The sequence below is a fragment of the Hordeum vulgare genome, chromosome 5H (assembly GCF_904849725.1).
Source record: "Hordeum vulgare subsp. vulgare chromosome 5H, MorexV3_pseudomolecules_assembly, whole genome shotgun sequence".
Taxonomy (NCBI): Eukaryota; Viridiplantae; Streptophyta; class Magnoliopsida; order Poales; family Poaceae; genus Hordeum; species Hordeum vulgare.
The window spans coordinates 569,051,165-569,106,635 of record NC_058522.1 but is presented as its reverse complement, the minus strand read 5'-3'; the positions used below and the strand labels follow the sequence as shown (position 1 = coordinate 569,106,635).

At 44.5% G+C, this 55,471-nt stretch overlaps 4 protein-coding genes and 1 pseudogene across 4 annotated transcripts; 2 read left to right on the top strand and 3 right to left on the bottom strand.

Annotated features, from left to right (window-relative positions):
- Window positions 1-4,941: 4,941 nt before the first annotated feature.
- LOC123399342 (protein RALF-like 33) lies at window positions 4,942-5,789 on the bottom strand. The gene has a single exon (XM_045093762.1). The coding sequence runs from the start codon at window positions 5,583-5,585 to the stop codon at window positions 5,205-5,207; it is 381 nt and encodes a 126-aa protein (XP_044949697.1). The 5' UTR covers window positions 5,586-5,789; the 3' UTR covers window positions 4,942-5,204.
- A 7,131-nt stretch (window positions 5,790-12,920) lies between these two features.
- On the top strand, window positions 12,921-15,842 carry LOC123399340 (calreticulin-like). The gene is made up of 13 exons (XM_045093761.1): window positions 12,921-13,105; window positions 13,278-13,385; window positions 13,481-13,673; window positions 13,771-14,029; window positions 14,135-14,191; window positions 14,440-14,487; window positions 14,564-14,650; window positions 14,744-14,801; window positions 14,925-14,992; window positions 15,082-15,177; window positions 15,268-15,315; window positions 15,398-15,442; window positions 15,542-15,842. The coding sequence occupies exons 1-13, from the start codon at window positions 13,003-13,005 to the stop codon at window positions 15,671-15,673; spliced, it is 1,302 nt and encodes a 433-aa protein (XP_044949696.1). The 5' UTR covers window positions 12,921-13,002; the 3' UTR covers window positions 15,674-15,842.
- Window positions 15,843-20,817: 4,975 nt separating this feature from the next.
- LOC123397354 lies at window positions 20,818-22,119 on the bottom strand. Its single transcript, XM_045091930.1, has one exon. The coding sequence runs from the start codon at window positions 22,117-22,119 to the stop codon at window positions 20,818-20,820; it is 1,302 nt and encodes a 433-aa protein (XP_044947865.1).
- A 5,538-nt stretch (window positions 22,120-27,657) lies between these two features.
- LOC123453180 lies at window positions 27,658-31,580 on the bottom strand. The gene is made up of 3 exons (XM_045129952.1): window positions 30,222-31,580; window positions 29,508-29,635; window positions 27,658-28,102 (listed from the first exon to the last, which is right to left on the bottom strand). The coding sequence occupies exons 1-3, from the start codon at window positions 31,529-31,531 to the stop codon at window positions 28,092-28,094; spliced, it is 1,449 nt and encodes a 482-aa protein (XP_044985887.1). The 5' UTR covers window positions 31,532-31,580; the 3' UTR covers window positions 27,658-28,091.
- Window positions 31,581-34,471: 2,891 nt separating this feature from the next.
- LOC123397353 lies at window positions 34,472-40,449 on the top strand (annotated as a pseudogene).
- Window positions 40,450-55,471: the final 15,022 nt, after the last annotated feature.

Here is a 55,471-nt window from a genome sequence, read left to right as displayed (position 1 = left end):
TTATCCTCAGCTGGTGAATCTTCTTTCGGTTGCTCTCTCCATCTTTTTTGAAGTGAGCAACTTATGTCTGTAGGTCAACCCTCTCTGTCATGAGTAGTTTTTTCTTCTTCTTCAGATTATCCCTCTCCTCAAGCAATTTATCCCTCTGCTCCCCCAGTTTGTTTGACTTAACGAGGGCATTAGCATCCTCTGTGAGCAGACTATCCCTTTTATTCTTCACATACGCATTATTTTCTTCCAAATTTTTGATGTACCACTGTGACTGACCTAAGCGCCACATATTCCACTTGTCCGCATCGCATACATCGATTCATTGTCGCTTGTAGAATTGTCCATATGTCTTGTTTCAAATTATGTACACAAGCAAATTAAAACTTGTAGTAGCAATTATACATCAAGTACTACCTTTTTTTAGTGGACATCAAGTGCTACCTAATATAGACATTACAAGATTGAGACATATGATCTCAAATGCATCTAATATAAAGCACTGAAAACATATCTTAGAATTCATATGAACCTCACCATCTTAATTAGAATGAAGAATTTAAAAATAACATGCATTCCATAGATTTGTACTCACATATCTTAGAATTCATATAAACCTCACTAATAACATGCTCATATGTGTACTACTCCCTCTGTTCCTAAATATAAGTCTTTTTAGAATTTTTATTAAGGGACTACATACGGATGTATATAGACATATTTCAGAGTATAGACTCATTTATTTTGCTCCATGTGTAGTCTCTTAGTGAAATCTCTAAAAAGACTTATATTTAGAAACGGAGGGAGTACATAATACTACATAGACTTACTAGCATATACTTTTATCAATTCAATGACAATTCATAGACTACATAGACTTACTAGGCATATGCTTTTATCACTAATAACATGCTCATAGCGTGCTCTTTTGAATTGTCAATTCAGTGTCCAAAATGCATATACTCCCTCCGTTCTTAAATATAAGACATTTTAGAGATTGCATTATAAACTACATACGGATGTACATAGACGTATTTTAGAGTATATATTCATTCATTTTGCTCCGTATGTAGTTTTATAGTGAAATTCCTAAAAGGTCTTATATTTTACAACGGAGGGAGTACTAAACATGGCCACTACACAATTAAAGGGGAAATATCAATGCAGATTGTCGAGATTCAATAGGTAGGATGACTAACTTAGGGGCTAAAGCGAAACTAAATCTAGAACTAACTAAGCATGGCCACTCCACTCCCACTGTTCTAACGGCAGCTATATCATCGGAGCGCCAACTAATTTGTCCCAATGTACGATCACAATGTGTAAACTTGGTTATTAAGAAATAAAGTGGAGTGTGTTTTTCCCAACTCGCTCAAAAGATGTTAGATCACGCTGAGTCGGTCTAATTTTGCACACAAAAAAACATCACTTTTCACTTTGAGGATGAATCGTGTATATCAATTAGGAAACATTGACATTGATGTGCGAGGGTCACCCCTACACTGTTTCGTATGACCTGATGGCTAAACCATGAATAATTTTGTTCACCTCCCTACTAATATTGACCATTAAACCATGAACAAATTTGTCCACCTCCCTACTAATATTGTTTTCTGCTCGAAAAATATATTGGTCACTTTCATCCGTCTTCATGCTAGCGTCTCACGTGTTCAAAGACACTTTTCCATGCTACAGTAGGTTTCGGTAAATAAGAAAACAGTCTGAGAAATTGATGGCCAGCCTGAGCCCTCAACAAATGCAATAGTTTGGCATCATGGAGGCTCCCATGTAGAACAAATAACCCCACCACTTTGATTCCATAACCATATAGTTCCAAGCACCTTTGCTACAACAACTCTAGCAGTTTCCCTAAATCCGCATAGCCTTTTAAAAAAGGTTTTTACCTGGTCATTAAAAAAATTCATTACAAAGAAGTGAATGAAAAATCACACCCTGCCATTATTAAGGATAGTAAAACTGCACCTATTCCCTGCCCTCTCAGGCCATCAAATGTCTGAACCATTCGTTTTTAAGATTCCACTGTTTTTTGCCGTTGAATGCACCTCAATCTCTCTTTGCTCTGAACATGGCCACGACCTGGGCTTGCTGTCCAAAGGGCAGCTATTCCCATAGCTTTTTTGGACCATTATGGTTAATTGGGCCAGGCAGCCCATCTAGCGAAGCCGTCGAGACAAAATAGCGTTGGAAAAAAATCTGCTCCGAACAATGCAGTCGTGCTCCTTTCTCCCTAACCCTAACCATTCCAGGCAGCGGCGGGGAAGTTCCCGTGGACGAAAGAGACGGGAGCGTACATGACAGAAAGGTCAAGCGAAGCACTCCAGCGCACGACGTTGACCTTGACGAGCATGTCGACTCGTCGTGTGATGTCGTTCGCTAGGGTGCGGAGCGATGGGATCTCCTTGCAGGCAACGCCAACGGACGGTGATAGGGGAATCCAATCGTCGCTTGTAGATTCGACTCCAGTCGCCGTCGGTTTAGGGATAACTCCTGACTCCGACAGCTATAGTTGGCCCTTTAGTCCTTCGTCTTCTACATTCTGCGAGTGTTCCCTCCTTTGAAAAAACCCATATTTTCCAATCCTTGTCATTTTTTTTTATCTTATTCATGATGTTATTTGTACTCCCAATTCCTAAATTGATGCAGGTGTCTACGGATTCAATTTCGGTTCCGCTAGGTTCTCTTCTCCCTTGTAACAAATTATGTGAATCTCTTATATTGCTAACAGACATGTTAATATCCTTGTGTAGTTGTGTTGTTATGCCTCCATGAACCATTTCATATATCTTCCTGTAGATGCTTTCCAGAAACTTTGCAAGATTAACAGTGAAGAGAGGTCAAATTGTTGTGTTGGTGACTATACGATCCAAGAGAAATAGAAAGGGCATACCAAGATCGATATTAGCATAGTATTATTTGCATTCTTTTAGGCTGTTTTTTCATCTAATTTTTGTGTCTGATTTTATGATTTTATATGTCTTATTCTCATATAGTATGATGCTTTGTAATAAATACGAGTGGTACACTAATATCTAGATTAGCATAGGACTATTCACATTGTTATAGGTGTATTTCCCCATCTACTTTTTTTGACTTTTTTATGCCGTGATATAATACGATGGTTTTTAAATAAACATGCACGCTATTTTATTTACTCTAATGTATGAGTCAAAATCTAGGTGCATATCTCATTTACTTGATATGATCTTTAGATGGAATTTCCATGTGAGAAATTTGTTTCGACAGTTGCAACGAAGCATGATAGACAATGGTCTGGAATCGCAATGTAAACTCTTTCATTGCGTAACTCTAAATAAAACATGCAAAGCAGATGGGGAGGCAGGGTTAACAACAAACCAAATGGAATTCATATGTATTCCATTGGAATCAACCAAACTTTGGTTTGTGTTCTTCACATTGTTTCTTTATTTACTCCTACAGTCATGTGTTCCATCGCATGAATAAATCCTTCTCTCCTCTCAAGCAGCAGGGTACGAGCACAGTATGGCCGGGATGATGCCGAGCCATTGTTTTGTGTTGCTTGCGTGGATGTCGTTGTCCACTGCATGCTCGCGTCATTGATCGGCTTATATTTTTGTGTGTTAAATTGGTAACATCTTTTTATTTTCTCTCTGGTCTGCAGCTTCTTCCCAAAGTCAGCAAATTCGAGAACTCAGTGAGGTCCCTCTTATTGTTCCTTTGAAAATAGGTACTTTTACTTGTTTTACATGCCTTTTGTTTTGGTTTTAAGCTGGATTAAAGATCACACACAGAATGCCACTTCAGTCACTTGTCAATATGAGCATATCAGCTTCAAAATAACTATATGTTCAGTAGATGTATCATGGTATCTTTGTAAGTTTCTTCCACCTCTTCAACTGTAGTTGATTGTGCTAATTTATACTACAACTTCAATTTTTACCATTGATGAAAGTCTTCACGTCTTCTTAGGACTTGCATTACTTACGTTGGACTCTATTTGTGTTGGCGACTCTCATATATTAAAAGAAGCCTATTATACTATCATGGAACCTCTAGAAGTTTGCTAACACCTCAAAGGTATGTTGTTCCATCAACTTTTTTGACATCCGTTTTCTCTGTATTGTACAGAGAATTCTTTTGAGATGTAGCAGTTGGTGTATCATATAGTTGAGAAAATACACACCTGGTTTAGTCTCTCTAAAAATGTGTGGTCACCCATCCATTAACCATTATACGTAACAGTAGTTGATTTAGGTCATTCATGATTTGTTACGACATTGAATCATCCCAAGTTCGGTTAGTTCAGTTTTCCATTTTAGTTCAATAAAAATCATTTTTTGTCTTTCTCTTTTGAGCATGTTTAAGCCTTTTTGTCACTTCCATTTTTTTTGTAAATTGGGAAGGGAAATTACTCACTTAGAATCTAAACTTACAAGGTCATCTGGTCATGCATTTAGTAGTTGATTACAAAAATGTAGACAATAGTGAAAAATAGTTGCTCGATAACAAAACTAGCAGTTCTGTATATGCAGTTACGTATTACAACTTCATTTGTTTGTAGCTTTTCAAGTTAGCATGCTACATGCATACATGTCTATCTTGCTATAGTTTACAGATCTTTATTAAAATATTAAATGTAGTGAGCAAACTGAGATTTCAGGACTTTGTAAAAATGGTTTCAGGACTTTAAGTCTGTTGCGACATATAATTCTGTTGTGCATAAAATTAACTCCAAACTGAGATTTTGTAATCAACAAGTTTCAGATGCAGACTTAATAGAGAAAACCTTATGCACTTTCCATCCCTCGATGAGGATATTGCAACAACTCCTATTCCCCTTTCCCCTTAAACTCCCATTTCCTGTAATCAATCAGTGAACTATTAATCTCTGCACCCCTCAACTCCCATTCTTCATCTCTAATTCCCACGAACCAAATATGCTTAGGATAATAGTTGTGATGGAATTAAACTCTGTATGCGCTATATATATGGACACCCTATGAGGTTAGTACAGTTGCCTTGCACAAATCCTTATTCTACACTACTCATCAACACAAACATAATAAGAGTCGTTAAATTCGTTGGATCAATGATGTATAGCAGCACGAACGCATCCAATTAGGTGCTCGCACGGCACACACCTTCTCTCCGCTCCGTATGTACGCATCGATCACTGCCGTACGTTCGCAAGATCCACGAGTCATACGGAGGACCAATCAGTTCATGTTGCGCGCGCAGTGCGTGATGGCGGAGCAGCCGCGCGTGTAAGGGTTCATCTGCTGCATGGACCCGCAGTTGGTGTAGTAGGACGCCCCGCGCTTGTTGCAGACGATCTGGTCGGCGCGCAGCGCCGCGTAGCTGATGTACCTGGCCGTCGGCTTCCGCTCCAGCGACCTGCGCAGCGCCTCGCCGGCGCCCGTCCCCGTCCCCATCTCCTCGTCCTCGTCCACGCCGCACTCCCCGATGATTCCGTCGCAGGCCGCAGCGCGCGACAGCAGCATGGAGGCCAGCTCGCCGGCGGAGGCCGGGGCCGGCAGGCAGGTGACCGCGGCCGCGGCCGCCAGGAGCGCGAGCGAGGCCACACTGAGCCTTGCCATGTCAGTCTTCTATCCGGTGGCTGGTTTCTTGCGGGTTTGAGTCGGTCGGCTTGTCGGTCTGCAGCTAGGATGGATCCCTCCCTGCCTTCTTCTCTCTTTGAAGGGATTGGGAGGAGGAGGGGATGAAGATAGGAGAGGCGGGAGAAGGGGATTTGGAGAGGGGGAGGCTGGACGGGCGAGGAAGCAGGGCGGCCGCACGTCGGCTTGGCCTCGGCCTCATGTGCTAATTTTAGGTGCAAGAAGACCCTTGTTTTACGGTGTCCAGTGGTACGTGCCATGCCTACCCTTTTTTGCTAATTTTAGGTGCAAGAAGACCCTTTTTTTGCTTTGAGTTGCATGTGCAGTCCTTTTTTTTTTGAGGGTGCATGTGCATACCTTCTGAGGTGCCCGTTTCGAGTGTCCTCTCCCAAAAAAAAAACTACGCCACCACGAGGCCATCTCCGAGCCTGGCCGCGCCGCTCACCCCGCTATCGCGGCTCCGCTTCCTTCTGGCCGCCTCCAGCCGACCACCGTGGTGCCACTTCCCTCCACCGAATCCATCAGACCGGCCGCGCTGCTCCCCTCCGCCGTCCTCCACCAGAAAGGAGAAGCTTTCCCAGAAAGGGGCAAATAAAGACTCACCCCCACCCCGTAAAAAGAGAGGCAACTAAAGACCAACGAAAAAAATAGTGCGTTATAAAATATAACAAGCCCTTCTAGTTATAGCACGCTAATAGCATGCTATATTTTAAAATAGTGTTTAAAAAATGTCATATCTAAAAATAAAGTATTTTATCAACTATATTTTTCTCAGGAATCATACATGCACAAGGGCCAAATCGAAACCATTAACAAAAGGGAAATGCTTACAGCCGGAGCACCGGCCGAACCGTTCGGCCGGTCGCTCGCGGCTCAAGCGCCTGGCAGCAGCCATGCAACATTATTTTAGTGCAGATTTGTTGCAATCATGTACAAATTTGATACATTGGCCCACACATGTAACATTTTTAGTGTAGATTTGCTACAAGCATTTTCTATTTTGTTGCAACTTGTTCAATAAAAAAGTTGCATCCACGTTTGGTTGCAACTCGAGTTCGTTTAATTTTTTTGCCACAACTGGGTTTGATTTTTGCTACAACCGTGTAAATTTTTGCTACAACCAACATCATTTTTTGCTGCAACCGTTCACTAAAAAAGTTGCATACACGTTCGTCAGAGTTTCCAACCCGAGTTCACCGGATTGTTTTGCTACAACCTTTTTTTTGTTTTGCTACCACGCATCATCAGCTTTGTTTTTTTTGCTACGATCATGTAGGGACACCCTTAGGCTTGTTCGGTTAATCCCATCGAGGAGGGGATTGAAGGGGATTGGGATGGAATTTGACTTGTAGGGGATTTAATCCCTTTCAATCCCCTCCAAACCCCTTCAATTTTAAAGGAACCGAACAAGGCCTTAGGTGTGGAATGATGGCCTCTGCAGTGAAGTCAAGAAGGATAGAAGGGATGGAGACATGGAGGGAAAGGAGGTGCAAGAAGAGGCGATGCAAAGTGGGGCGGCGGCGGCGGCCCAATCACAAGGTCTCACAGTGATGGATCCCCTTCCCCTTCCGTTCTCTCTCGCGGGTTGATTTAGGTCATTCATGATTTGTTACGACATTGAATCATCCCAAGTTCGGTTAGTTCAGTTTTCCATTTTAGTTCAATAAAAATCATTTTTTGTCTTTCTCTTTTGAGCATGTTTAAGCCTTTTTGTCACTTCCATTTTTTTTGTAAATTGGGAAGGGAAATTATTCACTTAGAATCTAAACTTACAAGGTCATCTGGTCATGCATTTAGTAGTTGATTACAAAAATGTAGACAATAGTGAAAAATAGTTGCTCGATAACAAAACTAGCAGTTCTGTATATGCAGTTATGTATTACAACTTCATTTGTTTGTAGCTTTTCAAGTTAGCATGCTACATGCATACATGTCTATCTTGCTATAGTTTACAGATCTTTATTAAAATATTAAATGTAGTGAGCAAACTGAGATTTCAGGACTTTGTAAAAATGGTTTCAGGACTTTAAGTCTGTTGCGGCATATAATTCTGCTGTGCATAAAATTAACTCCAAACTGAGATTTTGTAATCAACAAGTTTCAGATGTAGACTTAATAGAGAAAACCTTATGCACTTTCCATCCCTCGATGAGGATATTGCAACAGCAGTATCGTCAACAGAAATACACAAAGTATTCTGAGCTGATATACACACACATTACTTCAGGCCGAGAAGCATGATGAACTTCTCATGAAGAATCACAATGCTCGCCCAACAGGTGCCATGCCTATCCCTGAAGCACATGCTAATGCTCATTTTACTAGTAAATTTGGAAACCGTAAAAGGAACTTCCAGAAATTCAAAGGGAAATGGAAAAAGAACAATGGTCAAAAGACCAACGGTCAAACTAAGGGGAAAGGTCATTTCAAGAAAAATGATCAAAATGACAACTCTCAAACTTGTCAAAGGTGTGGATGCATGAATCATCGTACTAACCAATGTCGAATTCCTAAGCACCTTGTGGATCTATACATGAAGTATGGAGGAAAAGGCAAACAAGTTCATGGAAATAAAGCTGAAGCTCACTTCAACGCTATTCAAGATAACCCTCAAGTTGGTCCTTCTCAAAGCGCTATTCAAGTATACAAGCCAAAGGACGATATCATCCTCGATGAAGACATGCTTGTGGATTACACCCGAGATGTTTTTGGAGACCTTAGTTAATCTCCATAAGCAAGTTGATGTCACTTAGCTATTTAATACTACAAGATGTTATATATTGTATAACAATAAGTAGAATAAAGTCTTTCAGACTATGTATATTATATTATGTGAATCAGACTTAATGTTGTAATAAATTTATATTTAAGATTGTAATATAAATATTATGTATGTAATTTAATGAATATGAATAAACATAAATTTATTCTAAAATACTCTTTTTCTATCTATAGAATTTTAACGGGAACAATCCGATGGAAGAAGAGTTATGTTTAGTGGATAGTGCTACCACTAACACAATTCTAAGGGAAGCAAAATATCTCCAAACTCTTACTAAGAGAAAGGAAAATGTTATGACCATAACAGGAAGTAACAAAGCAATTATTAATTCAGGAAGAGCCATATTCACACTCCCTATGGGTACTACTATCATAATTCAGAATGCACTCTTGTATCCTGAATCTACACGTACCCTTATAAGTTTCAAAGATATCCGATCTAACAATTTCCATCTAAAAACAATAGAGGTGGATAACAAAGAATTTTTGCTTTTAACAAAAAGCAACGGATATGAGGAACAAACTCTTGAAAAATTCCCTTTATTTTCATCCGGATTATACTTTACATACATAAAACCCGTACCTTATGTTGCGTACAAAATAATTTTTCAAAATCTTGATAAATTCAAGACTTGGCATGATCGCCTTGGTCATCCCGGAATAGGTATGATGAGAAAAATTATAAGTAATTATGTTGGTCATAATTTACCAATAAAAGATTTCCCAAATCATCAGCTTTTGTATGCACCGCGTGTGCTACCGGGAAATTGATTATTAAGCCATCTTATCTTAAAGTTAAAAATGAGTCACTTAATTTTCTTAAAAGAATTCATGGAGATATATGTGGTCCAATACAACCTCTATCCGGACCATTTAGGTACTTCATGGTGCTAATCGATGCATCTACTAGATGGTCACATGTGTGTCTATTATCCACACGTAACCATGCCTTTGCCAAATTAAATTGCTCAAATTATCAAATTGAGAGCGAATCATCCTGAACACGGGATAAAAACAATAAGAATGGATAATGCTGCTGAATTTAGTTCACGCGCATTTAATGATTATTGTATGGCTTTAGGAATCCATCTAGAACATTCAGTACCCTATGTTCATACTCAAAATGGAATGTCTGAATCTTTAATCAAAAGAGTAAAATTAATTGCTAGACCACTATTACAGAATTGCAATTTACTAACCTCTTATTGGGGACATGCGGTTTTACACGCCGCAGATCTGATGCAAGTCAGACCAACTGAATATCATGAAACTTCCCCGTTTCAAATAGTACGTGGCAATCAGCCAAGTATTTCTCACCTGCGAAAATTCGGTTGCGCTATATACGTACCGATATCACCACCGCAGCGTACATCTATGAGCCCCCATAGAAAACTAGGAATCTATGTGGGATATAATTCTTCGTCAATTATAAAATATTTAGAACCCCTAACAGGGGACCTGTTCACAGGCCGATACGCTGACTCAATTTTTGATGAGGACCATTTCTCGGCATTAGGGGGAGAAACAAACCACAAAGAATGCCAGGAAATAGATTGGAATGTTACACTCATTCAGTCCTTAGGTCCACGTACAAAAGAATCTGAATCTGAAGTTCAGAAAATTATAGATTTGCAACACTTTGCAAATAACCTGCCAGACGTATTTACTGATCACAAAGGCGTCACTAAATCTTATATCCCCACAGTTAACGCACAAGAACGAGTAGAGGTACCAAATAAAACTACTCAACTTCCAATTACAAATAAAAGGGGGAGAAATCTGGTCACAGGGGAAAAGGCTTCTCCGCGGAAACATAGAAAATCAAAATCTATGACAGTAAACGCAAATCAACTTCAAGTTGATGCACACCAAATAGATGTTCAACATCTAGAACCCAATAAAAATGTGCACACAAATTATAATGTTGGGATATCAAAATAATCAGACTCCGTTGTTATGGGAAATCACACGGTGCCTGAAGAAATTAATGAAATATCCATAAATTATATTTATTCAGGAGAAACATATAGTAGAAGCACTACAGTTGTCGACACAGATTTCTCCTCAAAAATTGCTGAAACCCTTCAACTGGATCCAGAGCCAAAATCTGTGAAAGAGTGCCTCAAGCGCTCGGATTGGCCTAAATGGAAGGAAGCAATTGAGGCAGAATTACACTCGCTTAACAAAAGAGAGGTATTTTCTAAAATAATGCCTACTCCTCATAAAGTCTTCCCCGTGGGAGCTAAATGAGTTTTTGTTCGAAAAAGGAACGAAAACAATGAGGTGGCGAGATATAAAGCGAGACTAGTTGCTCAAGGGTTTACGCAGAGACCCGGTATCGACTACGACGATACATATTCTCCTGTAATGAGTGAAATTACATTTCGATACTTAATATCTTTGGCAGTACAAATGAATCTATCAATGTAATTAATGGATGTAGTGACCGCTTATCTATATGGGTCACTTGATGCAGAAATTTATATGAAAGTCCCTGATGGACTTAAAATTCCGAATCCTAATATAAGTCACAACATGTATTGTGTAAAATTACAAAAGTCACTCTATGGCTTGGAGCAGTCGGAAAAAATGTGGTATAACCGACTTAGTGAGTTCCTTCTCAGTAAAGGATACTCGAATAACAATGATTGCCCATGCGTATTCATAAAGAAATCCTCAAATGGATTTTGCATCATCTCAGTATATGTTGATGATCTCAACATCATTGGCAACACAACAGATATATCTATAGCACGCAATCATTTAATGACGGAGTTTGAGATGAAAGATTTGGGGAAAACCAAATTCTGCTTAGGTTTACAACTTGAGCATTTTCCCTCAGGAATACTTGTTTATCAACCCGCTTATATTCAGAAAATTTTGGAAAAATTCAACATGGATAAATCATATCCGTCCAAAACACCTATGGTCGTCCGATCCCTTGATATGAATAAGGATCCTTTTAGACCTAGGGATGATAACGAGGAGGTATTGGGACCTGAGTTTCCATACCTCAGTGCCGTAGGGGCAGTAATGTACCTTGCAAATTGTACTAGACCAGACATTGCCTTTGCAGTAAATTTACTGGCTGGACATAGTGCAACTCCAACAAAACGTCATTGGACGGGAGTAAAGAATATCTTCAGATATTTACAAGGTACTAAAGATCTTGGTTTATTCTATCGGAAAAATCAAGACATGACCCTGATTGGTTATACTAACGCTGGATATCTTTCTGACCCCCATAATGCCAGGTCACAAACACGGTTTGTATTTTTATATGGTGGAACTGCTATCTCATGGAAGTCAACAAAACAGACATTGGTAGCAACTTCCACTAATCATTCTGAAATAATTGCATTATTTGAAGCTTCACGAGAATGTGTATGGCTCCGCAGAATGATAAATCATATTCAGACATCATGTGGTATCGGTTCATTAGAATCACCTACTATTATCTATGAAGATAATGCTGCATGTGTTTTCCAAATGCATATGGGATATATTAAAAGTAATATCACAAAACACATCTTCCCAAAACTATTTTTCCCTCACGAGTTATAGAAAGATGGAAAAATTAATATTTTGCAAATAAAATCTTGTGACAATCTTGCAGATTTGTTCACTAAGTCTTTACCAACAACAACATTTGAAAAATGCATTCATGGCATTGGTATGAGACGACTACGAAGTTTGCAAAATTCAGGGAGAGATATTTTCTAGAAATAAATTTATGAGCTCTCCAACGGATTTCTCATGTAGTTTTGAATGAGATAATTATTTGTCCTAAAAGTATATATCGAATTCTATTTGTTTTCTTTATATTTTAACATGATTTTTTTTGGAAAACATAGACAATATAAGATCAAGGATTCTCGAAGTTACAAGATCAAGACAATCAAGAAAATGCAAGATTTTTCAGCACTCAAGACAATGAAGATTAATAACATCGTTGTCCAAGGGGGAGTGTTAGGAATAAATTATCTTTAGATTTAGGCTAATTAGGCAATTAGCATGTTCTTTGAAATATTCTATTTAGCAGTTAGGATATTGACTTTGTCCATACGCTGTGTCTCTCAACCGTCGTCGTGCCTTTCCAAACAACGCAACTATTGTAACCGGCATGTATTCACGACTGTTCAGGACATATAAATACCGGCAGTCACCATCAATGAAATCACTCCATTCACTTTAACCATTCTTTTCTCTTCAGTAACAACACACACCGTGAATACCCAGGCCGCCCGCCTGCCAGTGGGACCCACACACAGCAAGGTTACATGCAGCGATACCTCCGAGGAGAAGGCGTCCACGTACCATTCTCCTCCGTGCGGCCAGCAACACGTCGCTTTTGCCACGCGGCGGCCCTCCATTCGCCTAGCCCACCCATCCCCCGCGCGCCATTGGCTGGTCGCTCGGCCCGCGCGCGCGGCCACCGCCCGGGCCCACGCTGTCAGCGAGACGGCCCCCTCGTGCGGCGACGCCACTCCGCTCCTTTATTAAAGGCGCGCCTCGCGCTCGCTATCCATCAGGAGGTTTTTGGTTGCCAACAAGGTTCGGTGGGCAGGCCCATCAGAAGGTTCCAGAAGCTTCGGGTGGAGTGGTGGGCACGGTGACGATGGCGGTCCTCGCGAGGTCGGCCGCCGCCGTGGTCGCGCTCGCGCTCTCGCTGCTCGTGTCGGCCGCCGCCGGCGAGGTCTTCTTCCAGGAGAAGTTCGACGGTGAGCCGCTCCCCGGATCCAAACCCCCCTTCCTACCCCCTCGCCGCGCGCGCGCTCCAGATCCAGTCGATCAACGCGCGCGCCTTACAATTGTGTATCCGTATCACTTGCGGTTGATCTGTAAAATTTTCTCTCGGTGTCTGGATTCTCAACTGTGAGTTGTGTTGGGCAGATGGATGGGAGGACCGGTGGGTCAAGTCGGAGTGGAAGAAGGAGGACAACACGGCCGGCGAGTGGAACCACACCTCGGGCAAATGGAACGGCGACGCCGACGACAAAGGTAATTAATCCCCGTCGCCGGATTCCCGTTTCCCTTTGTGCTGCTCTGACGGCGGCAAATGGGACTGAGTTGGGGTACGTACTCTGTTACTGCAGGCATTCAGACGTCGGAGGACTACAGGTTCTACGCCATCTCGGCGCAGTACCCGAAGTTCAGCAGCAAGGACAAGACCCTGGTGCTGCAGTTCTCCGTCAAGCACGAGCAGGACCTCGACTGCGGCGGCGGCTACGTCAAGCTGCTCCCCGCCGACGTCGACCAGAACAAGTTCGGCGGCGAGACCCCATACAGGTGCCCCATCATCTCCGCTAGATTTTCCAATCCATCTACGATCTGTTTATTGCATGGTTGATTGATCATTCATGCTCTTGTTCAATTCGAAATGCAGCATCATGTTCGGGCCGGACATTTGTGGGTACGCCACCAAGAAGGTGCACGCGATCCTCACCAAGAACGGCAAGAACAACCTGATCAAGAAGGAGGTGCCCTGCGAGACGGACCAGCTCACGCACGTCTACACCTTGATCCTCCGGCCCGACGCCACGTACAGCATCCTCATCGACAACGTCGAGAAGCAGTCCGGCAGCGTCTACGACGACTGGGACATTCTTCCTGCCAAGAAGAAGAGGGATCCTGATGCCAAGAAGGTGAAGTTCAGATATAATAAAACAGTCTAGTAGCCATAAGGTGTTTCCGTGACAGAGGTGATAAGTCATTAACATAACACTGTGTGTGTTTGCTGATGGTTGCAGCCAGAGGACTGGGAAGACGAGGAGTACCTTCCTGACCCCGAGGACAAGAAGCCAGAGGTAGCTCTCCCTCTGTTGCTGCACAATTTATATATAATGATAATGTTGTGGCATGAGTACTGATTTCTGGCCAATGCCATAAACACTGCGCTAAGCTAAAGTGTTCATTGTAATCTCAGAATGCAAGTTTCCATTATTACAACCCTAACAGCACAACATGAGTTTCCACATTCTTGTGTTATAAACTGTTATTTTGTCGTTGATGCTTTGCCTCTAGTGTTTTCCTGTCTGACTCAAATTGTTTGCAGGGGTATGATGACATTCCCAAGGAAATCACTGATCCTGATGCAACGAAGGTGCACACTTGCCCATTCTTAAAGCAATTTTACTTTGTGTTCTGTTGCCTCTGATATGCAATTTCTTATATGGCAGCCTGAGGACTGGGATGATGAGGAAGATGGTGAATGGACAGCTCCAACCATCCCAAACCCTGAGTACAAGGGACCATGGATCCAGAAGGTATAACTATGACAGCATGACTAGTGACTGAGTTGTTCTAGACAGGTAGCAATGTACATTACAAGTTCTGACATAAGACTTTTATGTATTCAGAAATTCAAGAACCCTAATTTCAAGGGCAAATGGAAGGCACCTTTGATCGACAACCCAGGTCAACTGAGCTTGCCCACTGTTGGGCATTCAGACTAACTGTCTGTCCATTAGTCTTTTCTGCTCAACTAATGTAGTGAAACATCCAAGCTCATATGATCTTCTTTTTTCTTTGTCTGTGCAGAGTACAAGGATGACCCTTACATTTACGCCTTTGACAGCCTCAAGCACATTGGCATCGAGCTGTGGCAGGTTAATCGCAAATTCTGTAAAGCATGGTTGGCAATTTGTGATTTTCAGTTGGAACTATGTATACTTATTTCTTCTTGGATTGGTACTAGGTTAAATCGGGAACTCTATTCGACAACATCCTGATCACTGATGACCCCGAGTACGCCAAGAAGTTTGCAGAGGAGACCTGGGGCAAGCACAAGGATGTATGCCATCTAATCACCAAGATTTTTAGTTTTATTTTGTTTTAAATGTCTGATGTAGACAACTAAGCCAATGGTTATTTTTCCTTAAAGGCTGAGAAGGCCGCCTTTGATGAGGCCGAGAAGAAGAGGCTTGAGGAGGTATATATGCAAACATCTTCTGTTTGTTACTGCCTTCTACATTAAATCCAGTACTAACTAGTCAATGTTTTCTGCCCGGCAGGAATCCGCAAACTCTAATGCCGAAGACAACGATGACACGGCTGATGTAAGCTGCAAATCGAATTAATTTTATCCTCAAAGTTTCTAACTGCTTATATGATGGGTCTCATCTTAACACAAAACTACATTCTCTTACCTGCGGCAGGAGGACGAGGATGTTGATGGCAAAGCTGCCGGCGCCAGCGATGAGGGGAAGGGGCAGCAGGTGTCTGCGGATGAGAAGGTAGAGGAAATTAGCAAGGATGCTTCTTCTTCTGACAAGAAGGATGAGCTTTAGAGTGTGGCAGGCAGGCTCTGTATCTAAGCTTTTTCCTTGAGGCAGTAGAGCTTCCGAAGAACATTTTCTCTGAAAGATGAGAGAAGTAATGCAATCTCGGCTCTTGTAGTTTGTTATGTGTCTTTTGTCGGTCATATGAAATGGAAGGAATATAGCATAGTCATGGATCTATCTCGGTGCCTCGTCGTGTTTTTCTTTTGGAGCAACCGATTGGAGCACAACCTTCTAAGTAAGTACAGAAGGAATAATTTACCTGTCAAAAAAAGTAGAAAAAAAAGTTCAGCTGAAAAACAGAAGAATTGGCCACTTCTGGAGAGAAACAGGACGCAAAAAAAAAAAATGAAGCACTTGCAGCGCAATAGGTCTCAAACAAGCCCTGAATGTTTTTGCCTCGTTTTGGAAAATTCTGATTTTTTTTCAAGATGAAATGTTTATAAAATGATTATTCTCTTTAATCGGATATGAATGTGCTTGCCCAGATACTGCCAGTTGCAAAATCACCATCTCTCTGTTGATTACAGAGCCACAATGTTGTACTCAGTCCGTTAGGTTTTTCTGATGCAAGACACTGCAGCTCAACAGTTTTCAGCAAAACTAAAATGTTACCCCTCTCAGTACCAAAATATAAGATGTTTTTGCAGTTCCGACTTCAACTACAAAAAAGTCTTTGTATTTTGGTACAGAGGAAGTATGTTCCACAAGGGATGTACAAACTACAGTCGAACTGTTGATTTGCAAGATAACCACTACTTGTCTCGAATATCCCGCCTCTCCGAATAAGCTATACATGCTACTGTATTTTGGTATGATGAAACCCAAACATACATGTTCCAAACACAAACAGAAAACTGCTAGCATAGAAGAAACAGATTCATACAGAGAGGGGGAAAAAGAGTACTGTCTTCTTGCAACTGATGAAATATGTCGACGACGTTTATCTCATTTCTTAAAGATGAAATGCTCTTCAAATGATAGAAACATTGTTGTATAGAACAACAAACAGATCCTGAATCATACAACTATCAGGTTTAGCAGTTACGAATAGTTTGCAAGTCTTTAGACCAAGTTGACACGGCATCTTCAGACCAAGTCTTCAACATCATTCACTCTTTCACTTTTTCGGGGTGCCAATGCCTCCACTTTTGGTGCCACTTCTTGAGAATCACCTTTCTCCAAAGATGGAGCGGCATCCTCAACATTGCTGCTAGAGGTCTTTGAGTCCTCAGCATCGTCTTTGCTGGTTGTGCCCTTCACTGATTCTTCATTTGGTGCACTGTTGGGAACATCATCCAAAGAACCATTCACTTCTTGATCTTCATCCATATTTGTCGAACGTTTAAGCACAAGGCCATGAAAGCTACTGCAATCTGTGGTAGAGCAGCACAGCTACAATTATTCCATCAACCATTTTGATGCATGACTCTGCCAACTAAGTTCTATTCTGTTTATAACAGACTAGTGCTTGCACAGATTATGAAGTAGTACAATTCTAAACTACCATACAAATAAACTGCACATTGATGAAATATTTGTAACTAGCCAGCATCAGAGGCGTATAACTCTTCTCGAATAGGATAACAACTTATCCCTCCAACAAACGCACTTCGATTTAATTTTCATCACAGTACACATAACATTGTTAGGTTGATCTCTTCCCGTGTGGGCCCAACGGCCCACCGGACCCTGATCTACGCGCCCTGATCGGGGGCGCCCAACCCGTTATGGTTGGTGGGTCCCTGTGACACGCGCTATATAAACAGAGGTGAGGGTCGGGGCACGACTAACGAGGTTCGCCGCCGCCACACACCCCACCTACAAACCCATCCGATCTAGGGTTACTCCACCGACGCCACACCCTTCTCTGTCACCACTGCCGTCACCACCGCACCGACGGAGGCCGGCGGAAGTTCATCAAGTTATGGACAAGGTAACCTCCACTACTCCTACCGGACTCATCTAACCTAGAAGATCCACGGGATCTATCAAACATGACATAAGATGCCAGGTCCTTATTCGCAAGCACTGCCATCAAAAAACACTAAGGTTAATTCGACTTGCTGAAGCCCTCAAACTCAGTTGGGCTAGCCGCCAAACATAAGATATAAACACCGCTTGGCAACCACAGTTGGAATGTAAACTTCCTTGATAGATCTCAGATTACATGTACAAGGGTATTTATAGGAGAGAACTGCACGTCCCATACAAGTGGTTGTAGTGGCCGACGTGGTCTATCCTAGATCCTATACTTATGCTATGCATAACGTTACAAGATTGTCTAACATCCCCCCTCAGCCGAAACATCGTGGGGAAGGATGTTCAGGATGTAACGAAAATCTGTAAAAACTGGTGATGGCAGCCCCTTGGTGAAGACATCAGCAAATTGAGAGCTCGAAGGCACATGTAGGACGCAAACTTCGCCAAGAGCCACCCGATCGCGGATGAAGTGTAGGTCGATCTCAATGTGCTTTGTGCGCTGGTGTTGCACCGGATTACAGGCAAGGTAGGAGGCACTCATGTTGTCACAATACACGATAGTGGCCCGTGTGGGAGGGAGATGCAGCTCATGGAGAAGTTGACGCAACCAACAGGATTCAGCCACACAGTTGGCCACGCCACGGTACTCTGCTTCGGTACTGGACCGAGAGATGGTGGGCTGTCTCTTTGAGGACCAGGAGACAAGGTTCGAGCCAAGGAACACACAAAAGCCAGAGGTGGACTTACGGCGGGCAACCAGCCCAATCTGCATTGGTGTAAGCAATAAGATCCATGGAGGGGGACTTATATAGTTGGAGACCATAGTGTGAAGTGCCCTGTAGGTACCGTAGAATGCGTTTGACAAGTTGCATGTGACTATCACGTGGAGCATGCACATATAAGCAGCCTTGTTGAACGACATAGGCTATATCAGGTCGTGTGAGAGTTAGGTACTGGAGAGCTCCGGCGAGGCTGCAGTATTTGGTGGGATTAGAGAGTAGTTGGCTGTCCTGGGAGGAGGCCTTGGAGCTAGTGTCGATGGGTGTTGAGACTGGCTTACAGTTTAGCATCTTGGCGCGCTCTGGATCTCTAGTGTGTATTGTTTTGGCATAGGAAGAGATCCGAAGTGTTGGTGGTGACGTTGATGCCCAAGAAATGGTGGAGAGGGCCAAGATCTGACATGGAAAATTCTGATTTGAGCGATGTCATGACGGAGGCGAGGATGGCGGGTGAGCTAGCCGTGAGAATAATGTCATCTACGTAGACTAGCAAATAAGCAAGAAAGTTGCCGCATTGCATGATGAAAAGGGAGGAGTCACTCTTTGAAGCTTTGAAACCCAAAAATAAGAGAAAGGCTTGGAACCGAAGGAACCATGTGCGGGGAGCCTGTTTGAGGCCGTATAAGGACTTGCGAAGAAGACAACCATGATCTGGCCGAGAGGAATCCACAGAGCCCGCCGGTTGGGAGCAATACACCGTCTCATTGAGGTCACCATGCAGGAATGCATTCTTGACGTCGAGCTGGTGAATTGGCCATGACTAAGAAGTGGCAATGTTGAGCACCACGCGGATTGTAGCCAATTTCACTACCGGACTGAACGTTTCACCATAGTCGACGCCTTCTTTTTGAGTGAATCCGCGAACAACCCATCTAGCTTTGTAGCGAGCCAATGAGCCATCAGGGTGGAACTTGTGACGAAAGATCCACTTGCCCGTGACAGTGTTAACACGTGCAGGCTTAGGCACCAAAGACCAAGTAAAGTTATCCATTAAAGCATGATATTCTTCTAACATAGCTTGGTGCCAATGGGGGTCTTTGAGGGCTGATTTGTAGGTGGGTGGTATGGATGAAATAGGTTGGGATGTGGCAGCAGCAACAAACAAATGTTTGGGCATGAGAAAACCGGTTTTGGCATGAGTGGACATGCTGTGTACGTTTTGGGGTGGCCGAACCGGTATTGCATGGAGAGGGATAGGTGGTGCAGGCGGAGTGGATGCGTAGAATGCGGGGAGGATACGGTGGGGCCACCGGGTCTGTTGACAGGTGGATCTGGTGAGGAATGCGAGGAGGAGGCAGGCGAGCCAGTCGTGGCAGGAGAATCAGGCGACAGAGAGGCAGGTGACGTGCCGCTGGGGCCGGGCGACGAGACCGAGGCGGAGGGGGCAGGAGAATCGGCCTGGCGAGTTGAGGAGGAGCACACGGCAGCTGCGGATATGGGGGTAGGTGGGACACGAGGCGAATCAGGAGGTGGTGGGCGTGGGGCCCGTACGAGGCTTGTTGGGCTGGATCCAAGGAAATCGGCCGGTGCATGGGATCTGCATGGCGATCCGGTGTGGACGTGGGAGTGGTGTGGTCTGGTGTGTGTGGGCGGTACGGAAAGACCGTTTCGTCGAAAACGACATGGCGTGAAACGATAACACGGCGTGTGGAGAGGTTGTAGCACCTGTATCCTTTGTGCTCCAGTGGATATCCAATGAATATGCAAGGGGAGGATCGGGGGATAGTTTGTGGTCCAGTGTGGCATATAGGTTGGGGAAACATAAGCACCCGAAGACCCGAAGGTGGGAGTAGCCTGGTTGTACGCCATGGAGGAGATAGTAAGGTGTGTATGGTGTTATGGCGCGAGATGGACGTCGATTAAGGAGGTATGTGGCGGTGTGTAAAGCTTCCACCCAAAATGGAGGTGGTAAAGTGGCTTGAAGGAGGATGGTGCGGACAATGTACGGACAATGGAGGTGGTAATGTAGGTGGAGTCGGCGTCGACGGCGGCGCAGGGGTGGTGAATAGAGGGACGAACTGAGATCCGGGAGCGGGGGAAGAACCCTGGAAGATGAAGGGTGACGAGGGCGCCCTTGGGGAGGCCGAGGCCGTGTGTGGGCGGCGGACGCCATGGAGGACGCAGAGGCCGGCGTGGAGCCGGAGCTCGGGGCAGCGGAAGAGGAGGAGGCGGAGGCGTCGTGCTCGGCCATGGGGTCCTGGGAAAACTGATGCCAAGTTGGAATGTAAACTTCATTGATAGATCTCAGATTACATGTACAAGGTTGTTTATAGGAGAGAACTGCACGTCCTATACAAGTGGTTGTAGTGGCCGACGTGGTCTATCCTAGATCCTAGATCCTATACTTGTGCTATGCATAACGTTACAAGATTGTCTAATAACCACCTCATCCTACAACATCCAAAACTGTTCTGAACTCTCGTCGATCAACCGAAATGCATCATCTATTATCATCTTCTCCCACTCACCACCTGCCTCCTCACAAGGTGTCGACGCCAGCAGATTCTGGTCCTCGCGTCGGGGGGCAGGAGTGTAGAAGCTGACAACAGGAATCAGGTTACAGAAGCCACGATCATCCTGCACCTTCGTCACCAACCCTGATTGTGGATCGATTGTGAGGATGCCGATAACCGTATCAACGAAAATGACATTTGGTCCCTCGGCAAAGCCCATCACGATCACTCTATTATCCGCATCCCATACCGGGGCAGCACTGGCTCTGGCTGGAAGCAAATTTTCCATGCAGATGGTGCATCTCACCACCCATCGTGCATCAGTGCCGTCAGTCGCCTCCCTTGCCCACAGTTTGAGGCGCAAACCCGACTCTTCACAGACACCCAGCCCACCATCCTCGGCAATCATGAGTTTAAATCTGCAGTCCCAGCCCAACCCAGCGTCAGGCTTGTAGCCGGGCTGGCAGTCCGGTGGGTCGAGGATAGCCAGGCCGTGCCTCGCTACATCGTACTCCATGATCATCCCGGCGTCGGACATGAAGTAGAGCAGAGATCTCCCGACGAGCAGGCTGGAGTATTCTTCAAAGAACATGATGAACCGGCTGAGCGTCGAGGTCAGCTCGCCCCACGTGCCGGTCTCCGACGAGTACACGCCGGCCGAATTGACGTACTCTTCGTAGTCGTCAACGTCTTCGTTGTCGACGGCGAAGGCGAAGACCACGCGGAAAGGGCCCCCAAGGCAGTCGCGGTGGTCGCACCCGTCCACTGCGCAGAGCACCGCCGCGGCTGGCCAGCTGCCGTTGAACGCCGCGGGCACCGGAATGCGCTGCTGGGCGCCCGTGAGTGGCTCCCACAGGAGCAGCTCCCAGGTACGAGTGTTGATGCGCTTGGAGAGGAAGAGGGCGCGGCCGTGGCGGCAGTCGACGGCCCGCCAGGAGCGCCAGTCCGGGGCGGCGAGGGAGAAGGGCGACGCGGTGGTGTGCACGAAGTGGGGGATGTCCTCGTCTGCCGATCCGTGGAGGAAGCCGAGCACGGGGGGTGCGGGGTAGAGCTCGTGGAGGCGGCGGCGGAAGACGGGGTCGGAGACAATGCCGCCCCAGGCCTTGCAGACGAGGGAGGCGCGGAGGAGGCAGGCGGGGTCGTTGGGCGGGAGACGGAGGAGGATATCTTCGACGAGCTCGTCCGGGACCGCCGGCGGCGAGGTGCGGCGGCGTCGCGTCGGCGGCAGTGCTGATGCCATGGCGCCTGGTTGTCGCTGGGTTTGAGTTTGTGATCTGTGGGGAAGGGATCATTACCAATTTATTAATTCCTACGGGGTTCGTTCACGGGCCGGACCGGGATGGGGACGGGAGGTCCATTTTGAATCGGAGCAGGATCACCAGTTACAGTATTTTTCTTTTTAAATTTTTAAGAAAATCAACGAAATTTGAATTCACCCTCCGCATAAAAAATATAAAAACGTTTAGATCACTGTGAGTTGATATATAAAAGTCAACAAATCAAGCATAGAAAGTTTCCATGGCATGAAGTTATATAACACACTAAAAAAGTAAGAAATTATATAAAGTTCGCTTTAGGGCCACATATTGTGAAACTGATGTTAGATAATTAATTACTACATTTATGTCAACTCTAGTAATTAATGTGTATGCATGCTTATAAAACTTGATCAATTAAATTAATGGGTGACGTTACACGTCCATTCACGGATAAAACGAAAACATCGGCTGCCTCTAGGGCCATCAGATTGACGAAAAAGAGCCATCAGATCTCTCCAAATGTGTGCGTCATGAATTGCAACAACAACTTGATTGTTGTGATGTTCACTCTGCAACGGTGCTTTATTGCAAAACCACCCAATGTCGATTTTTTAGCATGACACACTATTTTCTTAAGCGTTTTCTTTTTTGCAACGAAAGGCATGTTACAGAAAAATATTTGCAATAAAGGCCGTGTTATATGTTTTTTTTCATCTTTCATCCTTTTGCAACATAAATGATATTGCGGAAGTATTTTTTTGCAACAAGGATGATGTTGTAGAAATTCTGATAAAATTGTACATATGCTTTTGCAACAATAATGTATATCAATTCAAAATTTTCAAGTAAATATGTAATCAAGAGCAAAATAAAAGTCTTACACGGTTGCTCTTGAAGGCTGCGGCCGCGGGCATCGGGGTGTACTGCTAGGTGCCCGTGATTTGCTTCCATAGGAGGAGTTCCTCGGCGTCTTCCTGGCCCTTGGAGAAGAAGAGAGCACGACTGTAATGACAGTCCGGCGCCCGCCATAAGCGGCTGTCCGGGGTGGCGAGGAAGAAGGAGGAGGCGGTGGTGGGGATGAAGCGGGGAATCTCCTCGTCGTACCCGTTGTGGAGGACGACGAGCACGGGGGGTGTCCGGTGGAACCCGTGTAGGCGGCGACAGAAGGCAGGGTGGCACGCGGCGTCGCCCTAGATCTTGTAGACAAGGGAGGCGCGGAGGAGGCGGGTTGGTTCGTCGACCGAGAGGTCTAAGAGCATCTCTCAGACGAGCTCGCCCGGGAGCTCCGGCGGCGAGATGTGGCGGTTCTGCCATGGTGGTCGCGGGTTTGGGTGTGGGTGTGGGTGTGGGTATGGCAGAGGTGGAGCGGTTGACGTTTGGGCTCAACCAGGTTGGCGAAAAATAGTTTTCTTTTTCTTTTGATGAAAAGGAAGTGCTTGTCAAAAATGTTGATGATCAACATTTGGATGATGACTCTAGGTTGTTCGACAGGAAGAATGAACTTAATTCTGGAGTTGTTTGATGATCTAGGCATGAGTAATAAAATGTTGGTCTCTGCTCTTACACCAAGTTCCCAGTTGCTGCTGAGAAAACCTAATGAGTGTGTGCAGGTATCTAATTATTGGTTTCTTTGCTTTCCTTATAAACTCTAATCTTGAACATGTTGATGCGGTGTGAGTAGTAACTATTGTTCCGAGGACATGGAAGAAGTCTTGTTATAAGTAATCGTATAAAGTTGGTATTCGTTCGATATTTTGATGATATGTAGATTGTTACTTCTCTTCGTGGTGTCATGTGAACGTCGACTACATGACACTTCAGCATATTATGGGCCTAAGAAAGTCATTGTGAAGTAACAAGTAGATAATGGGTTGTGAGAGTGACAAAAGCTTGAACCTCGGTTTATGCGTTGCTTCATGAGGGGCTGATTTGGATCCACACATTTAATTCTATGGTTAGATTTATCATAATTCTTTGTTCATAGTTGTGGATGCTTGTGAGAGAGGATAATCATAATTAAGTTGGTTGTTTGTTTAAATAAGAACAACACCTTAGCACCAGTCCACCCACATATTAAATTATCAAATTAGCGAACGCGAATCAACTCAATATGATGAACATGACTAGACAGAAATTTCCATGTGTCATTGGGAGCGCTTGGTTTATATAAGAGTAATTTCAAGCCTGTCTTCTGCTACAAAAATGATTGGGCTACCTTGCTACACCTTTACTACTATTGCTACTTGTCACTTGTTACGAATTATCTTGCTACAAAACTTTGTATCACTGTTACTTACAACACTGTTAATTTTGATCGGCCCATTTAACACATGCATTAAATCAATCAAATCAGATCTTTTCTAAAACAACGCTAATGACCCATAATTATAGGGGATCAATCGTAGTCCTTACAGGAGACATTTTACTCATTTGCAGTTAATTTTGGTCGGCCCGTTTGACGCGTGCATTAACTCAATCAAATCATCTCTTTCCTAAAACAACGTCATACATCTCTATTCATACTCACTTCTCACTCCATCGACAAACCCTATATTACGCCCGCGAGCATCTTACAGGCGATATTTCGCTGAACTGCAGCCAATTTTGGCCGACCCATTTGACACGAGCATTAACTCAACCAAATCGCCTCTTTGCTAAAACATCGCCATACATCAACTTCCCCAAATGAAATCATTACTTGCCAAAACATCAACCTACTATTAACTCAATCAAATTGGTTATTTTCTAAAACAACGTTATACGTCTGTACTCCTAAAGTGGTGGTGGTGCCTCACTTACCAACACTCCATCGACAAACCCTATATTAAGCCCGTGAACGTCTTAGAGGCCACATTTCCCTCAACTGCATTCTAATTTGGCCGGTCCATTTGACACGTGCATTAACTCAAACAAATCGACTCTTTCCTAAAACAACACCATAAGTTAAGTTCTTCAAATCAAATCATTAATTACCAAAACATCAACCTACTATTAACTCAATCAAATCATCTCTTACCTAAAACAAAGTCATACATCTATATTCCTAAAGCCTCAGTTGGTAGTCTCGTCTCAGTTCCCACCACTCCGTCGACAAACCATATATTACGCCCACGAGCGTCTTACACGTGACATTTCGCTCAACTACAATCAATTTTGGCCGACCCATTAGACATGTGAATTAACTCAATGAAATTGGCTCTTTCCTAAAACAACACCATGCATCAACTTCTCTAAATTAGATCATTATTTACCAAAACTTCAACCTACTATTAACTCAATCAAATTGCTATTTCCAAAAAAAGTCATACATCTCTACTCCTGAAGTATCAGTCGGTAGTCTCGCCTCACTTTCCACATGTCCATCGAGAAATCCTATATTACGCATCCGAGAGTCTTACACGGGACATTTCACCCATCTGTTGTTAATTTTGGTCGGACCATTTAACATGTGCATTAACACAATCAAATCGGATCTTTCATAAAACAACACTGATGACCTACAAGTATAGGGGATTAATCGTAGTCCTTTCGATAAGTAAGAGTGTCAAACCCAACGAGATGCAGAAGGAGATGATAAGCCGATTTGTTTTAGGAAAGAACCGATTTGATTGAGTTAATGCACGTGTCAAATGGGCCGACCAAAATTGACTACAGTTGAGCGAAATGACACCTGTAAGATGCCCTCGAGCGTAATATAGTGTTTGTCGATGGAGTGGTGGGAAGTGAGGCAAGACTACCAAATGAGACTTTAGGAGTAGAGATGTCTGACATTGTTTTACCAAAGAGCCGATTTGACTGAGTTAATAGTAGGTTGATGTTTTGGTAAATAATGGTTTGATTTGAAGAAGTTAATGTATGGCATTATTTTAGAAATTAGATGATTTGATTGAGTTAATGCACGTGTCAAATGGACTTGCCAAAATTGACTGCATTGTGCAAAATGTCATATGTAAGATGCTCACAGGCGTAGTATAGGGTTGTTCATGGAGTGGTGTAGAGATGTATGACGTTGTTTTAGAAAAGAGCCAATTTAATTGAGTTAATAGTAGGTTGATGTTTCTGTTATTAATGATTTGATTTGAAGAAGTTAACATACGACATTGTTTTATGAAAAAGTCGATTTAATCGAGTTAATGCACATGTCAAATGAACCAGTCAAAATTGAATGCAGTTGAGCGAAATATAACCTGCAAGACGCTTGTGGGTGTAATATAGGATTTGTCGATGGAATGGTGGTAAGTGAAGCGAGACTATCAATTAAGACTTTAGGAGTAGAGACTACTTCGCTGGCGTCCCATACTTTGGTGCAGGGTGTGATTTATTCTACTGTCACAAGAAAAAGAATGTGATAGAGATAACTAACCAGCCTGGTCACAAGGAGGTTCAAAAAATTTACCCAATTAATTAATGTGCGGTACCATCAGCTTATATACATGTTTTTAGACCTTCTTTCGGTTTTTCTTTTCCATCTTTGATTCTTCAATTTTCCTATTTTATTTTTGAAATCAAATATTTTTTCCAATCACAAATATTCTTCTACAAATCCATGAACATTTTTTAACAACTCATGGGACTTCTGAGTCCGATTTACTGAAGAAAAGCTTGGCATGCTCGTCTATTCTTTTTGTTCCGCACCAATTAACCACATGTATATCAGCGTGCGTTGATGCATGCTATGGTCTAATTATACAAACACGTTAAAAAGGGCATGGAGCACAAAATGTTCAATTCTGAGAACGAACACATACACATACACATATATATACACGCTCCATCGGTGATATTCAAAACACTCAGTACCTCACTACTTGTTAAAAAAAACTAGTACAAGTTCAAGTATTATGATACACAGGGAGTAAAAAATACTCCCTCCATCCCAAAATTCTTGTATTAAGTTTGACTAGAAATGGATATATCTAAATACTAAAATGTGATTAGATATATTCATACTTAGCCAAATGTAAGACAAGAATTTTGGAACGAAGAGAGTAGTAAAGACCACCACTGGTAAAGACGACCTATATTGATTTGATCCAAAAGCAAACTACCCAAGTCCCAGCCGAAAGGTGGTTGCCATATCTCATCACAACATGAAATAAAAGGAAAAGCAAAAGCGACGAGCAACCATATTTCTGTCTGTCCAAGTGTACGTCATTGTTAAGCCTGTACGCTGTAGCTGCAACCAAATATTTTCTGATACACACTACACTAAACTACACTGTAGCTGGCTGTAGTACCATATAAAAAGAAATCCTTCCTTTCAACAAATTACTAACTACAAGTTGGGTGTTGATTATATGGATACGGTGTCTCCACTGAATATATATAATGACCCTACAACTCAAAAAGAGCTACAATACAAATGTATAGTTAATATGAAATGAAGGAAATGCCTAATCTAATCTTACGCGCTAAAATTCTTAGGTACACTTTGTCTTTGACTTGCCTAATCTTAGGTGTGTCTAGGACCAAACACCTACGCACTTAACTTTGAGTTATGGCTAGGAACCAAACAGCCGGAAACACTTTCAAACGTTTTTCATTTTTTCAGACATAGTAGCAAAAAACCAAGCGTTGTTGTTACTCAAATGAATGATCACTCGCTTACCACAAACAGACCCTGAATCGTTCCGGTCGCACATCAACTTTTAGGTTTACCCAATGGCAAATACGTACCATTTTACCAGTGCGGCTTTGCATCAGAATTCCAGTTGCAACCCTATCTTGAGACCATGCCTTCAGCAGCATTCACTTCTCCAAAGGCCAAAGCCTCTGCTTTTGGCGCCTTGATTCTTGTCAAAGTTCTGGCCCTGATAAACTAAGGTACATAAACTGCCTGCTGAATCCATGAGCAGGCCATGAAAAAAGACAGATAACTAATACTCATGTTCCCCAACTGCAGAGAAGAAAAAGATTCAACTCAAGGCGCCGATGACTGACGAAACATCCAGGATCAGCATAGCACTAGCAGCACACAACAGATTGAAATGTTAGTTCATCTGATATACATATATATATATATATAGAGAGAGAGAGCTAAACTTCTGTAAGAGGCATGTAATTCTACCGTAATGAATTGAGTGAGACAGAACATAATACGTATGGATTTTACATAAAAAGTAAAATTTCACACATGCACAAGAACATGCAAAATGGTTTATATGACCCTCCAAGACCAATGCAAATGACATCCCATCACAACAAAGAGCAAACAATATAGCCTTTACAGAGCAGGGCAAACATTCCAATTTGATATTGAACATGGCAAACATTGACAAAAAAAAAAACTAACATATCAAAATGCAGAATGACGCCAACTTTTATCTGGCTACTTGTATACGGATCAGTAGATGAGCAACATAAAACAGCTAATGCCGTGTCGGAGGCATATCTTCACAATTGCAGTAACTTTATATGTAGCTGAATCGTATTTCACAGACAGTGGACAGTCTGTTGCTAGTCTCTTTTCAAGAAGTGTCAGCAGAGACCTGACATTACCACATTTGAAGCCTTTGCCTACAACCCCAAGGTTATTTACAGTACTCATATATCATGATGGTATACGAGTACTGTAAATCATTAAGAAATAGAAACAGTAAGAGATCCATACAAATGATTAAGTGATCCAACTTAATTATTATATCATGATGATGATAGATAGATAGATAGATTGGTTCATTCAATACCAACTATTCACATTATTGCATAACTTATGTAAGACATGATTGAAAAGAGGGGCTCTTGTGTAGTAAAGGCTACCTTGTGCGAGTATACTATTAAGATAGATCCATATATCTTCAAACTGCCATTGCTATTCCAAGTGTATAGAAGAAAGATAAAACAACACGTATATAAATTTAAAAGGCAAATGGCGGACATCTGGCACCAGACACAAGTTCAAGATATCGTCAACCCATGGCACAAGTTTTTTTTAAGAAATGAAAGCATTTTCTGCTTTCAGTAGCATCATCTACTATCTATTAATATATAACTAAATAAGAATTATTAGCAAAACAACATTGAAATGGTCTTCTATGGAACGGCGATGAGAATTCAAGAGATAAGTCCAAATATCAATTAGTTCCTTCCAAGTCCCAATTCCCAAACAAGACTTACTAGTTTGCATACGCAGGACTACATGGCCATTTTTCCAAGGGAATATATGACTAACTGGGGGCAGTGGCAGTGCTTCGCTAAAACTATGGGGTAGTTGATCCCAAAAGTTACTTGTGAATATTCCATAGAATGAAATTTCATGCAAAAACTTAGGGAGAATGCAAACTTAAGAGAATATAAGGTATTTCACTACACAGTTGTGCAGCCCTGGCACCACTACTGGTCCAAAGAAAGGGGCAATGATATACTATACCTTCTTCAGAATCACCTTTGTCCGAAGATGGGGCAGCATCCTCACCATTGCTAGCAGAGGTCTTTGACTCCTCAGCATCATAATCTTCGTTGGATGTGGCCGTCACCGATTCTTCACTTGAAGCACTCCTGGGGACATCATTCAAAGAATCATTCACCTCTTGATCTTTATATGCACATTCATATTTGTGGAACGTTCTAGCACACCCCAAAACGAAGGCATAAATTTTCAGTCTATAATAGTTTATAGATAACACAAGACCATGAAAGTTACAGCAATCTGAGGTAGAACGGGACAGCTAAAATTATTCCATCAGACATTTTGATGAGATGAGGTGACAAATATGTTCTGTTGGTTGCTGTTCATAACAACAGACTAGCCAGCACCAGAGGTATGTAACTCTTCTCAAATAGAATAAGACCTATCCCTCCAATAAAATACACTTTGATTCAATGTTCATCACAATGCACATATCATAGCAAAAGATGTCAGGTCCTAACTCTCAAGTACTGCCATCGAAAAACACAAAGGTTAAATAAACCCACTGAATCCCCAGAACCACGTCAAAGTCCTAAAGTAAGCAAGGGCACATGGAAATCAACAACTGATCGTAAAGAGTACCACTAGTGGGAAGTATTTTTTACACAATCACATCCGTACAAATGTTTCAGTGTAGCTTGGAATAGGGGAGGCGTTTGAGAGTAGAACCCTTACCTGATATTGAGGTCATGGTTGACACATTCAAAGGTGTTAACAAAGCCCCCCTCCTTGTCAAGCAGCTGCTGTGCCTCATCTACTGTTTTCTCCTCCTCTTCCCCCTCCTCATCACCTACCTCCTCACTAGGGATCGGCGGCAGCAGATCCTGACATTCGCCACGGTCCACAGGAGTGTAGAAGCTGACAACTGGAATCAAATTACAGAAGCCACGATCATCGCACACCTTCTTCACCCACTCCGACTGTAGCTCGATTGTGAAGAGGCCAGCAACGGAGTTAACGAAAATGACATTCACTCCCTCGGCAAATCCCAACACAGTCACTCTAGTCTCTGCATCCACGAGAGCAGCATCAGGGAGCAAATTTTCCAAGTGGATGACCCGGCTCAAGACCCATAAGACCCATTGTGAATCAATGCCGTCACTCTCCTCCCTTGACCATAATTTGAGTTGCGAACCAAAAGCTTCGCTGACTCCTATTCCACCATCTGCCGACACCATGATGTTAAATGTCTGCTCGGGGCCGTCGTGTGGCGGGTTGAACCCAGTGAGGTCGTGGCTGGCCAAGTCATACTCTAGGATCCACCCACTGTCGGACATGAAGTAGAGCAGAGAGCCCCCAACGAGCACGCTGGAATGAGATGTGAAGATCAAGCAGGACCGGTGGTACATCTGGGTCGTCAGTTCACCCCATGCGCGAGTCTCTGACGAATAGACGCACGCCAGCGTGAGACCGGGACACCGCAACTGGTGGTAGATGGGAACGGTGAAGACGAAGACGACGCGGAAGGGATCCCCGCGGCAGTCGCGGTGGTCGCATCCGTCCGCTGGGCAGAACACGGAGGCGGTCCGGTACCTGTAGCCGTCCTTGAACAGCGGGGGCACCGGCACGCGCCGCTCGATGCCCGTTCTTAGATCCCACACGAGGAGCTGCTGAGCACCGGAGACCTTGGAGTTGGAGAGGAAGAGGGCGCGGCCGTGGCGGCAGTCGAGGGCGAGCCAGGAGGTGAGGCCTGGGGCGGGGAGGGAGAAGGACGAGGCGGTGGTGGAGAGGAAGCGGGGGACGCGCTCGTCCTCCCAGTTGTGGAGGAAACCGAGCAAGGGGAGCGCCCGATGCCGATGCAGCCCGATGAAGCGGCGGCGGAAGTGGGGGCTGGAGACGGTGTGGCTCCAGGTCTTGCAGGCGAAGGAGGCGCGGAGGAGGCAGGCTGGGTCGTCGGGTGGGAGGCGGAGGAGGATTTCTTCGACGAGATCGTACGGGAGCGCCGCCGGCGAGTCGGGGCGGCTTGGCGGCGGCGGCGCTGCCATGGTGTCGCTCTCTGGGTGTGGGTGTGGGTTGGGGTTGGGTTGGGAACAGGTTCGGCTCAACCGGTTGGACTCTCGAGCTCTACTGTGCCACTCTTTTTTTTTAATAAATACACTAGCGGTAGCGGTAGTCACTGATTGAGTGTCAAGCATATTATGGTCACTGAACTTTACACGATACGCTTAAGGGCTTGTTCGGTTAATCCCAGTCAGGAGGGGATTGGAGAGGATTGAAGAAGATTGAGATGGAATTTGACTTATAAGGGATTTAATCCCTCTCAATCCCCTCCAAACCCCTTCAATTCTTTAAAAACCGAACAAGGCCTAATATTGTCATTAAATACGAGTTGCCGTGTTTATATGATCATTGGATCATCGTAGAGCTCCGTATTTTGTCTCGTTGACTGGTCAAATAGTCTTCTCGCCCTGCTCCTTCTCTTCCTGTCGCTGTTGTTGCTCGCGCCTGCGGAGGTAATCGCCGCTGCTCCTCCTCTTCATGTCGCTGCTGCTGCTCACACCTGTGGAGGTAACTGATGGAGAACGTCGCATGGGAAACAAAAAATTTCCTACGCACACGCAATACCTATCATGGTGATGTTCATCTACGAGAGGAGATTTCCGATGTACGTACCCTTGTAGATCGCACAGCAGAAGCGTTAAGAAACGCGGTTGATGTAGTGGAACGTCCTCACGTCCCTCGATCCGCCCAGCGAACCGTCCCGCGATCCGTCCCACGATCCGTCCCACGAACCATCTCGCGATCCGTTGCACGAACCGTCTTGCGATCCATCTCACGATCCATTCCGATCTAATGCCGAACAAACGGCACCTCCGCGTTCAGCACACGTACAGCTCGAGGATGATCTCGGTCTTCTTGATCCAGCAAGAGAGACGGAGAGGTAGATGAGTTCTCCGGCAGCGTGACGGCGCTCCGGAGGTTGGTGATGATCTATCTCAGCAGGGCTCCGCCCGAGCTGCGCAGAAATACAATCTAGAGGAAAAACCGTGGAGGTATGTGATCGGGCTGCCGTGGCAAAGTTGTCTCAAATCAGCCCTAATACCTTAGTATATATAGGAGGAGGGGAGGGACCTTGCCTTGAGGCTCAAGGAGCCCCAAGGGGTCGGCCGAAGGGGGGGGGGGGGAGGAGGATTTCTCCTCCAATCCTAGTCCAACTAGGATTGGAAGGTGGAGTCCTTCTCTATTTTCCCACTTCCCCTTTTTTTCTCTTTGATTTTCTTTCTCTCCTGCGCAGGGGCCTTCTTGGGCTTGCCCACCAGCCCACTAAGGGCTGGTGCAGCACCCCTAAGGCCAATGGGCTTCCCCGGGGTGGGCTGCCCCCCCGGTAAACATCCGGAACCCATTCGTCACTCCCGGTACATTCCCGGTAATGCAGGAAACTTTTCGGTAATCAAATGAGGTCATCCTATATATCAATCTTCGTCTCCGGACCATTCCGGAAACCCTCGTGACGTCCGTGATCTCATCCGGGACTCCGAACAACATTCGGTAACCAACCATATAACCCAAATACGCATAAAACAACGCCGAACCTTAAGTGTGCGGACGCTGCGGGTTCGAGAACTATGTAGACATGACCCGAGGGACTCCTCGGCAATATCCAATAGCGGTACCTGGACGCCCATATTGGATCCTACATATTCTACGAAGATCTTATAATTTGAACCTTAGTGCTAAGGATTCATATAATCCCGTATGTCATTCCCTTTGTCCTTCGATATGTTACTTGCCCAAGATTCGATCGTCAGTATCTGCATACCTATTTCAATCTCGTTTACCGGCAAGTCTCTTTACTCGTTCCGTAATATAAGATCCCGTGACTTACATTAAGTCACAGTGCTTGTAAGGCTTGTGTGTGATGTTGTATTACCGAGTGGGCCCCGAGATACCTCTCCGTCACACGGAGTGACAAATCCCAGTCTTGATCCATACTAACTCAATGGACACCTTCGGAGATACCTGTATAACATCTTTATACTCACCCAGTTACGTTGTGATGTTTGATATACACAAGGCATTCCTCCGGTGTCAGTGAGTTATATGATCTCATGGTCATAGGAATAAATACTTGACACGCAGAAAAACAGTAGCAACAAAATGACACGATCAACATGCTACGTTCATTAGTTTGGGTCTAGTCCATCACATGATTCTCCTAATGATGTGATCCCGTTATCAAGTGACAACACTTGCCTATGGTCAGGAAACCTTGACCATCTTTGATCAACGAGCTAGTCAACTAGAGGCTTACCAGGGACAGTGTTTTGTCTATGTATCCACACAAGTATTGTTCTTCCAATCAATACAATTATAGCATGGATAATAAACAATTATCATGAACAAAGAAGTATAATAATAACTAATTTATTATTGCCTCTAGGACATATTTCCAACAGTAACCGCCGTCCCCGTGTTGTTCTGCTGGCCGCGGGCGCCCCCGGGGCAGCTCAGGCGGGTGTAAGGGGGCCCGACCGGCTCCTTGACGTCGCTGACCGCGTTCAGGCGCGGGCTGTAGGCCGCCACGACGGAGGGAGGAGGTGGAGGAGGGGGAGGCGGTGGCGGCGACGCGCCCGCCGTGAGCTGGATCTTAGGAGGCAACTGGTGCTGCGACGTGCTAACGGGAGGCGGCGGGGTCGGTGATGGAGATGGAGCCGTCGATGGAGCTGGCGCGGGCGGCATGTCGGGGTCGTTGGGGTCGCGGAGGAGCGGGAGGCTGAGGGACAGCTCCTGCTCCGGCGGCTTCGGCCCGCGGTGGAGGAGGCGGGGAGCGGTGGTCTTCGTCGATGAAGAGGAAGAACAAGACGACGACGCGTGCTGCTTCCGCATCCGGAGCAGGTCCCCCCACCTCCTGGCCGGAACCTTGGGCTCCTCCACCGCCTGCTCCGCCTCCGCCCTCGGCATCTCCTCCGACCTCGGTGTCTCGGGCTACTGCGTTGTCGGCGCCGGGGCGAGCGGAGGCTACGTGGCCGCCGCCGCCACCTCCGAGGAAAGCCGCTCGAAGACGGGAGGCGGAGCGACACGAGCTTGCCCCCGGAGAAGAGCTCGTTGGGGGGCAGCATGGTGGAGACGGTCGAGCAGCCGGCGAGGAGGAACTCGAATTCGGTGCTGGCCTTCTCCGCTCTCCACCTCCTCCAGCGTCCTTGCCACCGCCGCACCCGTCGGCGTCCTCGAGGCTGAAGGAGACGCGCGGGGCGAGCCACTACATCGGGGCCGAGGGCGACAACGACGGGGCCAGGGGCGCGACATCGTAGTGGAGGCCATTGATCGGATCTAGGCGACACAGGGTTCGCTGTTGCGCGTGCGTCGGAATGGGAGCCCGAGCGAGTTCTCTTTTCTTCTTCCTCGCTGTACATCCGGCGAGTACTCCGAGAAGGTGCTGGACTGCATTGATCCGCCATCGTTCGCAGGGGCGGCCACCTTGAACGGCGCCAGCAGCCTACGCGTCCTCGCGGAGATGATGGCCACCGGCTCCACCACGAGCTCTGGCCGCGCTAGGGCTGGCCCGTCCCGTGTCGGCCCGGCCTGTTTGGCATATGGTTGTAGATGCTCTTATGCAAGAAAAAAAAATCTCATTTCACGCGTCCATCGACACGAGGCTGAGCCCAACCACTCCACACCGCCGCCGCCTCTTGCCGCCGGCGCTCCCGGACGAGCTCGTCGAAGAAATCCTCCTCCGCCTCCCGCCCGACGACCCGGCCTGCCTCCTCCGTGCCTCGCTCGTCTGCAAGACCTGGAGCGGCATCGTGTCCCACCCCGCCTTCCGCCGCCGCCTCCACGAGCTCCACGGCGCACCCCCTGTCCTCGGCTTGCTCCACAACTTCGAGAACCAGCGCATCCCGCACTTCTTCCCCACCACCGCCTCATCCTTCTCCCTCGCCGCTCCGGACCGCCGGTTCTGGCGGGCCATGGACTGCCGCCACGGCCGCGCCCTCTTCCTCTCCAAGGGCCAGCGGGACACGATGGAACTCATCGTGTGGGAGCCAATCACGGGCGCCCTGCAGCGCGTACCGGTGCCCGCTGCCGCGGCCTTCAAGAGCGACCATCCGACGGCGGCCGTGTTCTGCGCATCGGACGGATGCGACCACCGCGACTGCCTCGGGGGCCCTTTCCGCGTGGTATTCGTCTTTGGCTTGTGTTTCTGTGACGACGATGACAATGACCAATGTGTCACGTCAGCGTGCGTATACTCGTCGGAGTCTGGCACTTGGGGCGAGCTGACCTCGATGGACGAACAGTTCGGCAACTTTGGAGATCATTCCAGCGTTCTTGTTGGGAGGTCTCTGCTTTACTTCATGTCATATGGGGGGTTGATTCTGGAGTATGACTTGAGCAGGGACAGCATGACTTGGTTGGACACACCATGTGAGCACTACCCGAATCCGGAGCAAATGAACCTCATGTTGATGGAGGAAGGTGGACTCGGAGTTACCGAAGTCTTGGAATCCCATCTCAAATTGTGGTCAAGGGAGGTGAGTGACGACCCTCATGGACGATGGGTACTCAGCCGGGATATCTACTTGGAAAATTTACTCCCAAATGGTGCTCTCGAGGGTTATGTGTATTTGTTGGGTTTTGCCGAGGGAGCGAATGTTATTTTCATGATCACGGTTGCTGGCCTCTTCGCAGTCGAACTACAACCAGAGCGGGCGAGGAAGGTGTGCGATGGTCATGGCTTCTTTAATCTGATTCCAGTTGTCAGCTTCTACACTCCACATTGTAGGCTCCAAGCACTTGGGGGCATAGACCACGATCCACCACCACGCCCGAACCCTACTCAGGGCGTGGGTGGGTGGCAGGGGGGAGGGGACGAGAAATCACTAGAGCAGGCACAACAGCTGTTCGATAAGGGGTGGAAGGCTCTCAAGGAGACGGACTTTGCCAATGCCATTAACTGCTTCAGCCACACCCTCAAGATCAGGTTAGGGTTCTACTTCCAAACTCCATTAATTCTCCCAGACAGGCTGTAGCGTATGTATGGTGGATTGTGTGGAAGAATAACTTACATTTAGTTCAGTGTTTTTTTTTCACGTGTCCGTAGTCACATTAAACCTTTGACATTTGTAGTTAGTTTAGTAAGATTTAAGATGTTAGGTAATTACAAAGGGTGGTGTTTTGGTCTGCCGTGTTGACTAGCGTTGACGGTGTGTGTTGGTATTTGAGGGATTAGTGAGTACAGTTAGACAGCGTGACCTGATGCTCCTGTGCCTCACATCTCTGTTATGATATATGTACTACAGTGAGCATCATATTAGAGTCTGAATGCTTGATGGATATGTACTATCGTATTTGACAAGAGTTATATTCCTCTCCAGTACTGGCTAGATGCAAAATTTCATCGATGTGCAGTTTATATATATATATACAGTACTTCAGAATTGTATTTCATAATCTGAGCAAGCACTAAGTTGTTATAAATGACAGTCAACATAGCACAGCTAGCACCTTGTTTTGGTGGAATAAGGCTGGTTGTGTTGTTCTACCTTAGATTATATTAATGTTCATGGCCTTATTGTTAACTGTGTGTAGTTCATATATATGTACGGTACTTCAGAATTGTACTTCATAATCTGTGCAGTTCTACCTTAGATTACAAGGTGCTAACTATGTGCAGTTTATATATACGTACAGTTCTTTGGAATTGTACTTCATAATCTATGCAAGCAGTATTTAGTTATTATGGAAGACAGTCAACATAACACAGTCAGCACCTTGTGTATTGAAAATGGTTGATGGAATAATGGTGGTCATGTTGTTCTACCTTAGATTACATTAACGGTCATGGCCTTATTATTATTATGTTATAAGCTAGCTTAAAAACAAGACATTGATAAATTTATGTCATGATGTCATGTAGGGTAGTACATTATGGTGTACTTGCTCCTGAGTGTGCTAGCACGTTTTATGGATATGGACGTGCCTTGCTAAGTAAAGCTCTCAAAGAGTCCAATCCTTCGGGTATTGTTTCAAAGAATGCATCAAATAAAGAATCAGCCGAAAGTACAGCCACAACCAGCAAAAATGCTGCTGCAAGGAGCTCGAAGACCTGTAGCAATACTGAGCATGTTCCACCTCTGGAGAAAGGAGATTCTGAAGGTATGCTGTGTATCACTTGTACCACTGTTGGGTGAAATATATCACTGCATTTTGCATCGTTCTCTAGGTTTTGTATGGAGATTCTCTTGTATGGAATGTTTTCTTAGTAAACTGGGTGATTAGTTGACCCCACAACGTGGCCACTGCTACTGCCCCAGACAGCCATATACTCCCTCCGTCCCAAAATTATTGTCTTAGGTTTGTCTAGAAATGAATGTATCAAAATACTAAAACATGATTAGATACATTTATATCTAAACAGATTTAAGACAAGAATTTTGAGACGGAGGGAGTACATTGAAAGCCATTATTATGCTTTTTATTTATATAGTTGATAACATCCTACTGATGACAGTTATTTCTCATCGTTTGTTCATGCCTACTGAAGAGTATACCTTAAAAACTGCCAATCAGTACTGTACTCATGCTAATGCAAACTAATAGTCTTGTTGGGGACTTGAACTGTTTGCTGTTTGAAGTAGTATCAAATCCTCATCATCATTCCACATGCGACCATTTAATCAATTGTGTTTTTCTAATTGTTTTTAAGGTGGGATCTTTATACCAGATGATGTTGAAGAAAACAGAAAAAATGCTTTTACTGCTTACAGCAAAGCTTTGTAGGGCATCCTGGCCCGATTGGTTAGATTCGCGTGCGCTGCCCTTAATTACCAGGCACGCCAACTGTCAGGGTTTCGTCTAGACAGTGTCGTCGATGTATGGCGGTTTGTTCGGTAAGGATGAATGCTCGGGCTCGGCGGTTCGGAATGGTAAAGCGTATACACCGTGAGTTTACCTAGGTTTGGGTCCTTCGGGGAGGGGGTAAGACCTGCTCCTGCCTCGTAATCTTTATTATCACGGTGGTCGCTGGGGATATGGAGGATCATTGCTGAGATCTATCCTAGTGGTTACAACCCTACACCCTGTGGTGGTGGGGTTGCTTGAAGATAGATCCGTCCTAGGGTTTTCTCTCTCTCCCCACTTGGGTTTTATCTAGCTGTCCGGGTCCGGGTTACAAAGTCTGGTTCTTGAATCCCCGGGAGGGAGGTCCCAGAGGAACGCCGGGGTCTCCCGGGACGTGGTCACGCGTCCTTGGAGGATGAAGGTCTTGATCTTCGGGTCCCTCGTCGCCGCCGGTTGGAGAGCATGACTGAAAAACGCAGACTGACACCATGCGTATAACTTGCTTAAATGCTTGAACAACAACGTTGCGCTGCTTGTAATTAGTGAGAAAAACAGCACATTATAGGGCCGTTAATAGCACGCTATAGCGTTCTGAGCAATGCCTTGCTAAATAAATCATCATACAATGTCTCCCTAATCTAATAGCACGCTATAGCATGTTATAGCATGCTAATTGCATATTTTCAGGGCCATGCTATTTTGTCTTAGCATGTTTTTTTCGTTGCTTGTAACCCCTTCTCTCTACTTCTCTTGGTCTTCTCTGTAATCACCTGCAACTTTGGCCTTTTTGAAATGATAATTCAGGAATTCCCCCGCGGTGACCTGTAAAAAAAAAACCTTGTTGGATCGCGGCTGCATCTCGTTGCTTTTGTCACTACTCCAATAGCATTGTTTGTCACGTTCATTGTGCTTTTCATCTTGGGCTCTGTGCATCCTTGATGGACAGGCCGGGAATAATAAAACCATCTTTCATGTTCTGATATTTTTCTTTTCTTCTCTCTGGTAAATGCTGATGTGATCGCTGGTTAGGGAAATACTTGAATGAGAGAGGACAGGGGGATGAGAACATGACAAGCAATGAAGATTCTGATTTGGATCTGGCATGGAAAATGATGAATATGGCAAGAGCGACAGTTGCCAAGATCCCAGACAAGACAATGGAGAAAGCTAATTATTTTATGCTCTAGCTGAAGTCTCCATGAAAAGAAGTAATCTCAGTTACCTTAGTCACCACTGTGTTAGCCTGGTGAGCATTCATTCATGGCCTCACATTTGATTTCACTTTTGCAGATGACAGAGAGAACTCACTCAGTTACTATATCAAAGCTTTAACCATCTTCGAATATTTGGTTAGGCCGGACCATCTTGGAATCGTCCACCTGTATCCTCGTGGTGATAAGAGTGGCAATAACTGCCATATAGCAGTACTAGTAGCAATAGTACAAATTAGCATGTTAGTGTATTATACTATGTTTTCAAATAATTTGAGCTGATCCAAATCTTGCACGGGGGTGCCTTCACCTGCTTAAATACACGTGTTAGTGTACATTTGGGGACAAACTGTGATCACAAGAGAAAAATGTACGTAGATAATGCTGGTGTATTCTAATACTTTGGTTTTTGAGTTTGATTCTTCCTTTGCTTGATTACCTTAATTCCGTTCTAGAAACTTCCGCATATGTTTGGCCTTTGAGTTAGCATCCAAGGTTGGGGATGCAATCCCATATTGTGCAAAGGTTATTTTAGTATGCAAGTCACGTATACAGAATCTGAAAAATGCCATGGAAGAAGGACGCGCAGGAAGTTTCACTCCAGAAGATGAGATATCTTCCCTTGCTAGATTATTGGCCCGACTACAGAATAAGGTGAACAGACTCGATTTTATTCATATTAACAATTTGGTTTTGCTCTTGAATCTAGTGCTCTATGGAGGAAGAAGACGTTTCCCTTGCTTGTAAGAAACAATAACATCTCTCTTAATTTTTTTGGTTCAGCTTGAAGAACTGGAGCAAGCAACGTCAACCCAAGCGCCGGCATAGATAATATTGTTAAGAGGGTGGTCTCGCAGGCAAGTGATGGACAGAATGTTAGCTATGCTGTGGCAAGAGCTGCAGCTTCGACGTGACAGGTGGCTGGATCAAACAACAGCTTCCATTCAGCAACTATGTCTACGGCAGCGGCAACATGAAGCACTAGAAGTAGCGTAACTGAGTTAGTGAGTTTGTGATTGTTGGCATAGACATGAAACGAGCTAATGACAAGTCAATCTCCGACAAACCATCTCCAAAGAGACTTGCAGAAGATGATTAACCATCTGTGAATGAAATGTGATAGCAGCTAGATGGAAAATCTGAAATTTCCTGATATGCATGGAGCATCTTAACAAGATGTTACTTCGCCCTGTTCATGTACCCTCAATGGTGAATACCTATCTGTTGAATTGTATACAAGTAGGAAGATAGAAGATGCCGTCATTCAGTATTTGATCTTGTCACTAGGTATTTGAATGGATCAATGACATCCATCCATCACCTTGTATATCCAATCACATTGTTTCCCATGCTCTGCAAAACCTTGTGATGTTTGCTGTTTGCTCTTTGCTCTGACGACATAATCGTATTTGAGAAACCATTTTGGATGTTCTTTACTGTGTCAAATGTCTTTCTTAAGAACTCATATTAATTAATTTATGTCTTGCCTTTCTTAATTGATCAGCTACAGAAGTTGGCCTTGTGTACATATCAGCTGTACAAATATCTCAGTTTGCTGCTAATGTGCACCAGAAAGCGACTAAAACTCGATTGCTTCGCCAACAGAAAGCGACCAGGTTGCTATCGCTTCTTCATCTGTAAATGCTGCTATAGTTTGCAATTTTCGTGCATTCGATCCAAGTCATTTATTATCTGCATGTTGCAAGGAAACAAAAAAAAAATGCGGATTGCTTTGTCACCTCAAACGAACATCTGAGAGACGTTTATGCTTGAGAAAGAGGGTACTCTACATGTTGCATCCCTTGAAAGGAAACAATTGACAGTTCAATTTCCTGTTTTTCCTTGGTTTCCAAGACTCGATTTCTCAGTTCTTGCGGTTTGAAAGATGCATAGCGACGTTCTCAATTGAAAGAAAAAATAAATTTGAAAGATGTTTTGAATGTCGACATTTGCTTTCATTCGTAACATATTTTTTTTCATGTCTACCATCACTTGCTCAAAAGAATGATCCCTTATAGATTACACATGCTGCCATGTTGCAAACAAGCTCAGATATCTGGCGTTGCTAAACTGAGCAAAAATGCATAGCATAACCATATTGGCCACGGAATCTACTACAGGCTCAACATCATATTGGCCAAGGATGTACAAGTACATTGCTGCAAACAAACCGAGATCTCTACAATCAATTGGCAGAGTGAGCAAACAAAAGAAATGCAAGGGTGTTCCGCCAGAAGACCTTGCCACCGACCATCCTGCTTGCCTCAGTTCTTGAGGAAGCCAAGCTGTGGCTTTCCGAGGGTGCGAAACATTTAGGGAAAATTTTCTCAAGCAAGTAATTGTTTATGTGTTGTAAAAGCCTTAACTCTATTTTTCCCTTATTTAATTGATGAGGCAGATCTTATGCCTCCGTTTCAAAAAACAAAAAATAATCACTTGCTCAAAACAATGATCGCTTATAGATTACACATGCTGCCATGTTGCAAACAAGCTCAGATATCTGGCGTTGCTAAACTGAGCAAAAATGTATAGCAAAACCATATTGGCCATGGAATCTACTACAGGCTCGACATCATATTGGCCAAGGATGTACAAGTACATTGCTGCAAACAAACCCAGATCTCTACAATCAATTGGCAGAGTGAGCAAACAAAGGCACATCAGAACGTAACTACAATGAATTAAACCGATGGTATGTACTACCGGCCCTATAAGATGGCGGCCATGGATGTAGGTGACGGCGGCCACGGCATCATGCTGCACATCCGGATCATCTCAGGTGAGAAGGCTGGACCGCTGGACAAGGCAACCCATAGATGGCCTCGTCGGCCGCCGGCTCCTCAGGCTTCTCCATCTGGTGGTGTTGGTCTTTTCTGTCTGCGGTGATGATGCTCTGCACGAGCCCGGCGGCTTCCTCCTCCGGCTGAGCTGCTGGCAGCGCGACCACGTCGTCTCCAGCTGGCCCAACCGTGACGTCGTTGTTGTGATATAAGCTAGAGAATTCTTGTTCCACGCTGTGGAAGAAGTTGCTAGGCAGCGGCGTCTCTTGCACCTCCGGCTGAGCTGCCGGCGCCATGGCCAGATGGCCTCCTGGCCCAACCATGACGACGCTGTTCTGGTGGTAGAAGCCATCCACAGTGTCGAAGAAGTTGCTAGGCTCCATCTCTTGCACCTGAGCAACTGCCGTGTGTGGCACTGTGTCACCTGATCCGTAGCAGTTGTATACGGCTTGCTCGGATGCCATGTGGTGCCAGAGGTTGTCCAACAACTCCGTTGCGTCGAACAGAGTTTCATCTGCACTAGTGTGGCGATGACGATGGTACTCGTCGGCGTCCTCGGTCGTCGTGGGGGAAGCGGAACGCAGGCTCTCCGCCGGCAGTGGCTGTTGGTGTTGGTCTTGGTCAAGCGTTTGCCGAGGCCGCGCCCTCGCCGTAGTATCCTCAGGGACAGGGTCGTTCCTCTTCCTCTTCTTGGAGCTGATTGTTGTTGACACCGCAGCCGTCGTCTCTTGCCCGTCGCCGCCGGTGCGAACTGACGGGAGGATCTTGCAGAGCACGAGATCGCCGCCTCCGTGCTCCTCGGAGATGCCGTACTCGTACATGATCCACCCGAGCCTGACGTTATTCTTTTTGCCCGACTCGCTGCGCTTGACCATGCAGTAGGAGAAGTCCTGCATGTAGCCACCGACGGCGCTTCCTCCCTCCACCGGCTTGGCGCGATGCTCCGAGTGCCAGTGCTTCCCGACCACGCCTTCGATCGTGCGCGGCTTCCTGGTTGCGCCGCCGCGGGCGTTCTTCTTGCGGCTGCCGGGGTGGCGGTGGCGCACGCGAGAGAAGAAGTACCACACCGGCTGCTTGTCGCCGTTTCCGGTGCCAGGAGCCTTTTGGAACGCGCTGACCAGCTTCTCCGGCTCGGCGGAGTAGACGTCTACTTCGTGGATGAAGCGGCCGGTGGCGCCGGGGAGGGGCTCGCCGTCGATCTGGCGGCGCAGGTACAGGTCGGTGAGTTCTTTGTGCTGCGGGCAGAAGGTGAAGCCTGGTGCAACCTCAACATCACGGCGAGAAGTAGTCATCCCGGCGAGCGAGCGAGCAGAGTTCTCTTCTGGCTGGGATGTAGACCTAGCTAATTAAGCCCGATCGATCGCTAAGCAAGATTTGCACCTAGTAGTATGGACTGGAAGCCCCCTCCTTTTATGACACGGCAATACGTTGGCACACCGTCAAGCTCTCGGTTTGACACCATGAGCGTACGTACATGCATCATTGACCAAATCGTGACTACGTACATGCATTGCATGCATGATTGCACGCGGTTACAAATCCGAACATCTCCGGTTTGACATCTAGACTAGATAGTCATTTTGGATACTAACTGCTAAGCAAGACATACGTATACCCACATTGTATTCCATACATACGATGGTCTGTAGTGTACACTATGAGATGGATATACGTTCTTATTTGTACGTTTTGTGGAAGGGGTGTATCGAAGCACACCTCATATAAATAAAGTCTATTCATCACCTAGGATGTAAAATAAGTGATTCTTCACCCAGTTAATTTTACGGCTGTTTAATAAATAAATTACATTTGGAATACCAACAGTTACATTTATATTGATATATTACGTAAAATTTGATGTAAAAAATAAAAAATATAAGTCATAAGACCAGTTAAAACGCATTTCATGTATATTTTACACTACGTTTTTATGTTTGTAATTTTACGTGACATAAATATTTTTTATAGTGAGTATATATTTTCTTACGGTCTCTTTTTACGTATGAAATAAGAAAAGAAATTATGAAACATAAAATTACGGTGCATTGATGCGAAATTAAAGGGGGTGAAGAATAATTATTCTTCATCCAGACACACACACACACAAACACACACATTAGCAAATATGCACGTGCGTTGCAACGGGTAGTTAAGATTTCTTACCTGAAACATTATCATTTTAACCCAATTTTCATTCTGATTCGTCATTTTAATGGTGTGCACCTACGACCACACTCAGGCATCATCGCCGTGGTGTCGTTCGGCAATAAGGAGGCCGCGTTTATAAATTAAGTATATTCAAAATGCGTATATGTATAGCCATCACATGCAATAGATGAAACATAAATTAAGACTGTACTTATCAATTAAACTATGACCTGAAAAAATTCAACTATTAACATTCATTAATGTCATATGAATAGTACTTCTGATATTATTAAAATAAACTTTCATGTACTTCTGATGTTCATCAATTTTTTAAGTGCATGTACATCCTATAAAAATTGTTTGGGTATTCACTACAAAAAAAGTGCAGTTCATTGATAAGAACACTCGTAGATTCTGCCAAAAAAAGACACGTACGTAAGGTATTAGGTTGTGAAATATGTGCAAAGAGAGAACGTAGTGCAAGTACATCATGTCCAAGCATTATAACATTACCCAAACATTGACGTTTAAATTTACATGTTATAATACAGATCGTCCGTACGAAATAAAGATAAATATTAATTAACATTGTATCTTATATAGTATTTTCAAAATATTTAACATGTAAAATAACAACATATTCGAACTCTACACATTTTTCTAATCAAATTTCATATATAACATGTTTAAATTGGATTTATGATTTAAAAGATATTGTTATTTGAAAATACATATTTATTCTGAATAGACTCCGTGATTATTAATGCATATACCCGGGGTGTTTATGCGAAAGTAAAAAAAATGATTTGTTTTGCCTAAAAGATGGACTTCTTGTTATTTATTGTAAAAGTAAGGGCTTTTGTGTAAAATATAAAAAACGGTTCAGTCTCACTTAAAGATGGACTGTGGGTTGATTCCACAAAAATAGAAGGGGCGTTATGCAAAAATACAATTTTTTTTATTCATGTCACTAATGTCCGGACTGCGGGTTTATATGGGAAAATATAGGGGGGTTTCTGTAAAATGATCGATGACGTACCACGAGAAGCAATATTTGATTTATTATTATTAGGTAGAGATAGACTCTTTTTTCGAACCGAGCAATATCATGCATCTATTATAGCTTATCAAAACCACTAAAAAATAGTTACACCACACAAGCGCCCCTCATAAATCATACATTGCTCTTTTTCCATCTATAAGAGCATCTATAACCGGACCCCTCAAACCCTCCAACGCCCGGGCAGGCTGCCAGTCACGAAAAATCGGCTCCGACGGGCCTCTTAAACATGCCTCAAACGCGTGGGCTGAACAGAACCCCCATTTCCAGCCCAAATATGGGGCAAATATGAGGACGCCCGGGCGCGCCCGGGCACGTCCGCCACGTTAGACCCGGCAACCCGAGCCTATCGCAAATTACACTAAATCCACCCCGCAGAACTGCCGGATCCAGTTCCTATTTTCCTCTCTTCTTCCTCCATGCGCCGTTCGTCTCGTAGCTCCGTCGTTGTGCGCGCTCCGTCTCCTAGTAGCCTCTCCCACCCCAGCCACTCAGTGAAAGGGATCATCTCTCCCGACCTCTCCGTGCATGACGTCGTCGCCGGCCCGAAAGACACCGTGGTACGTCCGGCAACTCTCTGGCTGTGCCTTGCGCTAGATGTGTTCGACAATGTCTGACCGGATTTGTTGCTCAAATTTTTAGGGGAAACTATGGATTCCGATGCTTCGTCCAGCGAGGAGGAATACTTCCGCATCCCACAAGTTGGAGATAGGTTGATCTGTGCTCTTCAATACGGAGAAGTCGGAGTTCGCCTTTATTTTGCTTTTTTTTACCTAGGAGAGAGAGTAATAGTTAGTGTTTCAACCTTGTGAGAACTTGGTCATTTCCTACTATGATACCAACCAGAATGATGAGGAGTTCATCTTTTTATGCTATTTTACCTAGAATGATGAAGAACTTTTTAACTAGTATGTACAATAACGAGGAGTAATAAAACATGTCGTGTAATGCTTTATGTACGTACTAGCTAGCATCTAGTTGACATCGACCGAAAACACAAACAAGCATAAGGAACCAAAGATGATGGACACAAAAAAAAAGGGAGAAACACAATATGAAACCCCTAAACCCTTCAAAAACCTCTAAACCCCTCTTTAAAATGAAAAACAGCGCCTCGCAGCTGCTGACGCGTGGCTGCCCTTTAGTCTTGGTTGGTGCAACCAACCGGGACTACAGGTCCCCGCTCCTTGGCGCCCCAAAGCGGCCATGTGGAATCCCGTTAGGCCCGGTTCATAACACAACCGGGACTAAACATTTCGATCTTTTGTCCTGATTGTTTAGTCTCGGCTGGAAAACCGAGACTGAAGACCCTGTGAAACGGGGACTAAAGGCCCGTTTTCCACTAGTTTATGTGTCTAATGTGGGAACATTATAATAAACTATACAATAAATATGTCCACTGCCTTAGTCATTTGACGTGAATGCCATCAATGTACAAACATGATAGCTCATTTTGTGAAGGAGTATTTTCAAATTTGCCATATTCAAAGTTTGGTATTTTTCATAGTAACTAGTACACACACTAGTAGGAGAAAACATACTAGTAGCGCTGGTTTTACCCCTACCAATAAAGCTCGTGGCAGCGCTACTGCTAACGCGCTACAGCTAAGTATATAGTAGTAGCGCTTTTCCACGCAGCACTACTCGTAAGTACAGTTAGTAGTAGCGCTTTGCGAGCCAGCGCTACTACTAACTATCTATAGCGCTGCTGATAACCAGCGATGCTACTAATCCCCAACCAGCGCTACTACTAAGGTTTCCTCATTTCACATTTTTATTCCTCATCTACGTATTTGTGCATTCTCTATACACTAGTTACATCATATCATAGTAAACATACATTATTCTCATCATATCATACACATACAATAGTCTCGTCATACCATCATCATAATCATCATCATTATCCAACACAAATATCATCACATGTCGAAAATAGCGATACACAATTTATGGCACACCCACAAGTTTCATCATCCCTATCTAAATCATGATGTATAAGAGAAGAGTGATCAACATAAGCAAGAGCGCGACTATGTAGTACTTCTTGAGGCACCGGTTTTGCTCCCTCTCTTATAGTAGCATCCACCTCAAGTAACTATTTTCCGCTTGGGCTCTGCTGTCGAACCCTCTGTGGCTAGCCCCCGGGTACCTGTCCACCCGGGCCTGAGCGTCTGGCTAGTGGTCGTACACTCCTGGAACCCTCCCAATGAATACGACGTAGCAGTCTTTCGCCATTTCCGATCTGTGTACCTGCATTGTAAGTTGATGAATTGAATGATAATATGCAACATAATTTACTTGAGAAACACAAAGAGGCATAGTTAGCAAAATACAAGCAACCTATAGTAAACATAAATAACAAAGTTCCTCATACACAAGCTAATTAACTCGAGCGATGTATACCCTATTTCATAGAAACCCGGTAGTACTAATTAGAAACACACATTGTCATCATCAATCACTCCTCTATGTCTGCGCCCCAATCTTCATAGTCAGGGATGAATGACCTGAGCTTGTTGAAAGGATTTAGGTCCGTACGATGAGCGCATAGCAGTTCTCAGACATTCTCCTACCTAATTGGCCCATGGAAGAACATCTCTGTTTGTTGGACGACATACTTCATGATCACTTGGGAAAGTTCACACCGTATGTGATAAAACTCGGCTCGGATTCGATGATCCAGTGTCCTTCCTATGCTTGTGGCCAGTTGATAGTCTCGGCATCTCCGGAAGAAGCTGACATGTGAAGGCGTTGTATATCCCTTCTGTACTCGATCATGTGATGCGTGAGGTAGAATCCATCAGCCTTACTACCATTCGGTTGCTGGATGCAGGAGAAGTCGGTCATATGGCCGAAAGCCGATGCTTGATTCTTATACTTTTTCACCTGGATATATCCACCAGTAAGGTTGATGGTTAAAATGGCACTATCAAGAACACTCTTTATATGTGTGTAATCCTTTTTCTTGATGTTCTTAAATGAGTCCATGTACATAGCATGGGAGTATTGTTGGTATAGACAGATGAGGACGCCCCCCCCCCCCGCCGTTGCGAAAAATAGGTACACCTAAAATTACCCTCAATGCTTGCGAAGGAATGATCAAAACTTACGAAAGGATATCCTCGGATGACTTATGTGGGATGATAAGGCAGGAGAATCATTTCCTTTTCCTTATTAGCGATCATGAAATCGCAGATGTACTTTTTCGCCTAGTCACGGCGCTCTTTGCAGACTACCAAGAAGCTCTCGTGTATATAGTACGGGTCCGCGACACAGATATATTCTATGTTCTCGTGGGTGATGATGTAGTTGAGATACAACGCATACAGGCGGATGAACTAAAAATCCAGCTTGGTCATGTGGAACATATCATTGATGTAGTCAAATCGTAGGATGAACTTATCCGCGGTCCATCTGTCGACGTATGACGTCGCACCCAGAACCTGAGCCACATAAAGCGAGTATCCTGGTTTTTCCATGCTGAGAAGTACTCTTCTCTCTATGGCCAGCACATCATCATGAAGTCTCCTTAATTAGATCATTGTTCAGTATGTTCTCTAGCGCTTTCTGGGGTAGGATCGGGTTGCCGGCGACATGGAAACGATCCGTACCCACGATTCAAAAATTAGCTTGTTTTTGTTCATACAATATACGGAATAGGGCCACCAACAATTCAAAAAAATTTAGATTTTCTTCTTCTTCTTTTCAACATCAACATGGCTCATTTTTTTAGCTTTAGTTTCCTTTTTGACACTTCAACTACTCCATTATCCGCGCGTTCGAAAACTTGACCCTACTCTAAATGGGCGAAAACTTGCTGGTTACATTGAGGAATGCAGAAGGGCTCGTGTACGGCACTGATGACCCACAAGTATAGGGGATCTATCATAGTCCTTTCGATAAGTAAGAGTGTCGAACCCAACGAGGAGCAGAAGGATCTAAGAAGTGGTTTTCAGCAAGGTAATATCTGCAAGCACTGAAATTATCGTTAACAAGTAGTTGTATGGTGAGATGATTCGTAGGAAGTAGCAAGTAACGACAGTAGCAACGGTGCAGCAAAGTGGCCCAATCCCTTTTGTAACAAGGGAGAAGCCTGGACAGAGTCTTATAGGAGGTAAAACGCTCCCGAGGACACATGGGAATTTCTGTCAAGCTAGTTTTCATCATGTTCATATGATTCGTGTTCGCTACTTTGATAGTTTGATATGTGGGTGGACCAGTGCTTGGGTACTGCCCTTACTTGGACAAGCATCCCACTTATAATTAACCCCTCTCGCAAGCATCCGCAACTATGAAAGAAGAATTAAGACAAAGTCTAACCATAACATTAAACTAGTGTGGATCCAAATCAGCCCCTTACGAAGCAACGCATAAACTAGGGTTTAAGCTTCTGTCACTCTAGCAACCTATCATCTACTTAGTACTTCCCAATGCCTTCCTCTAGGCCCAAATAATGGTGAAGTGTTATTAGTCGACGTTCACATAACACCACTAGAGGAAAAACAACATACAACACATCAAAATATTGAACGAATACCAAATTCACATAACTACTTATAGCAAGACTTATCCCATGTCCTCAGGAAAAAAAGTAACTACTCACAAAGCATAATCATATTCATGACCAGAGAGGTAATGAGTAGCATCAAAGATCTGAACATAAACTCTTCCACCAAGTAATCCAACTAGCATCAACTACAAAGAGTAATTAACACTACTAGCAACCTTACAAGTACCAATCGGAGTCGCGAGACGGAGATTGGTTACAAGAGATGAACTAGGGTTTGGAGATGAGATGGTGCTGATGAAGATGTTGATGGTGACGAGTCCCCTCCGATGAGAGGAGTGTTGGTGATGATGATGGCGACGATTTCCCCCTCCGGGAGGGAAGTTTCCCTGGCAGGATCGTCCTGCTGGAGCTCTAGATTGGTTTTGCTCAAGTTCCGCCTCGTGGCAGGGGTGAATCCTCTAAAAAGCCTCCTCTTGAATTTTTCCAGACCGAAACCCTTCTTGTAGCAAAAGGGAGGAGCCAGTGGGCTAGCAGGGAGCTCACAAGCCCCCTAGGCGCGGCCAGGGGGGCCGCGCCTAGCCGGCTTGTGGCCTCCTGCTCACTACAAGGAATATGCTAATACACGACGCCATTTTTTCGTCGCTACATCGTCACAGTTTTCAATTTACGACGATCTCACGACGAAATACCAAGCGTCGAAAACTGAGCGTCAGAAATGAACAGCAGCGATGTTTTGATAAAAATCGTCGTAACTTTTACGACGATTCCTGGGTTGTCGTAACCTTTACGACAATCCTAAATCGTCGTTGGTAATCAAACTCAGTCCTACGTGGCAAAATTACGACGAAATCAACGTCAGGGTTGAAATCAACCCAACCCATTTCAATTGATCACATGGGCTGGTTTTATTTTTTTGGCCTTTTCTTATTGGGCTTCTTTTTGGGCCTTGGCCTATTTACAACCATTTTAGTATTTTTTTTTCGAATTTTTTTTATCATTCTAATTTGGGCCCTGACCTTTTCATGCCCAAATACATTTGATCCAGTTTCAGTTTTGACCTTTTTTCATTTTTAAATTCAGCAACTTTTTGTTTCAAAACTTGGTTTCATTTCTATTTGTTGGGTCTTTTCAACCAAATTATTATTCCAATATTAAATCCAACACTATTTCATATTCAAATCAAGAAAACTCCAAGTTGAATTAAAATCATCCATCATATAACATCACATAATACATCTCCCAGGTTTGCACAATCAAAATACACACTTTTTACACTAACACCAGCATGGCTGATAAACTAGTAAACTAACACTACTACAAACAAAGTTTCACTTGCTTCCAGCATAAGGCTGGAAGCAAATCAAAAGGAGCACTTGCTTCTATGGTTCGGTTGGTTGTAGTCGCGTCCAGACATGGAAGGATGTTGCTGATAGCAGTCTTTGTGATGGTCTGCTCATTCGTCCATTGCGTGGCATGTATCCTTTGAAGCACTGCAACAACAACAAAAAGCTTTTGGACTTACAGAAGCAACTTGGTTAAGTTTTTTGCGGACATTCTACAGCAGATCGGACGGGGTACCTTCCCACTTGTTGAATTCCAGCTCTTTTTTGTTCAGAATCTTGTCAGCAATCTGAAATAAATAGAGAACACGATTACAATATTTATCAATGGAGGAGCAGGTAACTCTCGCTCACACCACAAGCATATATTATAGTCTCCGATGATGCCAGCCTGATTTGCTTTGGATAAGCAAAGATAAGGATTCATGCTCCACAACGAAATGGCCAGCAATAGAATGAATGTACAAGTATTTGAATGGCAGAAGAACGAGATGAAACAGACTGCATACAGTAAGTCAGTAATAACATACGGATCTGACTACAGGTGGGCTGATCCGGCTACTGAAGCAATTTCAGCGCTGGGTGGACTATTAGATTGCACATCTTCAAAGAAGATTCCATCTACCTTTAAGGAGTTAATTAAATTCGCACCAAGCAAGCCTACACGCGAGACTTTGCAGGACAAGAGGAAGCCAACAATGTTGCTCAGCAGGCTGGGATATTCATCTCTGGCCAGAAAAGCAACACACACACACACACACCATGAAGGGGACGGGGGCAGGTGAGACAGAAGGACATGTCAATTAAATAAACGTGTCAGCATCACTCCTTACTCAGGTGCACACATACATGTCAGTCAAATAAATTTGCATCTTAATAGCATTGAGTGATGACGATACACACACTAAAAGAACTACAGTAAGCGAGTAAGGGAAAAAGACTTGGTATTTTTCTTTCGAATCTCATGGCAAGCTATACTAGACGCTAATGATCACTCGACTCCAAGAAATCCAACATCGGACTAATTGATCCACAGACAAGGGAGTCCGGTCCAATTTATTCTAAAATTAGTAGTTCATTTATAACGTTCCGATGAGACTGAGAGCTGTAATCATCGCTAAATAAAAAGGTAAAGTTCAACTAAGCTTAGTGATGTCATATTTGCGAGATGAAACTGCTCTGTGTACTAGCATTAGATGGAAATCTACAGTATGCATACCATTGTTGTTTGCGAAAAAGGTAACAAAGAAAGAAGCAGGCTAGCTCTCCACCCCTAAATGCATTACAAGAGCTGTGGGATATAAAAACCTGCTAGTAGTCATTCATTCACACCAGCAAGATTATTATTACATTTAAACATGAATGACAGATCATGGAGCTGGCTGGGAAATTCATCACCTAATAATCCTGAAAATCAGAAAAGATAAATCAAATCTGGTCCATTGTTTTTGTTTCAAGAGTTATGTGTTGGTTTTATAATTTGGAAGTGCCAAAACCCACATCCTCTCCAAAGACATAAGAGCTGTCAAAATGGAACTCATCTTCAGTTCACTTGATTGTGCGCATAACTAAGTCAAATGGATTGGTGAGCTGGGAATGTTCAGATAAGCATATATATAAGTCATTGCTTTCTCATACACTAGCTTACAAAATGATAAGCATATATAACTGAACGCATATATTTATTTTTTCTCTAATTTTAAGAGCGTGTATTCTACTAGGAACACTAGCATACTGACATGGTGTACATCGAAAATTAATGTTGATAGCCGAACATATTATTTACAGTGAAAAGAAGTGTCAAACATATACCTGCACCTATGAAAGAGAAACACAGTACATAAGAAAAGCTCAGAGATTTAGTGCATAAATAACATGGACTTGGAAAAAGTTCAGAGATTCATAAATTGTAAGGACAACAAGCAAGCAAATCTGAGGACAGAACTTGGCTGCCGATGGGGGTGTACGCATAGTTCATGCTATATTCAGAAATTCAGTGTATGCAAGAGCACACATTTGAGATCAGAAATACATCCATTTGTGCTACAATGAAAGAAGAGTAGAAAAAAGGAGAAATGTGAGGACATAACTTCCCTGTCGATGGGGTCTGCTGACTCATTGTAGGCTAGCGCGATGGAGGAGGGGCGAAAGAAGAGGGCGACGCCGCTGCCGACGAGCACGACGAGGGAGGTGGCGGCGGTTCTGGAGAAATTCGAAGTGACCACCACCCAGCGGATCTGCTCCATGGTCGTGCACTTGAGCATCAACCTGCACCACCACATATGCTGGTTCTGCTCCATGGCCGTGCACTTGAGCATCAACCTGCACCACCCAGCGGCACCACGGCCACCAACGCCGGCGGCTTCGATCTGGAGCAGCGGATGCACTTAATTAAAATTAGGAAGATCATATAGATTAAATTAGCACATCTCAGATTTCTTCAACAAGCATAATCACTCAAATGTTTTTATTATTATTCTTACACCTCAAATAGTACATGAATACAAGTGGGTTAAGATTCTTGGGTAAAAGCAAATATAGGGAGACCAAACTATGCTATGCTATACAACCATGCCACACCAAACTTAGACCAACACAATAATATCTATTGGTCAACGAGGACAACATGACATATTTGAGACACACATTTGACCACCACATTCACGTGCACTATCTATATTAATAGTCAACTGACACACGGTTAGTCTATGTATGGGCTGCAACTACTGACCAATAGAAAGACTCCACAAAGGGCTACACGGTACAACAGGGATGGGCAGCCATACCAGCCAAGCAAGATGGATATCAGATATTAGAAGGAGAGGAAGAAGAGTAAGCACTGTCCAGGTTTCATCGTCTCCTCCTTGCTCCCAAATAGTCAGACCAGCATCTTGTCTTCCTCCGAGTGTCTTCATCTCTCTATCTGCAATCAACAAAGATCCAAAAGAAATAAGTGAATCTGGTACCTGAGCAACCATCACTAGATCGAAAGGGGACAGACTGGAGCAAGAAAATTAGCCTACTCGAGGGAGTGAAATCTGAACGTAGGAGCAGCAAGAGTAGGACCAGCAAAGAGTACAAAAGAAGAAAGGAGAGTTCTTCTTCCTCTACCATTTCTTTAGCAATCACACAAAGAAGTCAACCGAGATGCACATACAAAAGCTAGTCATTCATAGGTGCTTACAAATCACCGTAGGAACATCTAACTCTGTTCTTGGAAGCAACAGTATAAAAAAGACAGGATATACATCCTTCAATAAGGAAATAAAATAAAACGAATCAGGTTATTTATACAGCAACAATACACCAAGATTATGCACAGGGGTGAACGTTTTCAGTACACACACATGCACATGAGACTAAATTAATTTACTAAATCAGAAACTTGAGCGTCAGAAAATTTGGGAAAGGTAGGGAGACACCACTAATCTGCACATATGCTGGATCTACTCATGGCCGCGCACTTGATCTGGAGCAGCAGATGCACAGCCCCACCTAGGGTTTGACCTGCAAGCCAAAAGAACACACACAAAGGGGTTAGAGAGTTTGGGACTGAAATCCATGGAGGAAAATGTCGATTGAATCTTAAACCTGAACTAGTGAATGTCATAAAAGAAAAAGGAAGTTCAGAACAGAGCCACCACGACTGGATCTTGCGGGCGCACTTGCCTTGTTGCCGAGGCTGAGCACGTCGCCGAGCGCGTAGAGCCGGAACTGGATGCGGTGGCCATGGGAGTCCGGGACGGGGCCGCGCCAGCCGGGCTGCTTCCAGTCGTTGACCCCCTCCTGGAGGCCGCCTTCGCCGCCGGTGTTGGCGTTGCCGCCGGCGCCCGAGAACCCCTCGGGCAGCCCCTTCTCCTCAGGCGATTTGTTGGCCACCACCCAGTGCATCCACGGAACCCGCTCGTCCGTGTCGATGTCCTGCACCACCAGCGCCAGCGACCGCGTGCCGCCGGGCACCCCGTACCACTCCAGCGGTGGCGAGATGTCCTTCTTGGCGCCTTGCCCCTCCAACATGTACTGCCGCGGCAGCCTCCCGTCGTGCGCCGACACCGGCACGCACACCATCCTCAGGGTCTCCTGTGCCATCTCGGT

Excerpts from the sequence above, each read along its gene's own strand:
- LOC123399340 (XM_045093761.1), top strand. The coding sequence starts at position 13,003 with ATGGCGGTCCTCGCGAGGTCGGCCGCCGCCGTGGTCGCGCTCGCGCTC. Across the intron at positions 14,030-14,134 it reads GGGATCCTGATGCCAAGAAG|CCAGAGGACTGGGAAGACGA; the intron begins GTGAAGTTCAGA and ends TGATGGTTGCAG. Across the intron at positions 14,192-14,439 it reads CCGAGGACAAGAAGCCAGAG|GGGTATGATGACATTCCCAA; the intron begins GTAGCTCTCCCT and ends AATTGTTTGCAG.
- LOC123453180 (XM_045129952.1), bottom strand. The coding sequence starts at position 31,531 with ATGGCAGCGCCGCCGCCGCCAAGCCGCCCCGACTCGCCGGCGGCGCTC. Across the intron at positions 29,636-30,221 it reads AACCATGACCTCAATATCAG|GAGTGCTTCAAGTGAAGAAT; the intron begins GTAAGGGTTCTA and ends TGATGTCCCCAG.
- LOC123399342 (XM_045093762.1), bottom strand. The coding sequence starts at position 5,585 with ATGGCAAGGCTCAGTGTGGCCTCGCTCGCGCTCCTGGCGGCCGCGGCC.
- LOC123397354 (XM_045091930.1), bottom strand. The coding sequence starts at position 22,119 with ATGGCATCAGCACTGCCGCCGACGCGACGCCGCCGCACCTCGCCGCCG.